The sequence below is a fragment of the Vipera ursinii genome (genome assembly GCF_947247035.1).
Source record: "Vipera ursinii genome assembly, chromosome: 1".
Classification (NCBI taxonomy): Eukaryota; Metazoa; Chordata; class Lepidosauria; order Squamata; family Viperidae; genus Vipera; species Vipera ursinii.
The window spans coordinates 111,458,225-111,530,313 of record NC_139512.1 but is presented as its reverse complement, the minus strand read 5'-3'; the positions used below and the strand labels follow the sequence as shown (position 1 = coordinate 111,530,313).

At 39.7% G+C, this 72,089-nt stretch overlaps 1 protein-coding gene across 1 annotated transcript; it reads left to right on the top strand.

Annotated features, from left to right (window-relative positions):
• The first annotated feature begins 13,041 nt into the window (after positions 1 to 13,041).
• On the top strand, positions 13,042 to 64,321 carry PTDSS2 (phosphatidylserine synthase 2). The gene is made up of 13 exons (XM_083348981.1): positions 13,042 to 13,418; positions 25,889 to 25,990; positions 35,153 to 35,235; positions 37,312 to 37,379; positions 46,011 to 46,145; positions 47,759 to 47,809; positions 49,341 to 49,454; positions 55,490 to 55,608; positions 56,091 to 56,205; positions 57,361 to 57,506; positions 60,822 to 61,007; positions 62,343 to 62,442; positions 63,856 to 64,321. The coding sequence occupies exons 1-13, from the start codon at positions 13,186 to 13,188 to the stop codon at positions 63,925 to 63,927; spliced, it is 1,524 nt and encodes a 507-aa protein (XP_083205107.1). The 5' UTR covers positions 13,042 to 13,185; the 3' UTR covers positions 63,928 to 64,321.
• The last annotated feature ends 7,768 nt before the right edge of the window (positions 64,322 to 72,089 follow it).

The window sequence follows — 72,089 nt, the reverse complement described above, 5'->3', positions numbered from 1 at the left end:
TGTGTCTGTTACTCTTGCCTAAGAAATAAACAATTGCTTCATTGCCTAATGCTTGATTACAATTACCCATCAATCAAACATCAGTCAAATTATGCCAGAAGAGTCATAGGTCCTAAGCTGTAATTTTCTTAACCATAATTGAGTTTTAAAATCACAAGGTTGAGTTACACAATAGCCATAAACCCTGATTTACAAGTTACAAAGGATATATTAACAAAACATGCCAAACTAGAATCAAACACACTGCATTATTCAGAGAAAGCGGTCCAAGTGTATAACATTCAGCTTACATAACCTGTTGGTAAGGCATGATTTTATTAAAGCAATATGACATGGAAGGAATTTTACAAATCGCCTTGTCCAATTCCCTGTTTAGTGAAGGAGTTCATTAAACCTTGCCCGACAGATGGCCAGCTGAACATTTCCAGTGAGGAGGTCATCAGTTTTCTCAACAGATAGTTTACAATTTAACAAGTCTTGCAGTCAGATTCTCATAATCAACCTGAATCTCCTTTTTTAAAAATTTAACTCAATTGTTAAATAGATAACAAATAGATAACAATGGATGGAAACTAGTCAAGGAGAGAAGCAACCTAGAACTAAGGAGAAACTTCCTGACAATTAGAACAATTAACCAGTGGAACAACCTGCCTCCAGAAGCGGTGAATGCTGCAACACTGGAAGTTTTTAAGAAGAGACTGGACAGCCATTTGTCTGAAATGGTATAGGGTTTCCTGCCTGAGCAGGGGGTTGGACTAGATGACCTCCAAGGTCCTTTCCAACTTTATTAGTATTATTATTATTATAAATGTCCATTTCTAACAATCCTTCACATATTTGAAGACTATTATAACTTCCTTTAGTCTTGTGCAAGCTAAACATATGACTTGGTTTCCAGTCCTACTAGTTTTCATCTGAACTTGCTCCAGCATCTCCATATTACTTTAAAAGTGGTTGTTTTGGGTTGCATCACATTGTGTAGCTGATGATGAGTGATATTTCTGTATATTTCTTTTATAGTCACCAAGTCAGATGTCCCAAACCCTTTTCCTGTGCATTTGATTTTTCATACCAAAATGCAGGGCACCATACTTGATACCATATATCACGGGTCCCCAATTCCAGTCCATAGACCGCGACCGGTCCGCAGCCAGTTAGGAACAGTCCGCACAACTGGAGGTGCGCTGAAGGCACATCTTCCACCTCCGGGCATGAGGCAAGACTGCAGGGGCAGGAGAATGGCTGGGCAGAAACTGTCTTGCTCAGTGCAAAGGTCCTCCAGCAGCTGCACTTGCAATTGGCTAGCCCTGTGCTGCTACTACTTCTTCTTCCTCCTCCTCCTTTTTCCCCCCTCACTTTCCTCTTCTCCCCTTCCCGGCACCCCAGCTGAGCTTGCGCGCCCTTTGTGCAACTCTCCAAGTTTGCAAGACAAGGGCGCGCCAGCCCAGCTTGAAACCAAGAGCTTCCCCAAAGACTCATTGGAGAGGGACCCTCCCAAGGTATGTGTGTGTGTGAGGGTGTCTTTTTGTCAAGGTGCAAATAGGGGCAGGGAAACCTTACACCTTAAGCCCTGCATCTCCAAGGGATCCTTTCTCTCATCTGCACCTTTTCTAAGACTGCTGGGCTCCATTGCAGTTTTTTGCTTTTGTTTTGATGCTCCAGGTGCCTCGTGTTTGGGCAGTATTCTGCCTTCTTTTCGTGGTTTATTTTGGGGTGTGTGTATGTGTGTTCCTCCTTTCTTCTACAGAAAGGAGTGTGTGTTCCTCCTTTCTTCTACCTGGCTTGCAAAGTAGGAGGATGGAGGGGAGAAGCTACATTTCCCCTTGAGCACTGTGTCTCCAAGGGAATCCCCCTGTCATTTACACCTGGACTAGTGCAGTGCCTAGTTAGCGCTCTCTCTCTCTCTCTCTCTCTCTCTCTCTCTCTCTCTCTCTCTCTCTCTCTCTCTCTCTCTCTCTCTCTCCCTCCACACGGTGTTCTCAGCATTTCATCAACATACTGGGTTTTGCTGGAAGGCTGCGTTTAGGACTATCTTTTCCTTCCCACTTTCTTACAAGCAGAAAGTCACTGATCTAATCTAATACAATGTAATAATAATAGAAATAAGTGCATTATTTATTTGTTTATTTATTTATTTAGAAAATTTTCAATAAATGTAATGCACTTGAATCATCCTGAAACCACCTCCATCCCACTCTATCCCTGGTCCATAGAAAAATTGCCTTCCATGAAACTGGTCCCTGGTGCCAAATCCTATAGTACCAGATTTGATTACATTTTCTGCACTGTAAAGGTCATTTTAAATTGAGATTCTGTCCTACTAATCACTTCTAAAACTGTTGACTAGCACACAGGCAAGGAGAGACTACAGAACCCCAACTGATATTTCCCTTCCCTTGATATAAAATTCTTTATGAGTATAATTTGCAATTGCAAATTCTCTGAGATGTAATATCTTTTAACTCATTTATATCAATCTTATCGACAAAGATATAATGAAAAACTGTCAGATGCTTTACTGAATTCATAGTATATTACATTCACAGGAGCATACCCTTGGTCTATTAAATTGGTTATTCTACTACATGAAAAGAATTAAGGTTCTGACATGATTTGTTTTTGACAAACCCAGGCTAGCTCCTAGTAATAGCATATTTTTTTTAAAAAAATAATTCTTATTAAAGTTTAAAGATGAAAAACAAATGTAAACTAAGAAAAATATTAAGTAAAAAAAGAAAAAGTACAAAGAAAAAAATAGTAAAGCAAGAAAAAAAGAAGTATATAAAAATGTTTTCACTCTTGGCTTCCAGTCTGCGCTCTTGGCGCTGGCGTGCATGCGTGGAGAGCTCCTCTCCCCACAACCAGGTTTTCCTACATTGGGAGACCCTGAAAAGGGCCAAAAGTCACCCTGGAGGGCCGATGAGTGTGAGGAGCAGCTCCTTGGGACCGATGAAGAAAAGATCGGCTATCAACATGGTCGATCATAAAGCCATACCAGCCAAAAACCAAAAGCACTAACAAGCATGACGAAAGCAATGTGGAGGAATTGAGTGAGACCTTACCTTTCTTTTTTCCCTAATTACTTTCCTGTGGGAGCGTTTTGAAAATCTCTTCCCCCCCCTTTTTGGAAGAGCAGTGTCTGCCTACTTGGGGATTTACAGCTTTGAAAAGAAAAAAGAAAATACAACCAAAATTAAATAATTAAAAATTGGACTTGGTCTTTTTGGACATTTGAGGTCCCAAAAAGTTATTATCTCTATGGGGACCTACTACCCTATCTACTTGCTAATCTGAAAAAGAAAAAAGTCCAAACGGGACAAAAGATTAACTGGAGCATGGAAAAGGATTTTATATGCTACTAAGGACATCTTGTGGCGAAGCCTGGTACAGCAAGGAAATTTACTTTCTACTGTGAGACCTGGCTACAGTCTAGCTGTCCTTGGCATTATCTTAAAAAGATAAGAAATTGAAACTGTATTGTATGTAAATAGTTATTATTATTAAGTTAAACAATGTTGGTTATGAGGTAAAGCTCTTTTTGACAGCCGAACACGTGGGAGTTTTGACAGCTGTCAAAACTCCCCAGCAAGGCGCAGGCGCAGTCGGTTGACAGCTCTCGGCTGTCAACACAACGCGGAGCCGCCCAGCCACGCGGCAAAGGAACTGTCAGAAATACGAACAGCGGATTGGTTCAGGAATCCCGGCAGGAGAAGACCTGCCGCTGATTGGACTAGCCGGCCGGCTGCCGGCTATAAAAGCCCGAAACCCTAATACCCTGTTGTCCGATTCTAAATAAACTTGTTAACGTTAGCCAGCTGTCTCAGAGTGGTCTGTCAGCCACTTCAGAAACAGCTGGTAGAGAAAACAACACCTAGGAATAGTGGAGGTGGATGTTCATTGACTTCTATTAAAAATAGCCTCCATTAAAGAACTATCTGTAAATATAAATATCTCAACTGACTGTGCTATAACTAGAATTGTATTAACTTAATTGTGACATAGTAATTATGGGAAACAGAGAGGAAAATTTTAGATGTTTTAACCTGAGATAGGCACAAATGATTTTGTTATTGGATTATTGTTTACCCAATCACCACGTTGCTTTCTGAATATTTTGATGTAAAGTTGGAAAATTAATAAAACTTGTAATAATAAAAAATGTTTTCACTCTTCATCAAACAATTTTAATAACTTAACATCTTTGATATTACCCACCTCATCTTATCCATAAATTTTTAAAACTTTATCATTCACTCTTAATCAACAAAAGTTCAAGTTACCAGAAATAAGAACATACTTATTTTAACCTCAATCAAGTAAACCCATTCTATTTTCCTTTGCTTCCCTTTTAATAATCTTAATCTTTCAGACCTGTCAAACTTGCGACGACACGTGACGTCACGCAACGTATCGGGAGAGTTTTGCCATTGCTGGCAATGGGGTGGGCATGGTTTCCGCATGATGCATCTGGCACGCGGGCTGGCAGTTTGACACCCTGATTTCTTTTCTTTTATTTTTTGTCTCTTCTCAGAAGCTCCTTTAAAGATTTAATACATTTGTTCTGTAAATCCAAAATAAGAAAATTATCCAAAGTCTCTCTTCTGGTTTGTTTGTTTTTGGAATATCCCTTTTAATTGTTAAGATATCAGCTGGTTGCATTAATCAAATCCACTGTAATATATTTTTCCATATCATACCTGTAACCTGACAGTTTCAAATCCATTTTCATATACACATTTGAATCAGCTTCAGTCTCCATTCAGTAAAAGCTGTAAACCCTTGTAAATAAATTTTATAGTAGCAATCTTAAGAGTAATTTCTGAGTGCACTGTTCCCAAATGTACTTGAATTCTTCTAGAGTCAGGTGATTTTATATTGTGGGTGTCTTCTTTAATTATAATCTTTAGTTCTTTTTGGTTGCCTTTAGTGTCCAACCTTTAAAATTCCATCCTATTTTTTTCCTAATCAACAGCATTTTCCCATGGGAAGGTTTCATACTTAAATTTCAAAATGTTCCTGTATTTTTATAGAATTGTAAACAACCCACAGCAAGGATTCATATAATTAATTTCAAAATCTTGTTTTAAATTTCTTCGGCTATTTAGATGTGGGCAAAGATGACAATCCCTCTGCTTTAACCCCACTGGGATAGCTGTGCTATCGTCCCTTCGCAAGGAGTTATTGTATGGAGTACTTGTGGGCAATCCTGAATCCTTTCTTTATCCAGAGCAGAATTCTGAGAATCCAGTCCATACATCGGCTCTTCGTTGGTAATAGCATATTTTTCTACCTGCTTGCAGAATAATGTTTGACAATGTCTTCTGGTACCTTGTCTGATTCAAATATTTAAATGGTGTGTAGTTTCCCAGCTCCCCTTCCCTAATTTTGAATGCTGGGTACCGGTATATGTTTTCTTTTCTTCAAATTTCCAAATCTCATTAGTTGTCTGGGAGTTTTCAAAGAATTTAGTTAATGCTGCTGAAGTCATTTCTGTAGACCTTCAACACCCCAGAATATATTTTGACTGGCCTCAGAGACTTGAATTTATTTCAGGCAGCAAAGTAGATTTTTACTCTACCTTTATCAATCCTACGTTATGTCTCCTTATGTAGTTGATCATAGTTGGAAGATATCTCCCTCTTTTGGGAGAATAAAAGTGAAGAGTCCTTCAAACTGAGCTTAAGTATTGGTAATTTAATGGGCATATCTATGTAGGTTTCATGAGAACAATATGAACATGGTTTGCTATTGCCTTCCAAGATGTTTTTTTTTTCAATTTCCTAGTCCAACCTATCTATTAGTAATCAAATTTATATAGCAACTCATCTCAGTACTTGATTCTGGACACTCAGAAGCAGCTAAAACAACCAAGCAAAACAATAATTCAAGAAACAGTTAAAAACCACCAGTTTGGTGTAGTGGTTAAGGCATCAGGCTAGAAATCAGGAGGTATGACCTTTAGTCTTGCCATAGACAGAAAGCAGCCAGGTGACCTTGGGCCAAGCACTCTCACTCAGCCTTAGAAAGGAGGCAATGGAAATCACTTCTGGGGGGAAAAACTACTGAGAAAACTGCAGGGACTTGTCCAAGGAGTCTTTGAGAATAGGTCATGATTATAAAACTATATAAAATCTGGAAAAAAATATCCAAGATAAACACATCCATCCACAATAGTAACACAACCAGCGCATAAGCTCTACCCCCTCCTGGGTCTCTATGTCTATTGGTGAAACCATATTTTCAGGACCTTGCCAAAAGCCAGAAGGGTCAGGGCTAATATAGCTTGTATGAAAAAAGAAAAATACATAGTGTTAAGCAGTTTCGCCTTTTTTTTCTAATTCCCCAAAACGAGTGTTTTTGACACTTTCGCATATGAACCCATCACTACTGGTAAGTAAATCTTAATACACACACACACACACACACACACGCACACACACCCATACATACATACATACGTGTATATATATATATATAAAATGAAAGCTAGTCAACCATCTGTCAGGGAAGCTTTCATTAGGTTCTTGCACTGTTCAAGATGTTGCTCTTAACCTGCATGGCTGGTTCCCTCCGAATCCCATTCTATGAATCTACAACTTCTTCTCATTTAAATTGCAAGGAACATCTAACAGATCAACATGAATTTTATGCAATCTTGATTCATTTTATGTCACTGGAAATTTCTAAAAGCTATGCTCATGATTTTCAAAACTCTAAGGCTTTCCTACTTTTGTGGGTTGAATGCCCCTGTAGATATAGCATCAGGACCATTAGTGAAGTAATGTGTTTTTTGTTAGTAGGTTTGTCATGCAATAAAGTTTAACTATCTGTGCAGTGGTTTAATAACACGTACACAATATTCCATACAGGTAATCCCTGAGTTATGAGCGTTCACTTAATGCTCGTTCAAAGTTACATGATGAGCGCCCCCTAGTGCTTACGAGCAAGTCCTGAAATTACGAATATTGCCACACCAAAGCAGTCATTCACCCTTACGAGCGACCACAGTAGCACTGCAACATTCACCCTGATTATTACCTCCTTATATATATACATGTATATACTGTAGATAAATGAACAGAGTGCAGAAAAGTGATGGGGAATGCATTTTCTTCCAGTTTTATTAGGATTCAGCATTCCCCATTTAAACTTATCTATAAAATTATTGAAAAGTAGACATATACATTTTTTAGCAACTTTCAGTCTAAAAATTCAGATATTCAATGAATTTAATTATCTCAAATACAAATAATGATTTCTCATAGAATTATGATATACCTCTTACATGGTCTCTAGTTGGGGTGGGCTAAAGAAGATACAGAAAAACTGGAGTACAAGTTGATTGCATGAACCAATAATTTCTTGCTAATTTTTTTTTAATTCAGATACGTTTAAAAAAACACAATTAGATACTTTCATGGATAAGAGCCTACTTACAAAAATCAAATAAGTTCTTCATCAACAATAAAAATTGTATGACTAACAGGTGATTATCTATTGCTTGTTCCTATTATTATTTGCCTATGCAAATGTTCAAATTCAGAATATGTAGGCAAACAAGCACCAGTCTGTTGTAGAAGCAGCTTTTTATAATTATAAAGGTTGTTGGAAAGTTTGTTAAGAAGCTTCCTTCAGCCTGGATTCATGTGTTATTCTTAAACCAGAATGGCTAGTTGGTTTTGTCTTAATGTAAACATGGAACCAGCTTTGCTGTTTATTCAACAACCTAGGCCTTAAACAAACATACCTTAGGTTATGTAAACTCAGACAATGAATCATAGATATGCTCTGGATGATAGCTAGAAATGCAGGGGGATAGCTAGAATAAAGAAATACCTATAATAATTCTACAGTTGTCCAAAAGCTGAGACTAAGATTTGTAGGTTAATAATGTGGATGTTTTTTGGACTGAATTATCTTATAGCACCACCTACTGTGCTTTTGGCCAAGCTACAAGCCTCTTCCTTCACATTCAGCATCTTTGAAATACACTTCTTTTGCTAATCGGTTTTCTTTTTTCTTTTCTGTGCTATTTTTCTTTGATTTTTTTAATTTGTATTTTTTTATCTTCTTAATTGTATCTTTTAATAAAATTACTATTAAAAGACCACAACACTTTGTCAAATGCTTTGCTGAAGCCAAAGTACACTACGTTTGGCATTCCTTGGATTTACTAGGCAAGTAATTCTGTTTAAAAAAATGTTTAATTGGCATGGCTTATTTGCGACAAACGTATGCTGACTCTTGTAAATTATTGTATTCTTGTCTAAGTGTTCACAAAAAGACTATATTAAAAAGGCCTCCTTTTTCACTTGTTTGAAAATGGGAAAAATTTTGCACCCTTCCAGACTTCTGGAACATTACCAGATTTCCAGGAATTCTCAAATAATAAAAGTTGGCAGTTCTGTAATCACTTCTACTAGTTTCTTCTATGTTATAGGATAGGATACATATCTGTAGGATGTAGCCTTCCTGGGATAATCTTTATTTCTGGCAACAGGCTTATATCATGTTTTGACTATACAAATGAGTACACATGACTATACAAATGAGTACACATGGACTTTTGAACAGAAGATTCTAGATGGGGTAGAATTTGCCAATATTTTGGCCTTTTACTAGAAAAAAAATCAAAGTTTGTTGGTTTTAAGATGGTGAAGTCCATAATGAGAAGAAAAAAAATAATTATATTTTAGTGTTCTAAATATTGTATTTTCTGTGTTAGAGGGATAATGTTATTAATTTTAGTATTAGTATTGATTATATTCTTAAGTTATTATTGTTTTTAATAATTTGAATGTATTTATGTTAAAGGGGAGTTAAAGCACATTATGAATTTGGTTAATTTTATAATGGATAATTTTAGTTAGAATATGATTATTATATCTATAACCCTGTATTCAGCTCTGGGAAGTGGGGGGGGAGGGGGTGGTTTGGGGTGGGTGGGTTTTGGGGATATGTATTGTAAAAAAATTTTGTAAAACCCTTTAATTAAAAAAAATATTGTATTTTCTGTTTCCTAAAATGTCAATATTCATTTTTAGAAATAGACATTTGTTTCCAGGCACCCATCATTCTGCAATTCAAAGCATTTTATAGCTTGAGCCAGCCATGATACCAATATTCACTTTTTTTCCTTTTGATAAAATAATAGTTGTGATATTCTGAATTACAAGGAATCTGAAAACCCTGCAATACAATACAACCTGCAATACAAGTATCAAGAGGAATTTGGTAATGGATCAACTTTTAAATTGACTGTACATAATTGAGAACTCATATCTAGATGCTGAAGCTTTTAAAAACCAATTCCAAAAGCAAAACTTGTGGAGAGATTCTCATTTCAATATGATTTCGATAAGACTGCTATATGAGCGATGGGTGCCAAGAGACTTCCAGGTGAGGACCAATGTTTATACTAACTTTTTTATATAGTACTATATCTTTGGAACTGTGAATTCTATAATTTCAGAATGGATGAACAAGGTAAATATAACAACAACAACGCATTCTTAGTGCATCTGCAATATATTCCCAAGATAGATTTTTGGAACACAAGAATGATAGTAATGATTGCCTTGATACATTAAGCAAGCTTTTCAGTTCTGGCAAACAGGCTTTGCACTTAGGTATGCAAGTTGATAATGAAGTGGTGCATGTAACCTTAAATATTTATAGGCTAATGTAGAGAGCTAACTCTTAGAAAATTTTCCAGTCTGTTTTTTTCTAAGGTGACTATCCTATGAATTAGGAGGTAGATTTTTTTTCCTTCCAGCTTATATAGTTGTCTGCATTGGTCAAGTTGAAGAAGACACCAGAGACAACCTGGTTAGAAAGTATTATATGCAAAAATATAAGATATGAGGGGGTAGCTGGCTTAGCACCGATTATGTGGCTGTTTTGTCAGTGTGGAGTATTAGCAACCACATAGCTAGATCTTCTCTAAGATCATTTGTCCCCAACTTGGCCCTTCTTCCATCTATGTATCTCAGACATGTCAAACACAAGGCCCGGGGGCCGGATCCGGCCCGCGAAGTGGTTTCATGTGGCCCGCGAAGCCATCCTGGAAACAGGGAGGGAACGGCCCCCGCTTCCTTGGCCCTGGCCCAGAGACCCTCCTTCTGCCAGAGACCCCCAGATCTGTCCCACTCCTGCCCAGGCCCCCATAGGCACCCTTGATGCCAATGATGTAGAGCTGGCCACGCCCACCCAGTAGGCCATACGCACTCTAGCCACGCCCACCCAGTAGGCCACGCCCATCCTGGCCACGCCCACCCGGCCCCCTGAGGGCAACCGCCATGCTGATGCGGCCCTCAATGAAATTGAGTTTGACACCCCTGATGTATCTAATACCCTCATTAATCAAATATTTGACTTTGTCCAGAGTTTGAGCCTGATCATTTGTCTCTTAAGCGAGAATTGTGAATTGATTTTCTTTTTCTATATGTTTTCTTGGTTATCCATGTTCTTCTCAAGTTTTCTCCAACACCAAGCTCAAAAACTTCAACCTGCTTTCTATCCTGCTTCTTCAAAGTAGCAATTAAGTTTATTGAAAATATATTTGATTCTCATGATGTATCAATGGATATGTTAGAATCATTTGGCAGCCATTCTCCCTGTGACATAGCACGACTGGGTGGTGGTGATGGAGGTGGTAGTAAATTTAGGGCTTGACAATACAACTTATGAAAAACAAGTCACATAGTAATTTATTTCTGACTGAATATGAACCAATAATACATCTGCAAAAAACTGCAAATTTTGGATATCATCACCAGACATGGCTTCTAAACCACAAAAACGTATTGTTCCACTTTGTTCTTGAATGCTTATATTCAGTTCTGAGCATACATTAAGGATTCAGAGAAACTGGAACAGGTTCAGAACAGAGGGAACAAGGATGAACAAGGGAAATTAAGCCCTGTAAAGAGACTGGAGGAATTGAGGCTGTTTAGAGATGAAAACAGCACAGGAATGCAACAGTATTCATGAAATAATGAAACTAAGTTACATTGCAAGTCACAAGTTTTTGTCACCCCACTAGGCAGTATGAGGAATATTGAATTTAAGTTAAAGTAAGGCATGTTTTGCTGGAACGGCAGGAAAAAAGTTCAGAAGAATAAGAGTAGTTCCATGAATAAGTTAGCCAGGGAGGTAGTGATATCCCCTTTGTTGGAACTGTACAAGTAAACTTCTGTTATTGTTTTAGTGTATATGGAGCAAGAATCCCACATCAATTTTGTCTGAGATTGGAAGCAAAGCAGAAATTGATTAATATTTGGGTGAGAGACAGCAAGGAAATTCCAATATTGTAAACCACCAGACTGAGAAGTCAAAAAGTTTTGGAAGAAGGCAGTAACAACTACCATTGCATGGATCTTGGATTGGACTTGACTAATTTTTATTTATTTGATTTTTAAACTACCACAGTGCTGCAACCCATAGGTGTTAAGTGAAAATAAAGAAAATATAATACATGAACAAACAGGCAACCTAATTGGAGCAATAATGTCTTCCAATGCACATTTACACTGGCCAAAATGCACAAATCATGGACGTGACACAATTAATACCATCCTAACAATATTTTCTTAAAACCCAAACAGTGTTAAAGTAGAATTTATCACATTTGTTTCTCACCAAAACTGGCAACCCACAGCTCAAAATACAAAACCTGTAAAGATAACAAGTTAATAAAATAATAATTATAATGAATTATATATTAGAATAAACAAATTACTATAATAGCCTGCTTTTATACTCAATACTAGGCATCAGCAGCCCTCAAATGAGTTTACATGCAATGTGATCTAATGCAATCATATGGATGTTTGCTCAGAAGTAAATTATACTGGGCTCAAATTGATTTATTTTTGACCAAATATTCCTAGTTACATCCTAAAAATGGTAACAGGTACCTGTGAGAGAGCAATCTAATCTTGCTATAAAATCAGCAGTGAATGTGAACAGTGCCATAATTATACATCAGGACATATTACATATAGCCTACCCAGTAAAAATAGGGCTCTCTGTATTTGGCAAGTCTAAGCCACAACAATTATTTATTTTATTTTTATTTTAATTCCATTTATATCCCGCCCTTCTCCGAAGACTCAGGGCGGCTTACAAGATTCCACAGTATACTCTGTGCTGGATATATTGCAGGTGTTCAGAAACTGAAACATATACCAGTTTTAGTTCAGAAAGAGGCTTAAACGATCATCTCCAGCTGCATTTCTCCCTGTTACAAGGCAGTGAAAGGCACAGAGACCTCAGCTTCATTAGTGCAATTCTTCTACTGCAGCTTCTAATTCTAAAATAGTTTTGCAGGGATATTTTGTTTTTATCGTTGCCCAACTACTAGTTCAATGAAACAGACCTTTCTTTCTTCCCTCAGCTCAAAGGGTGTTGTATAAGGGGGAAAAAAGTAAATTGCTCTTTCCAAAAACCTGGTTATTTGCAGAGAGCTTTTTAAATTAGGCAGGGGACCAATAAGACATATTTTAAAGGTTGGCTCCCACGCTACTGTTCTTACAATGACAGGAAAATATACTCTCCCTTTTCCCTGTCCTTGTTCAACTAAGCTGCAATTTTGAGTATATTGTCTTTGTTTCGACAGACTCCACTGTATATGCATTTCCTGCACTTTTATATCTGGATTTGCTTAACACACGTAACTCAAACGAACCGTACCGAATTCACCAACAAAGCCCTAACATAAACTATCTAAAAATGTTTTGTCCGCCAACCAATGGTGAAGAAATGCTCCCTCCTGACGTCAATCTCTCCAATATAAACCTTCCCGAGTTGGCTTGCTGCAATTGAACTTTAATCTATTGTCCACGCTAGAAGCTGTGCTGCCAAAGCTCTCGCTCCAAAGCTTTGCTGGACGAGCCAAAAGAGAGAGAGAGAGAGAGACAGAGAGAGAGAGAGAAAAGGAGAAATGAGAGAGAGGTTCGGCGCGCGCATGCGCCCTGCAGCCTTAGCCGCTCACGTCTCCTCCGAGGCTAGTCCCCGCCCCTCAACCTCGTCCCACGTAGGGTCACGAGCGAGTGCTGAAAAGGCGCTTTAAGAGAGCTGTTGCGTCGGTTCTTCGGCGCTCGCTCGCATGGGGCGCGCGGAGGGATCGGCCGGGCGCGCGCCGAGCATCGCTTAAAGCTTCGCGAGTCGGGGTCGCCTCTCGCTATGAGGCGCGGGGAGCGGAGGGGTCACGGAGCCGCCTCCGGCAAAGCCGCCTTGGAGGAAGGGCAGCCGCCGCCGCCCCCCAACGGCGCTTCTCTGCCGGTTGAAGAGGGGCCGCGGGGGGACCCGCCGCCAGCGGCAGCTGCAGCAGCGCCAGACGCCGCTGTCGTCACTCATGGCGACCGGCGCAGCACTGAGTCCGAGGTGTACGACGACGGGACCAACACCTTCTTCTGGTGAGAGGGGCGACCGTGCCCGCCGGGTCACTCTGCAAGCCGAGAATGGAGCGCTTACGCAGCTGGACCCTCCGCATAAAAATAAGGGTGGCTGAATCTGGAGGGAGTGGGGAGGGGGCGCTTATTCTGAAGATGACAGCAGCAGAGCCGAGGGTTTCGTAGGGATTTAGAGCTAGCACCTGATTCTCGTTCAATCTGGGCTGATCTTTGATAACTGTGTGTATGTGTGTCCTCTGAAAGAGAGGGTACAGCACGTACTTAGTTTCGGGACGGACTTTTTTTTTCCAAATTGCTCCTTCCCTGCTCTGTGCTGACTGGCTCCATGGCTATTGCTGTCTCGGATGTGATTGTTTTCATCACTTGCTATCAAAGATGTTAACTAATTTACACTGAAATGTCTTTGGAGATTTTTTCAATCATCCAGGAGGTCATAGTTATCCCAAAGATTCTTTTTCAAGAGGCAACTGGACTTCCTTGTTTTTCTTTGAAGGTGCTTTGCTTCTCTTCCAAGAAGCTTCTTCAGCTCTGACTGGATGGTTGGGGAATTGAAGGATGTATACCGATGTATATCGATATACCCCAGATTGTTGGGGGCAATTAAGCTGACTTTGTAATAATGCCACTTGGCGGGTGTGTGAAAGCCCTAACAAGCAGGCATATACATAGAATGAAGGCTACTGCTAAGCTTGTAAGCCGCCCTGAGTCTTCGGAGAAGGGCGGGATATAAATGGGATTAAAATAAAAATAAATAAATATACTTCCCATTCCATGACTAGCTGTCTGCAAGGAGTATAAATCTTTCTATTCCTCCACCATCCAGTCAGAGCTGAAGAAGCTTCTTGGATGAGAAGCGAAAAAGAATCTTTGTGATAAGTTTACAGTTACTAAATAGACAACCGCTGACCCCACTGGGCCATCCTTTCTGAAAAATTTCTCCTTCAACAATGGCAGAACTTCTAAGTATTCAGAGATGTATCTGCTTTGAAAGTAGCCCATATTGAACTGTATAGCACAGTCAAACATCAGAAGTTGACCACAAGAAATATTTTATGACATTTGGTATTATGTCATAAGATGCTTTATGATTATTTTTATGTCATAAAATGTTTTATAAAGTTTGCCAAATTTCAGTTCCCTGGGAATCATGAGTCTCAGATTTTGTATGCATTTTGTAAGTTAGCCCATATGAGATACCCTGGTTGAAAGAAATGTTGCCATATGATGTACAATTTCACCCAGTAAAAGGTTATGGATCCAAAAGATAAATAGTATGTATAGATATCGTTATTGAACTTAACACTGCTGAAGACCAAGTCATCAGTTTAATCAGGAAACCTGATTAAGATTGCTTTGTAGGCTATTTCCACAATTTTGCCTCCTCTTTTTATCTAATGCCCCTGAATCTGTTAAGGCTATCATTACAAATCAGTTGTGTACCGACAGTGGAATAAAGTAGCTTGAAATCAACTTCCAGTTGAGATAGCGGGTCAACATCAGTAACTGAGTTTAAATATGCTTGGGATAAACACATGTCCAGCCTCTGACAAACATAAAAAATAAAATAGAAATTAATTAAAAATAATGAATAAAAAGGGAAACAAACACAAAAGGCAGACTCGGTGGATCACCTAGGTCTTTTTCTGCAGTCAATTTTCTATGTTTCTGTTCAGTGTATAAGTGGATATTGCAACATATAATAAAATCTTGGGGAAATGAGCCAATTTAATCTGCATCAACTTGAACTGCATCCCTTAACTATATTTAAGATTGTGCTTAAATTCATGCCTTTTTCCAGAATACCATGTTTCCCCAAAAATAAGACCTAGCTTGATTTTTGTGGTTGGGCCTAATATAAGCTCTACCCCCCCCCAAAATAAGCCCTACTTACCCCACCCACTCTGTCCCTCCCTAAGTTTTTTGACAGGCCGGATCGTGTGCTTCCTCCCCCCCCCAGCCTTGCCTGCTTCTGGTGCCACCGCTGTGAGGTGGCCTGAATGTTAAGAGAGCAGGGACTGAGGCAAGCAGAGGCTGCCTCTTTTCTATCCCAGCCCTGGATTGGGGAATCCAGCAGGCAGACAATGGTGGGGACTGGCCGGGGCCTCAACCATCAGCTTCTCTCTTTCACACTCACCCCGAAGCAGCCTTCACAGGCAGCCTGCACTGCCCTGCGAGTTTTGCTGCTTTCCCTCTGCGGAAGGGTGGGAAAGAAAGCTGGGTGTCCTGAGATGTCCCACTCAGGGAAGCGACTCAGAAAGTTTCCCTCAGTAGGGGAAGAAAGCTTTGGAAACTGCCTTTTCATTTATATTCATCAGCAATACTGTAATCCAGACATGTCAAACACAAGGCCTGGGGGCCAGATCCTGCCCGCGAAGTGGTTTCATGTGGCCCGCGAAGCCATCCTGGAAACAGTGAGGGAACGGCCCCCACTGCCTTGGCCCTGGCCCAGAGACCGTCCTTCTGCCAGAGACCCTCAGATCTGTCCCACTCCTGCCCAGGCCCCCATAGGCACCCTTGATGCGAACGATGTAGAGCTGGCCATGCCCACCCAGTAGGCCATATGCACTCTACCCATGCCCATCCAGTAGGCCACGCCCACCCTGGCCATACCCACCCGGCCCCTTGAGGGCAACCGCAATGCTGATGCGGCCCTCAATGAAATTGAGTTTGACACCCCTGCTGTAATCCATCTGTTTATTTTTCAAAAAAATGATTTGTATTTACCATGATTAGCCTCCTTGAATGCTAATGGAAATGCGCGGTATGAATTCTGCACATGAGCTGCGGAAATACAGACACTCACACCCTCAAAGCTCACAACACTTCCTCACTCAGGGTGCACCACTTTACAGGGGTGTTCAATTTTGTGGCTCAGCCAAACTTTTTAGCTGTGGTGGGCCGCAGTTCCTATCACCTTCAGGAAGCCTGGGCGATGGAAACCTTAGGCCAGGCTCCTCGCAGCTTGAAGCAATCTGGCTCGCCCAGAGTCAAGTTGGCTGTAGCGGGAGGTGTGGCCCATCCCTGCCCTCCAGCTCTGCCACACATGTGGGATGAGCCTCCCGTGACGGCCAACCTGACCCTGGGCGAGCCGGATTGCTTACAGGGAGAGGCAGGGGGAGGACTGCAAAGGGCATGTGCAGCTCCTAGAGGCTCTGGGCACTGTTTTTGGCACAGCTGTTTTTGGCAGCATGTGTGCGTCTGTTTGCTGTTTACAGAGGCGCACCGTGGAGAGGTTGGCTGAGGTTTGAGGGATGGTCTATTCCCATTCGTAGCATGGCCGCCATCCAATCACCATGCCACCTCTTGGAAGGGCAACCTCAGCTGCCAATGCAGCGATGGGGAAGGTGGAAGGCAATCCCGCTCACCAGATCAGCCCGGTGGGAGTGGGTTGGGGTGAGAAACCAAGTGGCACCAAAAACAGCGCTTGGAACCTCCAGGAGCTGCAGGGATCTGTGTGTGCCCTTTGCAGTTATCCTCCTGCAACATGCAGCCTCTCCCTGTAAGCAGTCCGGCTCACCCAGGGTCAGGTTGGCCATCACGGGAGGCTCATCCCGCATGTGCGGCAGAGCTGGAGGGCAGGGATGAGCCACGCCTCCCGCGACAGCCAACCTGACCCTGGGCGAGCCGGATTGCTTCAGCTGCGAGGAGCCTGGCCTAAGGTTTCCATCACCCAGGCTTCCTGAAGGTGATAGGAACTGCGGCCTGCTGCAGCTGAAGAGTTTAGCTGAGCCACAAAATTGAACGCGCCTGTAAAACAGTGGTGCACCCCAAGCAAGGAAGCGTTGTGAGCTTTAAGGTGCAAGTGTCTGTATTTCCATGGCTCATGCGCAGAATTCACACCGTGCCTTCCCATTGGCATTCAAGGAGGCTAATCATGGTAAATACAAATCATTTGTTTGAAAAATAAACGGACGGATTACAATATTGCTGATGAATGTAAATGAAAAGGCAGTTTCCAAAGCCTTCTTCCCCTACCGAGGAAAATCTGAGTCGCCTAGGGGTGGGAGCACTGGCCAGACTGGGCCTTGTGGTGAAAAAATAAGACATCCCCCAAAATAAGCCCTAATGGGTCTTTTGGACTAAAAATAAATAAAAATCCCTGGCTTATTTTGGGGAAAACATGGTATTTCTTGACTTACGAATGGTCACTTTGTGATTTTTTAAAGTTACAAAGCTTCCCCCCCCCCGCCAATGCTGCTGGTTGCAAAGTTCTGATATCTGCTCTGTGGTCACATGACTGCATTTTGGGCATTTGGCCACCAGCCCACGTTTATGGCTGTTTGCAGGATCCCTCAGTTTACCACATTTTACTTCCAGTTTTCACCAAAAACACCCCATAGTGAACAATGTGAACACTTAACTGTGGTGATTCGCTTCCTGACCACCACAAAAAAGGTCATAAAATTGGGTTGGTCATGTGAGTGCCGCACTTTATGACCATCCAATGGGCAACTCCATTAAAGTCAGAAATTCCTGGACTGTTAGGGGAAAGGAAATATCTTTTTTGTTCTTTTTAAATAGTTTCTATTAGTTCTCTAAATTCTTTCATATTAATCTGGCTCTTACCCATTGTATAGATTTTCTACATTAATTGTCTATTTTTAGTTTAGCAATGGGAGAAGATTGTAAAATCATTTTGTACTTTCGTAGCATTAGGAAGTGAATTGTGTAGAATGCTTATTGCTGATGGAGCATGCAAAGAAATGGAACTGTAACAAAAGAAAAGATTGACAAAGGAACTTTATTATTTTAAAATAACCCCTGAAGAAAGTGGATAAGAACACAACATGAGATAATAACAGCTGAGTGGGCCGTGGTAAATATCTGCTATTTTTTCCTTACAACTTTTATTTTAGCTGATCTTTTAAAATTCATGTTGCTCATAAGAAAAATAACATTGAATCTCCATTTCCAAAAAAATAGTGTTTACAATTGCACTTGTAGGTCCTTAAATAAAAAGCAAGCTTGAATTTTACAATAAACAATAATCTGTGGCAATCACAAAACTTGGCATTAGCTATATGGATTGCATTCACAATATTCCTCCTCCAATTAGAAGGGCAGAAACGTGTGGTTTATGCTGTCGTCCCACCTATCTTTACCTGCCTATACAGAGAAGAAAACAAAATAGTTGTAGGCTAAAAAAACCCTGTTTAATATTGCTCTGCAAAAAAAAAAGTTGGCAAAGAGAAAAATGTGAACTGGTTTTATATGATTTGAACTCTGTGATCTTGGCAGCAAGAGGGATACATTGATACTAGGCGACAGATTTAGAGCGCAGCTAGCAGCTTCCTAGAAGTTGTTGCATTCCAACACAGTACCTGAGAGTTCACAGTGCTCTACAATTTAGGGAACACCATCTTTCATCATAGATCCAGGAAGCATTCTTGAGAGTATAATAGGAACAAACTGTGCAGTACAAAAATAGTGACCTAGTAACTGGAGCTTGTCAATCAGAAGGTCGGCAGTTTGGCGGGTCGAATCCCAAGTGCCACGTAACAGAGTGAGCGCCTGTTACTCGTCCCAGCTTCTGCCAACCTAGCAGTTCGAAAGCACGTAAAAATGCAAGTAGAAAAATAGGGACCACTACGGTGGGAAGGTAACAGTGTTCCATGTGCCTTTGGCGTCTAGTCATGCCGGCCACATGACCACGGAGACGTCCTCGGACAAGCGCTGGCTCTTCGGCTTTGAAACAGAGATGAGCACCGGCCCCTAGAGTTGGAAACGACTAGCATGCATGTGCGGGGGAACCTTTACCTAGTAAACTGGAGTTCTTTAGTGGAATAATTGGATGTGAGGGCGATCTGGCTGCGACATCTGTCACCCCATTGATCGCCAGGGTTGATTTGGCTGATCTGGCTGGCTAGGCAGGTGTCCCCTTCCTCCCTCACCGCTCCATGTGCATCCCTCCCGAAGCTGCACGCTCGGTGGAAGAGGATGATCATCCCAGATAGAAGGAGTGTACCGATCTTTGGTCAAGGGTATACAATAGTGGAATAATTTATTGATTGTAATTAAAATACTTATATGTAAGGGTTGCCACAAACTAGCAACAGCTCCCTTATATTTTTTGTTAATTTTTATAGCTGATGCAATTAGTTCTATTTATTTACCAGCAAATCACTACAGATCCTTAGCAGTTTACAAGACACCTGATAGAAGCCATCATTTCAGTTAAAGCATCTATAATAGATATAAATAAATTAAAGCAACCAATAACTAAGTCGCAACAGTATAAGGGTGTGGTGGAATCTGGAGCTGAAGTGAGGGGAGAAGTGAAAAGACTGGTAAGCCTTGAATCACTAATGGAAAGCAGATCCTCCCTAAACTTGCAGTGCTTATCTAGTAATTCCTGTGGTAAGTTTATTAGTCTGGCGAGATTCCTACAAATAGGCAAATAGCAACAAAGGTATCACTCTGATCAACTCCTTGTGTTATTTCTGGTCCCTTGCACCTGACTAAGGGTAACTTAATAATATAATTAAAAAAAATAAAACAAATCATAGGAAAACCAAATTAAATAATATTAAAAAAATAAATTAATATTGTTAAATTAAATGTAGTGATAACAAACTATTCAACCAAATGCTTTTCAGAAAAAAAATATTCAATAGCTTCCAGAACATTAGAACAGATGGAATAAGCTTTAATTCTCAGGAAATTGTATCCCACAAGACCTGAGTGGCAGCTGAGAAGCAGTGTCTCCTGGTCTCCATTCCCTTTACAGCAAGGGTCTCCAACCCCCAGGCCACAGATTGGTACCGTTCTGTGTCCTGTTAGGAACCGGGCCACACACCTGGAGGTGAGTGGTGGGCGAGTGAAACCAAAACTGTCCTCCCCTCCAGTCTGTGGAAAAACCGATCCCTGGTGCCAAAAGGGTTGTGGTTGCTGCCTTACAGTACTTCACAAAAGTGATGTTTGACCGAAAGCTTTTCCTAGGAAGAACATAATAGATGGGCTTATTTAGGTTGAAGAAAGCAGTCCTGTAAGAAACAGGCACCAAGCCTAGTAATGGTAATGCTGGTAATGACCTATAAAGCTCTGAATGGCTTGGGTCCGGATTATCTAAGGGAACACCTGCTGCCGGCATCAACTTCCCATCGTCCTGTGCGCTCCCACAGGGAGGGCCTTCTCAGGGTGCCCACAGTTAAGGAGTGCCGGCAGGTGATCCCCAGGGGGAGGGCATTCTCTGTGGGCGCGCCTGCCCTGTGGAATGATTTACCGGTGGAGCTTCGGACCGCCCCCCATCTGCGTACATTTCACCGGGATCTGAAAACTTGGTTTTTTGATCTATCAGGCCTGGACTGAAGGGGTTTTAGCTTTTAATATTGTTTTAATTGTTGGGCTTATGTAATTTAATGTATTTTAATTTATACTATTTTATATCATATTTTATGTTGCCCTGTAAACCGCCATGAGTCCTTCGGGAATAGGGCGGTATAAAAATTTAATTAAATAAATAAATAAATAAATAAATAAATAAATAAATAAATAAATAAATAAATATACTGATAATATAATTTACACATGTAAATTTCAGAAAATATGTAGGTATTAATGTTTTTTGAAATAAAAAGGAGAAATTCTTTAAAGGCTAAGAATAGGCGCATTTGAAATAAACTCCGGTCCATGAAATACAATCTAATAAATATTATGTTATCTTCCATTTCAAGAAAAGAAAGTAAATGTTTTATCTTAATGTCCTTAAAAATGGAATAGAAGGTCTGTCTTCTAACTAATGATTTGTTCATATTGTATTTATATAGGAAGAAGGAGCAGAACTGTTCCTCTTGTCCCCTCTCTGAAGGGGGACATGAAATATCAGGAATGAAAGTCTATGCCAGGGCTTTTCAACCAGTGGTACGGGTACCACCTGTGGTACATTGGCACCTGGCAGGTGGTATGCGACCATCCTAGAAAAGTGGTAGCGGGGGAGGGGAATGAGCTGAACTGGTGGCAGCACCGCACAAGCCTGAGCGAGAGATGGCTGGAGCTGCAGGGCTGTCAGGGCTCAGTGGAAGCACCAGGATCAGCGCCAGGCTCCAACTGGAACTCGGTGCTGATCCCAACACGCCTGCTGAGCATAGAAGTGCCAATCAGGTGGAATGTTGCAGCATCCCCAGGATCTTGTGATTTACATTCAGATGCTTGGCAACTGATTCATATTTATGACAATCACAGTGTCCCAGGGTCATGTGAAGTGACCAAAACCTGCTGCAACCACCCAGCAGATGGGGGGAATAAAAACCAAACACCCCCCACCCCACCCAACCCCCACTGCCAATCCTCAACAGAAATGCTCACAACGATGAAAACCTCAGACAGGAGGAAGAGTGCCATCAGGCGGGCAGGCAGGTGTCTTGCTTGGCTGTGGCTTGGGGGCACTTTTTTTTATTGAAAGGTTTTACAATACATTTTTTAAAAAAGACAAAACCCCTCCCAACCCTCTCCCCTCTCCCCAACCCTCCCCAACACCTCCCTCCCTTCCCCCTCCCCCCTCCCCGACTTCCCAGAGCTCAATACAGGGTATAAAAATACAAGCAATCATAGTCTACCATATGCAAACAACAATAAAATATTAAATCTATCGCACTTTAACTCTTATAAAATAACTACAAGCAATATAAATATCACATCAGTACTTATTCAAATGCTAGATGAAACTTTTTAGTCCCATATTTATTCTGGATATAATCAATCCATGTTCTCCACTCCACAATATATCTCAGTTGCAATTGATCTTTCAAGTACGCTGAAATCTTTGCCATTTCCGCCAGATTGGAGACATTTAAAGTCCATTCTTCTATAGTCGGCAGTTCTTCCTTCTTCCAATATTGCGCTACTAAAAGTCTCGCTGCCGTAATTAAGTTCAACATCAGCTTAATGTCCACAGCAGTAGTATCAGTAATAATGCCCAGTAAAAACAGTTGCGGACAAAACTTTATCCTTTTCTTGAATATCTTTTGCATGTCCCACCAAATTTTAATCCAAAAAGCTGCTTGGGGGCACTTTTTTCAGTGCCATTGTAACTTTGAACAGTCACTAAACAAACTGTTGTAAGTTGAGGACTACCTGTACTTCATCACTTTTTTCTTTTCTTTTTTTTTAGTCAAGTTTTTGACACCTTACTAGGCGACTGGTGGCACTCAGATGTTGCCATATCCTAAAAGTGGTACAATGGGTGAAAAGGTTGAAAAGCCCTGGTCTGTGCTTTCACTTGAATGCATAGCATTTTTCCTTTTTTGCTTATTGTAGATATAGGCAATAATATTAATGCAGGTCCCATAATCTATTTTCCATCATCACTCGTAGAATATGTACATTAAGACTTTTCATCTATAATATTCAAATAAATACAAAGTTAAACTCAATAACTGTTCGCAGTCGTAGTGAACAGTAGAAATACAATTTTCCAGAGGTAAAGTAATGCCTCCAGTAGAAGAAGAAAACATGATTTTATTTGAACATTAAATACATAAAATTATTGATTAGTCAACAATTTCATATCAGAGTCTTTAACATTTTTGTCGAGGAATTGCAACTCACAAGCCATCAATGTTTGTTCTAGGACAGTGTTTCTTAAAGTGTGGTCTGCATTGAAATGGCTGTGGCTATGGCCTTGGGAGTAAGAATCCTGGCTGATTGCAGGACTTGGATGCCCAGTTGATGATGGCAATAGGAGCCAGAGTCTGCAATTGTCCTGAGGAAGAACCAATGTCTCCTGTAACTGCCAACTGGCCAGGGACATGGTCTGCAACAATCTTGGCAGTTTCTTCCCTCCGCGTAGGATACAGGAGTTGAATGTACTATTTTGATTTGATCATGGTGGCTGATGGCTTGAAGGGATGAGTTAGACTAGCAAAGATATTGAGGGTTTTGGACCGTTTTGTTGGAGGGAGCTGGTCATGCCTTCTACCCCATGGTTGAGAGGCAGTGGCAGGAATGAGCCCTGGCTTATCAGGCCTATTGGATGTGAAGTTGTGTAGAGACCAGGTAAGAATGGGGTGGCTAGTGGGAGCATTGAGTAGATATGATGGTGTGAGTGAGGAGTGGGAGGCAGTGCTCAGGCTACACAATGGTTTCAGAAGCACTGGTAGTCTGAGTGGAGTCTAGTTCAGGGGTGTCAAACTCAATTTCACTGAGGGCGGCATCAGCATTGCGGTTGCCCTCAAGGGGCCGGGTGGGTATGGCCTGGGTGGGCGTGGCCTACTGGGTGGGCGTGGCTAGAGTGCGTATGGCCTACTGGGTGGGTGTGGCCAGCTCTACATCATTGGCATCAAGGGTGCCTATGGGGGCCTGGGCAGGAGTGGGACAGATCTGAGGGTCTCTGGCAGAAGAAGGGTCTCTGGGCCAGGGCCAAGGCAGTGGGGGCCGTTCCCTCACTGTTTCCAGGATGGCTTCGCAGGCCACATGAAACCACTTCGTGGGCTGGATCCGGCCCCCGGGCCTTGTGTTTGACATGTCTGGTCTAGTTCATCTCAAGTTATTTGTTGCTGAGTAGAGTAGGCAACTTTAGCTTAGGGATGGGTAGAGGTGGGGAGAATATGAGGGGGAGTGCAGTTATGAATGTAACACATTTGCCCAAATTGCACCAGTGTAATATAAATCTTTTAAATAAGTATTCTACAAATGCATAAATTTCCGTTTTTAATATGGTAAATATTGATACATATAGCCCATTCATATAATCCTCCAGTACAGATTGTGCATTAAAGCTGTCACCTTATTTCTAAGGCAGACATGTCAAACACAAGGCCCGGGGGCCGGATCCGGCCCGCGAAGTGGTTTCATGCGGCCCACGAAGCCATCCTGGAAACAGTGAGGGAACGGCCCCCACTGCCTTGGCCCTGGCCCAGAGACCCTCCTCCTGCCAGAGACCCTCAGATCTGTCCCACTCCTGCCCAGGCCCCCATAGGCACCCTTGATGCGAACGATGTAGAGCTGGCCATGCCCACCCAGTAGGCCATACCCACTCTAGCCACGCCCACCCAGTAGGCCACGCCCACCCAGGCAACACCCACCTGGCCCCCTGAGGTCAACCGCAATGCTGATGCGGCCCTCAATGAAATTGAGTTTGACACCCCTGTTCTAAGGCTTCATGAGAGGCTCTTGGCTGTCGCATGGGTCTTCTGTTATTCTTTCAAGTTTGGCTTTTAGGGAATGAATGAATAACCATTTCCCATCAGCCGAGATTGTCAGATAACATTTTCTCAGTTATCATTATGAAATTTAACATTCGTGGTTGGACAGTGAATGTATTGGGATCAGCTAAAATGAAAAAAGCAAGGTGTAAGCATTTATGTTTTCTAAAACTCTTCATTGTAAAAGGCAGGGGATGTACAAAAAGCAAGCAAATTCAAAAATTAGATTGGATGTTACAGCTTCCAGGGGCTTTTTAAAAATAATATGGGCTCAGTTTTAAAGTGTTATTTATAAGCACTGAGTATTGATAGTAAAACTGAGTGTTTTACTAGGTGGAAAGTTGTCCAAATTGCTGAATACTAATTAATGAAGAGAGAAGACAGAATCTTTTGTAATTCCTCTTAAGTTAGATAAGTCATCTCTGAATGTAGATGATTTCACCATGTTTGGTTAGATGTTTTCTTTAAAAAAAGCAATACAAAGATAAAGTGAAAACTAAAAATGTCAAAGTCCTATTCTTGGGGGAAAATTGCACCTCTGAAGGCTTTGAGAACATCCTGGTTCTGCTTGATTCCTAGAAAACAGTTAATGATTGTCCCTATCTTTTTTACCAGCTTGTCAGATTCCAAATATGTTTTGGTTCAGAAGGATTTCACTATAGGTTTTTTTTCCAGTTTTTACCTCAATGATCAGCTGCTATTTTATTGACCGCTTTTGAAGACCTCTTTAAATTTCAGCTTATATAAAATGTGCAACTCCAAATGCACATAGTGAGCGAAAAAATATATTTTTGAGGCATTTGCTGGTATTTCTCATGTGAGCCTAATTTAAGGTGATGTTATTCTTTTCCTTGCTTGAGATTATCATATCATCGGGTTTCCTACTACAGCTGTTGTGCAGGCTTGATTAGTTTCATTAAGTGAGTTTAAATAGCCAACAATGCTAACTGTTATAACAACCTTTTCAGTACTTGCAAGCTCTGGACAGTTCTCCCCATGGAAACTACCATTTTCTTCAGGATCTTTCAAAACAGGTGCAAAAAATCCCTTTTTGTAGACACTGATGGGTGACTCCTCTGAACCTGCATATGTAAGCAGTGAATTTGTGTTACTTTGCCTTTTAAATGCTATGTTAATATATTTTACATTACAGGTGTGCATGTACTTTGTCTTTTAAGTGCTGTATTGGTATATTTTATATTAGGACTGTGTGTATATGCATATACAAACACATATACATACTTAAAACTTTAATTTCTGCTAGTGAAAATATAAGACAAGTATAAACAGTGTGTCAGAAAAAAAAAATGATTTTTCCCCCCTTGTCAACAGGCAAGCTCACACTTTAACAGTCCTGTTTATCCTTACCTGCACCCTGGGCTATGTGACCTTGCTTGAAGAAACACCACAGGACACAACCTATAACACAAAAAGGTAAATAACAATGCAGTGTTGCCCACTTATTAACTGTTGTAGTTCATTGGGATACCACTTTTTTCAATTGCGGTTCTTTGATTGAGAAAGTCTTCAACTTACAACCATTCAGTTAACGATTATTCAGAGTTATGGTGGCACTGAAAAAAGCATCAAGTCTGACAATTATGATCATCACAGCATCTCCACGGTCACATGATCAGAAATTGGGCTCTGGCCAAGCAGCATCTATTTATGATGGTGGCAATGTCCCAGGGTTGTGTGATCACAATTTGCGACCATCCCAGCTTGCTTCCAACAAATAAAAAGAATGGGAGAAGCCAGGTTCGCTTAACAGCCTTGTGATTTAGTTAACAAATGCAATGATTCACTGAACAACCATGGCAAAAAGGTGTAAAATTAGGTGCGCTGCCTTGCTTACTAATGGAAATTCTGACCCCAGTTGTGGTTATAAGTTGAGGACTACCTGCATTTGGATCTGTTGCCCATTAAGTAATTGTTTCCTAGTCTTGTTTGAAAACTAATGTATAGTACATGATAAAAATATATATTAAATGTTGCATATTGATTAATCCTGCTTTTTAAAGAGGTTTCTGTTTATTAAATCACAAGATAATTTGATAACTCTAAAAAATCCTTCCAAGTTGAATATGTTTTCTTAATATTTCTCTATCTGATAAAGTTTCATTGAACTTACAAAGATTAGATTTGAAAATTAATGTATTCATACAAAATCAGGATTCATTCTACATGTAGTCTTAAACTTATGAGCAGTTGCTTAACAACTATTCAAAGTTGCAGTAGAATTGAAAAAAGTTACTTACGGACTGTCCTCAAAATTACATCACCCCGCAGTCATATGATCACATTTCAGATGCTTGGCAACTAGATATGCATTTACCAGATTTGTACTTGCAGCCACGTAATTAGCTTAACAACCACATGATTTGCTGAATGACTATGGTGACTTGCTTAACAGCTATCATAAAAATGGTTGTAAAATCAAGTCTGGTCACATATAGGTGTGTGTCACGTATGTGTTTCACGTTGAGAGAGGGCAACTAAATTTCATTTTTGATATGTGCCATTGTATCCACAGTACAAAAAAATGACAAGGTTATCTTCTATCTTATCTTATGATCACAATGCCTTACAACCAAAATTCTGGGCTCAAATGAGGTCATACGTTGAGGACTACCTGTATACTGCTTTCAGTGAAATAAAATATTGGACTACGGCTGGCTGCTTTCTGTAAGCTCAAAACTACTGAATGCTAGAGTATAACATACTGGAAAAAATCCTGCTTCTTGTGAATCTGATAGTGTGAGTAGTAGGGTATTGCAGAGTTGAAATGGAATGTAAACAAAGATTAATTATTTCATCAGTTGAACACCAGTCTAGTATAATCATTTCTCTGCTCTTTTCTCCCAGTGATTCTTAGAATAGAACTAAACTATTAAGGCCATAATTATTTGTGAAAAGGTGGAAGGGTATTTTGTGAACTCATTGTTGAAAGGTAATGCATATATATTAAGTAGGTAATAAATTAGTTATATAAAGCAGACATACACTTTGAGAGTGAACTTTCATCTGCTAATTTATGTGGCAATTCATTGGAATAGCCTGCCAGCTGAATTATTGCTAAATTTTGATTAGTGTAATTCTGGAGGCAAAATTGTACTAAAATATTTATAGGTATCTTATATCTGGCTGACACATTAGCACTTAGAACAATTAGACTTCATAACTTAGTTTGAATTACCTTATCTGAGTTTAATGTACCTGAACATGACTTTTGCCCTATTGTGCTTGTCCTACTGTGACATGAATTATCTGTAAAACAGTCACTAGTTTTGCAATAAGATAGAATATTATACTCAGTGAGCGATGTTGGATTAATCATTTTCTTAGCCTAATTTATCTCAGGGTTGTTATTTAAGGAGGTAAATTTAAAGGATACAATGCCATGTATGTAGCTTTGAGTTCCTTGAAAAAAGGCAGGATATGAATGCAGTAAATAATAATAGTTTATCAAGTAATCATTTGGCTCCTGAAATATGCATTGTTTTGCTGAGGAATCATAGGGTGGGAAAAGTTTTACATATGTCTGAGAACTAATGATTGGATGAAATTAATTCCTAATGCTAAAGTTTGGAATGTAACCAAATATATCTACCTACTAATTAACTTAAGGATATATAGTTATAATTTTTTGGTCTTTCAATTCATTTGTTACTCTTTTTTAAAAAATAATAATAATACATTTCTCTTAATAGTTTGATATCTTTAAAAATCAGTGCTGTTTATGGGAAAGAATAAATAATAAGAGCCAGTTTGGTGTAGTGATTAAGGCACCAGGTTAGAAACCAGGAGATGGTCAATTCTAATCCTGCTTTAGCATGAAAGCCATCTGGGTGACTTTGGGATAGTCACTCTCTCTCAATCCAACTCACTTCATCGGATTGTTGTGGAGAAAATAGGAGAAGGAAGGAATAATAGGCATGTTCACCATTCTGAATTATTTATGAAAATAATAATGGCAAAATATAAGATCTGAATCAGGCAAGTATTGTTTATATGTTTTTTAATGGCTGATGGATTTTTATCCTCATTATTGCAGTCAGCACAAACACACTGCTTTGTGTCTATGCGGCTTTCTAAAACATAAACTTTGATTTTGATCAGTGTGCACAAAACAAATTCACAAATTAATCAAAAGGCAAGCAAATTGTCCATTGGAAAGCTAAAGATAAGTCAGGATTTATGGCAAGTTACATGAGCTATAGATCATTCTCAATAATATTATATCAAACAGATATTAAACAGGGTGACTGCACACCTAGTAACATGCCACTTTTTGCCTTCTGATAAATTAATTCTGCTACAAATAAAATTGTTGAGTGTCCCATCTCCCAAAAGGTGGAAGGGGCGGAGGACTGAGATCATTTCTTTCTCTGTGTTGTGCTTCAGAAGTACTTAAAGCTCTCTGTGAGATTGGGGATGAGAATTTGCCCTTTTCTCAAATTTGGAAAGGCAGAAAATGTTAAATATTATTTTTTGCTGACAGCATCTAAACTCAGTAAAAATTCAGTAATCCACTGTCAGGATATCAAGGGACAGCTTTATATATCATGCTTGAATGTAGAAAAAGTACATTTTTATTGATCCAATAAAGCAAAAATTGAAATATGTGAACAGTTTTATTGTTTTTTAGAAAGAGAAACCAATTGTTTTGAATGCTTCAAGAGTTATTATCTTAAGCCAGACATGTCAAACACAAGGCCCAGGGGGCCGGATCCGGCCTGCGAAGTGGTTTCATGTGGCCCGCGAAGCCATCCTGGAAACAGTGAGGGAATGGCCCCCACTGCCTTGGCCATGGTCCAAAGACCCTCCTTCTGCTAGAGACCCTCAGATCTGTCACACTCCTGCCCAGGCCCCCATAAGCACCCTTGATGCGAACGATGTAGAGCTGGCCACGCCCACCCAGTAGGCCACGCCCACCCTGGCCATACCCACCCGGCCCCCTGACGGCAACCGCAATGCTGATGCGGCCCTCAATGAAATTGAGTTTGACACCCTTGTCTTAAGCAGTCTAACTTACCATAGTACTGGTGTCTATAGGTCTTTATTTCAACTTTTCTTAAAGGGCTGAACTAAATTGTGAGCTCATGAGACGGGTTTTTTTTTGTTTTGTTTTTTGAGAAGCTTCTCCTTACTCGGTGAACCTTTAAATGGATATGAGAAAAATAGTTTTAGCTATTGCTTAGATGAGACATTAGCTTGATCCATTTCAAACTGGCTTCAGAACACACCATGGGGTTGTGACGGCTTAGTTGGTTTGTGTATATTTGGGAATTGGCATGGGGAATGAGACTCTTTGGGTATTTCTCAGCAGCTCAGTGGCCATGGTATCTTTCTAGATTATCTGAATGTTTTGGGAATAGGAGGCACACTTTATCAGTTCTGTGTCTTAGGTAATTTCAAATGGTGTCACTTGGATATAGTTGCTTCTTGAAATGAGAGCTGTTACTATATTGTCCCCCAGGGCTCTGTTTCGCCTCCAGTGCTTTTCAGTATCTGCATGATAGAAGAAAGCATCAGGAAATTAGAGCTGGATTTTATCAGTTGTACTGAATCCACCTAATCTGTTTTTGGATGTGGGTCACACTTTCCTTGAATTGATTAGGTTTATGATCTGGGGCCACATCTGAATTGGAATCTCTGATATCCAGTTTGAGGTAATAGCCAAGACCACCTTTCATCATGTGTCAATTGCATCCCTTCCTGGAAGAAACTATTACACTATTTAAATTATTGTGCATGTAACAGTAACCTCCAGTTCTCAGTATTACAACATGGTCTATGTAGGTATATCTATATTTGTGGTATAGGACATTCCATTGGTATAGAACCTAGATATTAGATTGTTCTTTGGAAGAAGTTAAAGACACTATGTAACACTGACATTAAGTCATTTTCTGACCACCATGTTCTTAGATTAATACAAAATATTATCTTCAAACTCTTGTATTTTTTGACTACTTGAGAGAATGCCTTTTTCTATATGATCTTACCTGCTCATTGAGATAATCTGAGAAGTTTCACCATAGTTGCTTTGGTCTTATCTCAGGGTAAATTAGGATCAGGCCTTTTGTATAGTTGCTCCACTTCTTTGGAACCGCCCTGAGTCCTTCGGGAAAGGGCGGTATATAAATTCAATAAATAAATAAATTCAATAAATAAATATAAACCCCACTGAGTTAAGAGGTATAAAGTAGAATGGAATGGAATGGAATCTAACCTTGGAGGGCTTCTAGTCCAGCCCCCCACTCAAGCAGGAAAACCTATACCATCTCAGCCAAGTAACTGTCAAGTCTCTTCTTAAAAATCTCCAGTGATGGAACATCCACGATGTCTGAAGGCAAGCTGTTCCACGTTGTCCTCACTGTTGGGCAGTTTCTCCTTAACTCCAGGTTACTTCTCTCTTTGATCAGTTTCCAACCATTGTTTCTTGTCCTGCCCTCTGGTGCTTTGGAGAATAATTTGATCCCCTCTTCTTTGTGGCAGCCCCTCATATACTGGAATACTGCTATCGTGTCACCCCCATTTCTCCTTTTCTTTAGACTAGCCAAACCCAAATCCTGCAGCCATTCTTCCTATGTTTTAGTCTCCAGGCCTTTGATCATCTTAGTTGCTCTTCTCTGAACTTTTTCCAAGGTCTCAACATCTTTTTTGTAGTACGGTGACCAAAACTGATTGCAGTATTCCAGGTCTATGCCTTGGGAGGGGAACTTGGATATAGAATATTGATTTTATAGAAAACTGAATGCAGATCTTCCAGGAGGTTGATATTCTTACGTCTAAACAAAAATAAACCTTAAAAAGCATTTGCCCTTAAAAGGGTCATGCAGGTCGTATGAGGCAGTTCCCATTCATACAGCACTTGTGATTGCAATATTGATCTCTTGGAAATCAAAATGCTAATATTTCCATGGGTTGAAATGAAAAAACTGCCACTTGCTTTTCAGTCTATAGAAAAGGAGACATGGCTATGCTAGGAGCAGAGCTTTCTAGTTCAGGTTGGCAGTGGGAGGAAAGTCTCAATACGGAGAACTAGGAGTGACATGATAGCAGCGTTCCAATATCTCAGGGGCTGCCACAAAGAAGAGGGAGTCAAGCTATTCTCCAAAGCACCTGAAGGCAGGACAAGAAGCAATGGATGGAAACTAATCCAGGAGAGAAGCAACCTAGAACTAAAGAGAAACTTCCTGACAGTTAGAAGAAATAATCAATAGAACAACCTGCCTCCAGAAGTTGTGAATGCTCCAATAGTGGAAGTTTTTAAGAAGAGATTGGACAGCCATTTGTTTGAAATGGTATAAGGTTTCCTGCCTGAGCAGGGGGTTGGACTAGAAGACCTCCAAGGTTCCTTCCAACAACAACAACTTTCTTTCTTTCTTTCTTTCTTTCTTTCTTTCTTTCTTTCTTTCTTTCTTTCTTTCTTTCTTTCTTTCTTTCTTTCTTTCTTTCTTTCTTTCTTCTTCTTCTCCTCCTCCTCCTCCTCCTCCTCCTCCTCCTCCTCCTCCTCCTCCCCTTTCTTGTTCCCATTCTAGCCTTAGCAGACGAGATGCATTAGGAAGCAGATCCTCTGCATATTTTTGCAGCTGAATTTTGGATAAGGAAAATACATGTAGAGAAGCAGATTGCTTGGATTCCAGGTTTCTACCCTTAGGCCTTTGCATTCTCTCTGTTATTAAACTGAAGTCATCCAGCTGGTGGCCTTTCAGTCAGAATGACTTTATTTACTTTTTTACTTCCTTAATCCCTGAGCCTAATGTGGGAGACATCAGCTTCAAAGAGAAGTATGGACTATTGCTATTTGGCAGTATCTTATTACAAATCTTCTTGAATCTAGGTAGGGCAAAATTCCTTTTTCTAAGATAAAGGGCTCTTCCCCACCACCATGTTTTTTGTTTGCTTGTTAGATTTGTTAAGGCTGCCCAACTGTAGAAAGATGTTAGTGTGTTTTCCTCCTATCCTTAAAAAAAAATAGGTCAGTACTAATAGCATTGCCCCCCAGCTTCTAGATTGCTTAATCTAGGGGTTGAATAATGTTTCTGTTGTAACTAGTCAGCTTACATGTTTTTTTTCAGGAAACTGTAATTTTAAAACAGGAAAGGTGACTTATATCCGTTCTTGGTGATTTAATTTGCCTTGATTGAAATTAGCCCATTTTCCTGCTCAGTAACTAAACTTGTATTTTGGAGTTCTGTCTGGTAGATTTAATTCAATGGTTATCTCCTCCCCACCCATATCTAGACTACCTTCTTTGGAGAATAATGTTTGAGGGACACAAGTAAACTTCTTAAATAAAATCCTAATAAACTTTCTCTGTCTTTAGATCCCTGTTTCCGTATAATAATCTGCACAAGAGCTAATTCAAGTTAGCAGAATTTCTTTGATATAGTATTAAAGTAATTCTCACATACACTCATCATATAACTTACTGATAAGCTGTTATAATGATGGATTCATATATCATGCTAGGTTATTTATTTGTATGCTGTCCATTCCTAAAGGCTGAGACAGGTGCAAGATTTAAATTGGAGTAAGGGAAAGAAGTCATGGAGAATATTTTTGTGGTTGGTAAGAATTGAAAACAACTCGATGGCATATAATTAATCAGTAAATCAGTCACAGGAAGCAAGATAGACAGCATTGCCACTCCAGGTATTTCAGAAGTGAGTGCAGATTGTGCAGGCTAATGCCTTTTGATAAAATGTGTTAGTTGGAAAAGATGTTATCAGACTCCTGAATTTCTGCAAATATCTCTTAAGAAAATTTCCTTCTTACTGATATGGCTAGCCTAGAAATAAAAAAAACATCAGAATAATTACTTAAAGCAGGGGTCTTCAAACTTGGCCCTTTTATGACTTGTGGACTTCAACTCCCAGAATTCCTCAGCCAGTGTGTCTGGCTGAGGAATTCTGGGAGTTGAAGTCCACAAGTCATAAAAGGGCCAAGTTTGAAGACCCCTGACTTAAAGTATCCCCTCTTAAGCTGAATGTATAAGGTTGGCCCTCTTTCTCCCCTTTTTAAAAAGATATGTCTACTTTGTATAACAGGATTAGATTGGAATTAACAGAATAAGAGCTATATTTTAATTTGGTTAAATTGAACAATTTATTGGTTAGATTTATTGGTTATTTCCAGGCTTCAAGATTTCATTCTAAAAGATATTTTAAATTGGCAGTTTGTCAGATTATGATGGCTAGAAGCTAGATAGATCAGAGTCTATTGGTAGATTTTTTGGTCATCTGCATTAGTTTGTCAAGGATTTCCAAACTATAATAGCACTAATGGAAAGATTTTTCTCCCTTGTCTAAACTGGGTTGTTAAGATGAAAGTTTGGTTGTTTGGCCAGGTCTATAAACTCATTTTTGAGGCTGAAAATAATTCCTATGTTGCCACCATTTAATATTTGGTTCTAGTTGGTCAGTTCTGTAAAAATCGAATTATAGAAAAATAGTTATGTAGCTATCAAACCCAGTCCCTGCTAGATACAAAACATTGCAAACTAAGGTTTGTCACTGTCGTAACTAAAGTTCATGATACTTCATCAAGACTGGACTGCCTTAAAGGTTTCATTCATTCAGTAATAAATATTATCATGGTTCAAAAATATCCACAATGTAAAATCTAAGGCAAACAGAAAACAAAAAATAATACTGACATATTGACTATATCAAGATTGCATGTAACCAAATTCACTAATTCTATAGAAATTGGAAAGAGCCCACTGATCATTCATTCATTCATTTATTTGCATCAGCCTTTACTATTTTTACAAATAACTCAAGGCAGTGAACATATCCAACTCAACTTCTTCTCTTGTTTTCCCCACAACAACAACCCTGGCAGATGGGTTGGACTGAGAGAGAGTGACTGGCCCAAACTCACCCAGCTGGCTTTCATGTCAGGCTTTAAATGCTGCTGTACAGAATTTGACTGCGTTATGTGTAAAGTATGATGCCTATTTATAGTAAGATGACACAATAATTGTCTGGACAACCTGAAATATTTAGTTTAAAAAAATTGAACTGACTTACTCTGCATGTTTTTGTAATATTCTTAATAAATAAGATGTAGCTAGCTGTTTTGTTTGCAATTGACTCACATGTATGCTACTTCCTCCTAGGAAATCTTAATAAACTAGTCATCGACATCTACCAAGGCAGATGGTAATACCATATATTAAAGGGAAACCAGGAGAGGCCTCTGCAGTATCTAGGGTAATTCCAAGATAGCAAGATATCTATTTCTGAGACTTAATGTCACTGGAAAAGAGGTTTAGATGGTTTTATAATCTATGTCCATAACTCATTGTTTAAGAATATCTATAGATCATTTATAATTCATTGACACCAGAAATACCTATGTGATAGTAATTAGTCCAGTGAGGCTAGTCCAACCGATCTTAATCAAGGTTCATTTAAGGAGTCAAGCCTGCTAGGCAAAACATCCATTTTAGTTCAGTCACTAGCCAAGATAAAAGTAATAATCGTATCTCCTAATTTTATATTGCATGAACAGTCAACATGTTAATAAATGCAAGTATTGTTACAATATACTGAGGACTGCTTTGTTCTTAATGTTTTACAGAGGTATTGTAGCCAGCATTTTAGTTTTTTTGTGTTTTGGAGTCACTCAAGCAAAAGATGGTCCATTTTCAAGACCCCATCCAGGTAATCCAAGTAGCCCATAGCATTAAAATAGATGGATAAAGTAATCTTATGTAAACTTTGAAAACTGTCATTTTTAATACTATCTATCAAAATTTCCTTAACAAAATCTGTCGTAGCATTTTGAAAATCCTAATCTGATCCCTGTCCAGACTAACCATGTATTTATTGGAATAGATTCTGTGTGCTTAACATACGGCTGTATATTGATGTAAATTTCCCAATTTCTTGTTTAATTTTATAACATATTTAGAAGAATATATAAGTATTGTTTAAATTAAAAATCATATCATCAAAAAATTTAGATATGTATCTAATATTATACGTTACCCATATGTTTATGAAAGCTTCTCCTTACTGTACTTAATAAAAATAACATGATAAATGAGAAAATGATTATTGCAAATAAATGAGTGCTGAGCATTGTGAAAGTTGCAAAAGTGACATGAGTTGGTGAACATGTCATGAAACTGCTAATAGAAGATACATTGTATATTTCATGAATGGTTCATGTGAACACTTGTACGGTACTTCTGGGGATTTGAAGTCTGTAGTCCAGACATGTCAAACTTGTGATGTCAAATGATGTCGTGCAACGTATCGGAACTTTTTCCCCGTTGCTGGCAATGGGATGGGCGCGGTTTCCTCATGACACATCCGGCCCGCGGGCCGACAGTTTGACACCCCTGTTCTAGTTCATTATTTGTCAGCTTTTCCATGTTGAAGAGACACTGGGCAGTCCAGATTTTGGAGAAGTTTTTTTCCCCACTTCAGTACAAATATTGTTATTCTTGTCAGGGAAGGATGTTTCAGTAAGCATGTGTCCTGGTGAAACAATCAAAGCCATGTTCATTTTAAAAATATACATAGCCATTCTAACAAAGTGTTCATATTTCGAAAAAAACTATCATATATTTATTTCTCTGTAGCTAAAAAGCATTAAGAACATCTTCATAATGGAAGGTATAAAATCAGAACAATAATTTAAAAAATGCAATATGTCTAATTCAAATTAATTTTAATGACACTGGAAGAGTTTTTTTTATAATGCTTAGATACTATGAAGTACATTTTACTTTTGCAGTCATATGTGCCAGTAACCTATTCATGAAATAACATATGTAATAATTAAAATAATAAATACACCATTTAAAGTAGTATTATTCTGAATGGAACTTCTGAAACTCACATCTGTAAACTGTTATTCCTTAAAGTACTTGCAAATTCTAATTTACCAATGTGAATAGTTTTGAGAAGGTATTCCAAGTAATTGTGGGTCCACATTCTTTTAGCTTGGTTCAGCCCTTTATTTTGATCAGTATGACCAACAAATCAATCTTACCTGTCTAAATAAGGTGTTGTGTTTTCTTAATAGTAAAATAAGAAAGTTCAGCACAAGATATTGATTGTTTAATTTCTGGTATTTCCAGAATACCCTTTTATTCGTTCTTGGGATGTTTATTTGGTGACATTACCCTTATCTGTAATTTCCTTGACTTTAAACCTTTCCACTTTGAAATGATGATGTGATATGAAACTGAATAAGTCAGATTTGCAACATAGATGAAGTCAGATTTACTTTCACTACAATTCACAGCTTTTTATAATTTGTAATGTAAGAATGCAGCATTCTGTGTATATTAGCCAAGTTGTAAGGGTGTTTTGCCCTACTTTGAACCTTGTTTCATTCTTATTAATAATTTAAAAAATATGGAATAATACTGCAGTTGTAGAACAAAAATCTAAGGCAAGAAGCCCACTAAAATTTAATTCTTAAGAATTGATCAAAGTACTCCACAATTTGCTGCCCCAAATCTCTTTTTGGGAATGAGTGGATTGTAAATCCTCAAAATATGGAAGAATTTTCTCTGTAATTGATTTCACTAACCTTTTCGAGCTAGTCATTTGGGCCTTTTGTATTTTTATTTTTAACAAGGCTTTCTATACTTCCTTCAAAGCATGTAGAATTCCATACAAATGAGGTTTCTTATTATTCCTAGATTCTATAGGTACTAGTTTAGCCTTATGCCCAACTGTAATATATCTACGTTTTTCTTTTTTGTTAATTTATTCTGCTAGCTTACTGGAGGTTTTGGCTATGCGTCAGTGTTGTCTATGAACTTTTCCTCATTTTCATACTTTTTCAGGTAAGGAATTTAAAGTTTGTATTTTAAAGAAAACCTTAAAGTTAAAAAAGTATAGAGTATAATCATCAGCTTCACTTCTTACCATGAAAGCTTATGCATAAGTAACATCATTCAATAGTCTATCTGACTATTGTTATTATAATAACCCCTCCCCTTTTAATATATTTTGGTTAACTCAAGACAGTAAACATACCTAATACTCTCTCCTCCTATTTCACCACAATAAAACCCTGTGACTGGCCCAAAAATCACCCAGCCAGCTTTCATGCCTAAGGCAGGCTTAGAACTCACAATCTCCTGATTTCAAGGCCAGCTCCTTCACCATTACACCAAACTGTATTTCTAGTATTACAGTACAATATATAATGCAGCTTTCCCCAACCTAAGCATCTTGTGGATTTCAACTCCCAGAATTCTCAGCAGTAAGTTTGATTTAATCTGTTTGGCAGTAACTGCAGGATCTTGGGTTGAGATCTTTCTTATATCTACTGAACTTTCTGTAACTGAAGATTCCACAGAATTAATCTGGACCTTCTACAAATAAAATGGTTCTTTCCCGTTTGCAGTGCAGGAATCAAAATTTTATTTTAACTCAGTTGTTTTAGACATGCTTGTAAACATTCAAACAACACTTTTAACTTATATCTTCCTTTGGAAAGTTTAGGATGGTTTGCTTTCTGTACTGGGACAAACCATTTAGCTAGTAGGATAATTGCTCTGCCGAAAATTTTTAGCCCTTTTTCCAGGTTTCAGGTCATCCTCAGAAGGAAAAAATTACATCAATCTCAAATGGATAACGGCTAGTTTCCCTCTCTTTTTCAAGCAGAAGCAATGGCAATGTTCATATAACTTTTTCACTGGGTCAAGGGTCAAGTTGATTTGTCATATGATTGCCAAACCCCAGACAAGATCGGGGAGGGTCATTTCAATTATGATACAGCTAATGTGAATTTTTAGTGAAACAATTATTCTTAGAAAGTTTGGAAAAGCAAAAGGCATATTTTCTTAGGGATGGCCATAATCTGTAGAAAACTGATAAATCTTTGATTTTAAAAAAATTATAAGAACTAAATGGACATTAACAGTATGCATGAAGCAGAAAAATGTTTGAAATGAAATATTTAGAATGGCTTTTTAGAACATGGAATATAGTATGTTCTGAATGAAGTTTGTTCCAAAAGAATAAAATTTGAAACATTCTAAATTTTCCTTCATAAATAATCTTATTCTCTTACTTTTTCATCCCACAATTGCAAAATTAGATTGTGTGGTAGTTCACGATGAATGCGACTTGGTATCCAAAACAAAGACAATTTTACATTGATCTTAAATATAATAAACAATGGTTTTTTTATTTTTTACAAGCATCATTTCAGCTAATGAAAAAAACAGTTAAGCATACTTTCTGCGGCAAGTGCCCCAGCCAAACAACATTTCCCAACAAAGAAAGAACAGTCATCCACAGAACAGTTCCAAAAATACACTTCTCCAGCTATTCAGCTGTACTTTGTTCCCAATACTTATGTGAAGAACACTCATATATCTGGCAAACCTGGCTTTTCGATTTATCAGGCCTGGACTGAAGGGGTTTTAGCTTTTTAAATATTGTTTTAATTGTTGGGCTTAATTTAATTTATTTTAATTTTATATTATCTTTTATATTGTATTTTATGCTACCCTGTAAACCGCCCTGAGTACTTCGGGAATAGGGCGGTATAGAAATCTAATTAAATAAATAAATAAATAAATAAATAAATAAATAAAATCTAATAAAGTAGAATATTTGTAGCTCAGGTTGACATGAGGGGTCGTTGTTGCTCTCTGAGCTTGCTTGTTTTCTTGCATAAGTTTCATTACCCAAACTAGGTAACATCATCAGTGCTACTGTGTTTCCCCAAAATAAGACCTACCCTGAAAATAAGACCTAGCTTGATTTTTTTTGAGAGTGGGCCTAATATAAGCCCTACCCCCAAAATAAGCCCTGGTTTTGGGGTGAGGCACATGCCTAAAAATCAAGCTAGGGCAGGGGTGGGGAGTGGAGCTGCCTCACGTCCCCTACACCTGCATACCTTAGGACCGCTGCAGCCAGGCCTCCCATCCCCCAACACCAGCCACGCTACTGCCCAAGTTCTTTTGTGGCCAATTGCCACATACAGTTTTTGCATTTGCTACCTATACATAGTATACTTGGAGAAATACCTGAAAATGAAATAATAAAATATAAGGAAGTGTGTAAAAAAATTGCTGTATGTCAAATACTTACAGTGCATTCAGAAAATATTCAGACCCCCTTCACGTTTGTCAGTTTTGTTATGCTCACATTCTATAGTTGTTGAAATTCATTTTTCCCTCATTAATCTACACTCAGTAACCCATAATGACAAAGTGAAAACAGAATTTTAGAAATGTCTGTAAATTTTTAAAAAGAAAAAACTGAAATATCACATTGGCATAAGTATTCAGACCTTTTCCAACATTTGAAATTTAGCTCAGGTGCCTCCCAGTTCTCTTGATCATTGGTGACATGTTTCTATACCTTGATTGGAATCCACCTATGGTAAATTAAATTGGACATGATTTGGAAAGACACACACCTCTCTATAGAAGGCCTCAGAGCTGACAATGCATACTGTAGCACAGCAAAGGCCATGACGGCAAAGGAACCGCCTGCAGAACTCAGGCAGAATTATTGCAAGGTGCAGATCTGGGGAAGGCTACAATAAAATTTCTGCTGCACTGAAGATTCCCATGAACACAGTAGCCTCCATAATTTTCAACCAGGAGAATTAACTAGGACTCTTTCAAGAGCTGGTCGCCCAGTCAAACTGAGCAATCGAGGGAGAAGGGCCTTAGTAAGAAAGGTGACTAAGAATCCATTGGTCATTCTGATTGAGCTCCAGAGATCTTGTGTGGAAATGGGACAGAGTTCCAGAAGGGCAACTATCACTGCAGCCCTCCACCAATCTGGGCTTTATGACAGAGTGGTTATATAGAAGTCTCTCCTCAGTGCAAATCACATGAAAGCCCACTAGGAGTTTGCAAAAAAGCACCTGAAAGACACTCAGACTGGTGAGGAGCAAGATTCTCTGATCTGATGGAACCAAGATTGAACTGTTTAGCCTCAATTCTAAACATTATGTCAGGCAATGCTGATCACCTGTACAGTATCATCCCAACAGTGAAGCATGCTGTTGGCAGCATCATGCTGGAGGGAGGGTGGGGTGTTTTTCAGCAGCAGGGACTGGGAGACTGGTCAGGATTGAGGGAAAGCTGAATGGAACAAAGTTGGAGATATAATCTCAATGAAAACATGTTCCACAGTGCTCAGGGCTTCAGACTGCGCTGAATGTTCACTTTCCAACATGACAATATCCTAAGCACACAGCCAAAACAACACAGGGACAACTCTGTGAATGTCCTACAGTGGCCCAGCCAGAGCCCTGACTTGACCCCTATTGAGCATCTCTGGACGGACTTGAAAATGACTGTGCACCGATGGTGGCCATCCAACCTGACTGAGTTGAGAGGATTTGCAAGGAAGAATGGCAGAAAATCTCCCAATCCAGATGTGCAAACCTTGTTGTGTCATACCCCAAAAGACTTGAGGCTGTAAATTGCTGCCAAAGGTGCTTCAACAAAGTACCAAGTGAAGGGTCTGAATGTCAATGTGATATTTCAATCTTGTCTTTTTAATAAATTTACAGACATTTCTAAAATTTTGTTTTCACTTTGTCATTATGGGTTACTGAGTGTCGATTAATGAGGGGAAAAAAGAATTTTAATAACTGTTGAATCAGGTAGCAGCATAACAAAATTGAAAAAAGTAAAGAGGGTCTGAATACTTTCTGAATGCACTGTAATTATGTGACACACAGCAGTTTTTTTGCATATCTAGGTATTTGATTGTCCCTCAGCTATATTCTCTTTCTGTTCTCAGATAGCCCCAGCCAGTATCAGCAGAGATTGAACCAACATGTGCTGTTTTATTGGCTAATGCAGTCTTGAATTCTTTGTATCTGGATTTTTTTTAAAACAAGCCATTTGCAGGAATATGGGGTAGTTTGAAAGAATTGAATGAAATAAGCCTAAAACAAGTATCCAGAGTAGTGGATATCTTGTTCCTAGTTCCACACAAAATATGGCTGTTTCAAACTTGGTATGTTTTATACAGTCATGGCCGAAATTGTTGGCACCCTAGAAATTTTTCCAGAAAATCAAGTATTTCTCATAGAAAAGTATTGCAGGAACACATGTTTTGCTATACACAGGTTTATTATTATTATTATTATTATTATTATTATTATTATTATTATTATTATTAATTTAATTTAATTTAATTTGTATACCGCCCTTCTCCCGAAGGACTCAGGGCGGTGAACAGGGCAATACACAATAAAAACAAGATACAAAAATTAAAAATTATTAAAAAGTAATTAAACAGCAATGCCCGTAATAAATTAGTACAGATTAAAAGTTAAGACCAATTTATAAAACCCAACTCCATCCCATCAGGCCAGGCCGGCTTGTTCAAAAAGGTGGGTTTTAAGATCGCGCCAGAAGAAGCGGAGATAAGGCGCCATCCGGAGCTCGACCGGAAGATGGTTCCATAAATCTGGCACACCCACAGAGAACGCCCTCCCCCTGGGGGCCACCAGTCGGCATTCTTTGACCGGTGGCACCCTGAGGAGGCCCTCTCTGTGGGAACGTACTGGGTGGAGGGAAGTTGACACCGGCCGCAGGTGCTCCCCAAGGTATTCCGGACCCATGCCATGTAGGGCTTTGTAGGTCATTACTAACACCTTGAACCTCACCCGGAAGACAACTGGAAGCCAATGCAGCTCGCGGAGCAAAGGTGTGACATGGGAGTGTCGGGAAACTCCCAACACAACTCTCGCGGCTGCATTCTGTACCAGTGGAGCCTCCGAGTGGTCTTCAAGGGTAGCCTCATGTAGAGAGTGTTGCAGTAGTCAAGACGAGAGGTCACGAGCGCATGAGTGACCGTACGTAAGGCATCCCGGTCTAGATAGGGCCGCAACTGGCGCACCAGGCGGACCTGGGCGAAGGCCCCCCTAGTCACAGCTACTATATGGTCTTCTAGGGAAAGCTGTGAGTCTAGGAGGACTCCCAAGTTGCGAGCCCTATCTACAGGAGGTAATAACTCACCCCCCATAGAGAGGGGTGGGATATCCTGAGTATCCCGAGATGCCGGTACGCACAGCCACTCAGTCTTGTCAGGGTTGAGTCGAAGCCTGTTCCTCCCCATCCAGACCCGGACCGCCTCCAGGCAACGGGACATCACGTCGAGGGTATCACTGGGGTGGTTTGGGGTCGAAATGAAAAGCTGGGTATCATCAGTATGCAGCGTACTGATGATACCCAACTCCAAAGCCACGAATGATCTCACCCAGCGGTTTCATGTAGATGTTGAACAGGAGAGGCAAGAGGACCGACCCCTGAGGAACTCTACAAACGAGAGGCCTCACGGTCGACCTCTGCCCCCCTGCCAACACCGACTGCGAGCGTCCCAGGAGATAGGAGGAGAACCACTGAAGGACCGTGCCTCCCACTCCCAATCCCCTGAGACGCCGCAGCAGGATACCATGGTCGATGGTATCGAAAGCCGCTGAGAGGTCTAATAGGACTAGGACAGAGGAATATCCCCTGTCCCGAGCCCTCCAGAGATCATTCACCAGCGCGACCAATGCCGTCTCCGTGCTGTACCCGGGCCTGAAGCCCGATTGGTACGGGTCTAGATAATCCGCTTCATCCAGGACCAGGGGGAGCTGATGCGCCACCACACTCTCAACAACCTTCGCAAGAAAGCGAAGGTTGGAGACCAGACGAAAGTTATTTAACACAGCCGGGTCCAAGGCAGGCTTCTTGAGGAGAGGTCTCACCACCGCCTCTTTCAAGGCGGCGGGGAAACTACCCTCACTCAAAGAGGCAGATATAACCGCCTGGAACCAGCCTCGTGTCCCCTCCCGGGTTGCATAAACCAGCCAGGAAGGGCACGGGTCCAATAAACATGTGGTGGAGCTCAGCCTCCCCATAATCCTGTCCACTTCCTCCGGAGTTACAGGATCGAACTCCTCCCAGGTAACATTGACAAGACCACCCGTGTCCTGATCGTCCGACTCTGCCCAGTCGGAGTCCAGACCGGTCCGAATCCGAGCGATTTTGTCCGGCAGATGTTGACTAAACTCCTCGGCACGCCCCTGCAAGGGTTCCTCACTCACCTCCTGATTAAGGAGGGAGCGGGTCACCCTAAACAGGGCGGCCGGGCGATTATCTGCGGACGCGATGAGGGCAGCGAAGTAGTTAGACCTTGCCACCCTCATCGCTGCGAGATAAGACCTAATATGGGTTCTTAGTCGCAATCGGTCGGATTCAGATCGGCTGGACCTCCAACCGCTCTCTAGGCCCCGTCTCCGACGCTTCATTTCCCGGAGCTCCGCGGAAAACCATGGAGCCCACTGGGATCTGCACCGGGTCAGGGGCCGCAAGGGTACAACTCGGTCAAGTGCCTCCGTGGCCGTCCTTTCCCAGGCTTCCACTAAGGCATCTGCCGAGCTGTGAGCAGAGGAGGCAGGTGGGGACCCCAGTGCTGCCTGGAACCTCTCAGGGTCCATTAAGTGTCTGGGGCGGAACCATCTAGTTGGCTCAGCACCTCCACGGTGGGGAGTGGCAAAACGGAAGACCAGCCGCAGGAGATGATGATCGGTCCATGACAGGGGCATAACAATTGGAGAGCCCCCACCAAGATCATCTAACCACCGTCTAGATAGGAAAACCAAATCCAGGGTGTGACCTCCCACATGAGTCGGTCCATGAATTACTTGCGTCAGGTCCATGGCCGTCATGGAAGCCATGAACTCCCGAGCTAACTCAGATACTCCTCCCAGGAGTATTCCCTTTGTGTGTATTGGAACACAACAAAAAAAGGGAGGAAAAAAAGCAAATTGGACATAATGTCAAACAAAACTCCAAAAATGGGCCAGACAAAATTATTGGCACCCTTAACTTAATATTTGGTTGCACACCCTTTGGAAAAAATAACTGAAATCAGTCGCTTCCTATAACCATCAATAAGCTTCTTACACCTCTCACCTGGAATTTTGGACCACTCTTCCTTTGCAAACTGCTCCAGGTCTCTCTTATTGGAAGGGCGCCTTTTCCCAACAGCAATTTTAAGATCTCTCCACAGGTGTTCAATGGGATTCAGATCTGGACTCATTGCTGGCCACTTCAGAACTCTCCAGCGCTTTCTTGCCATCCATTTCTGGGTGCTTTTTGACGTATGTTTGGGGTCATTGTCCTCCTGGAAGACCCAAGATCTCGGACACAAACCCAGCTTTCTGACACTGGGCTTTACAGTGCAACCCAAAATCCTTTGGTAATCCTCAGATTTCATGATGCCTTGCACACATTCAAGGCACCCAGTGCCAGAGGCAGCAAAACAACCCGAAAACATCATTGAACCTCCACCATATTTCACTGTAGGTACTGTGTTCATTTCTTTGTAGGCCTCATTTCATTTTCGGTAAACAGCAGAATGATGTGCTTTACCAAAAAGCTCTATCTTGGACTCATCTGTCCACAAGATGTTTTCCCAGAAGGATTTTGGCTTACTCAAGTACACTTTGGCAAACTGTAATCTTGCTTTTTTATTTCTCTGTGTCAGCAGTGAGGTCCTCCTGGGTCTCCTGCCATAGCGTTTCATTTCATTTAAATGTCGACGGATAGTTTGCGCTGACACTGATGCTCCCTGAGCCTGCAGGACAGCTTGCATTCCTTTGGAACTTGTTTGGGGCTGCTTATCCACCATCCAGACTATCCTGCATTGCAACCTTTCATCAATTTTTCTCTTCTGTCCACGACCAGGGAGATTCGCTACAGTGCCATGGGTTGCAAACTTCTCGATAATGTTGCGCACTGTGGACAAAGGCAAATCTAGATCTCTGGAGATGGACTTGTAACCTTGAGATTGTTGATATTTGTCCACAATTTTGGTTCTCAAAATCCTCAGACAGTTCTCTTCCCCTCTTTCTGTTGTCCATGCTTCGTGTGGCACACACAGACACACAATGCAAAGACTAAGTGAACTTCTCTCCTTTTTATCTGCTTTCAGGTGTGATTTTTATATTGCCCACACCTTTTACTTGCCCCAGGTGAGTTTAAAGGAGCATCACATGCTTGAAACAATCTTATTTATCCACAATTTTGAAAGGGTGCCAATAATTTTGTCCAGCCCATTTTTGGAGTTTTGTTTGACATTATGTCCAATTTGCTTTTTTCCCTCCCTTTTTTTGTTGTGTTCCAATACACACAAAGGGAATAAACCTGTGTATAGCAAAACATGTGTTCCTGCAATACTTTTCTATGAGAAATACTTGATTTTCTGGAAAAAAATCTGGGGTGCCAACAATTTCGCCATGACTGTATGGTTTTTTCCCCAAATACCTAAATTTCTTTCTTCAGTTCTTTTTAGGGTCTGGATAGCCATTATATATGGTCTATGTTTGGGGTAGCCATTATATATGTATATGTACATTCTTTCTGTATTGCCAATTTAACAAATATAACTTTTTAAAAGAAATGTTGATGTTCTTGAACATGTATTTAATTTTGCAGACTGTACATGATGGAAGACAGTTTATGAAATTTATTGATCCTAATTTAGGAGTCCCTTTGCCTGAAAGAGACTATGGTGGAAATTGCCTTATATATGACCCAAATAATGCAACAGATGCCTTTCACAATATTTGGGTAAGATGCTAAAATGGAGAGATTGTATTCATTTAATGATATTTTATGTCCTAGGATTTTGTACTTCTATGATTACCATGGATGTCTGATAATTGTTTCCTAATCCAGTATCAGTTGTTTCATAACTAAGAGTCTGTCTTCAGTGATTCCATCGATGAGGTCCAATGCATCTTTCTGAGAATTTCAGTCTTCATTTCTTTAAAAGCAAATTTTAACTTGGAGGACAGACTGCAGGTAGTCCTTGTTTAGTGACTGCAGTTGGTTCAACAACCTGCTCATTAAGTGAACTGATTGCTATGGTAAGTGAACACCTTTCTGAGAGAGAGATGCTGTGATGATCACTGATTGCTGCTGTCTCATTTAGATAAAGTTCTCTCAAATAATGGCCTCTGCCTGATTCACCACCACCACCCCTTTTTTTTCCCCTCCTGCAGGGTGGAGAGATTGCCTAAACAAGGTATTTCTTCTGGAGCTGCTTCTCAGTGCAGGATTTCCCTAAAAAGTGTTAACTACAAGTTAACAAGGTCACTGTGACCTTTATTAGTTGATTAAAAGTCTCCAGGCCTCATAGCTGCTGCATGAAACTGACCAGAGCTTAATCAGTTTCACTTTAAAGGCTTCTTTGATCATAAATTCTCAGAGTGGAAAGCATTCATTACCATTGTATTTGTGAATGGTTGCTATTCAAGGTGGTTGTTAAATTTTACTTGTAGTAAAATTTTGAAACCTATGTCATTTCCTACACATGGAAGCTAAGATATTGATTGCTGCCTTGCATATGGCTTTGTTTTTTGTTGTTGTTTTTGTTTTTTCATAACTAACCAAATGCAGAACAAAAGTAAAAATTTATGTATAAATATTGTTACATTGTATATGGATTTTTGTAATGCAAAATGTATGCATGTTTCTGTAACCATCTACTAATCTGTGTAGTAACTTAATCATGCTCTCCATTCCTCCATAATAGTATATTAAGAGTTTACTTTATTTAATTACTCCCACACTTTTAAGATAAAGGAAATCTATATCTTTTATCTGCAGTTGTTAAAGTCCATCTTTGTAGACTACAGTGTGTTGGCTGTTGAGTCTATAAAAATGTGAATTACATAATATTTTAGTAAAGCTTTTCCTTTTTATAAAATAAAAAGCTGGTCCAAAACATTGAGGCCTCAGATTTAAAGAAAGATTAGGACTCATACTGTATTTCTAGACTTGTGGCTCAAAGGTACAAAGGTTGAAAGTTAAGATAAACATATTTGTCTGAGGTTTTTCTGCGATGAGGTATACACAACAGCAGAATTTAACATATCAGGAACATTATATGGTCAGATGTTGTTTTATCTAAGATAAGAACCCATTTTTCATCTTCCAGATGAAAATTGAAAAAAGAACAGTAATCTTTTTGTTATTTGGTTGATAGAAAAAATATATTATACATTACATGTGGGATGTAAAATTTATTTTTTAATCATTTAACATATTTTAAAACATTGTGAAGGTGTTTCATGTTGCATATGGAAATATATGTTTCAGTAGTCATTGTCATCATTTATATTGATTCATTTTATTACATAGAAAGTAACTCTAATCAGTATAATCTACTTGAATTACAGGATAAGCTAGATGGATTTGTTCCTGCTCATTTCCTTGGTTGGTACTTAAAGGTGAGAATTGGCCCTTTCTTTGCTTAATTACTTCCTATAGTTCTGATCTCTCATTGGTTGTCAGTACTTCAAGTGTTGCTTATTCTCTATGATTATCACTGGTCATCGAAATTCTTTCTAAAATAAGTTTCTGACAGTAAATTTCTGTTTTACTGTTGAATAGCTTTAAATCTTAATCAGTTAAGGTATTAAGCTATTTATTAGCTATGTTAAGATTAAACTAATGGTCAGATAAATGCATCATTATTTTCCTCTTAATATACAAAGTATATTATATTGAACAGAGAAATGAAGCAGTCCTGCTTTGTAATTATTGCTAAGAAGTTGTCGATTGTGTTTTCATATCTTTTGTCTTGATAATTACTCAAATTTATTTTAGTCTTAGAACTTCTAGTCATTACTGACTATAACTTTGTAATACATCTATGAAGGCTACTCTAGTTGCTTTTGCTGACAGACAAACCAGTTCAGTTATACAGGTAGTCCTTGACTTACTGCCATTCATTTAATGACTCTTTGAAGTTACAGTGGCACTGAAAAAGTGACTTATGACTGGTTTTCACACTTGCCACCGTTGCAGCATCCTCATGGTCACGTGATCAGAATTTGGGCTCTTGGCAGCTGTCATATATTTATGTTGGTCTTGGGGTCATATGATCACCAATTGTGACCTTCGCAGCCAGCTTCCCACAAGCAACGTTAATGGGAGAAGCCAACTCTGCTTAATGACCAAATGATTCACTTAACCACTGCCATGATTCACTTAACAACTATGGCAATAACGGTTGTAAAATGGGCCAAAACTCACTTAACGACTATCTTGCTTAGCAACATAAATTTTGGGCTCCATTGTGCTAATAATTCAAGGACTACCTCTATGTAATTTTAAGTTTCTGCTTGAAAGTAAACTCAATATTTTGTGCTACAGATATTTTTGAGAGCCTTTGTTCTCATCTTCAAAGGACTACTGAAACCTGGTGTTCTATCTATACTGCTCAAAAAAATAAAGGGAACACTTAAACAACACAATGTACTTAATAGTAGGATGTCTTATTTTCTGTTCCCTTTATTTTTTTTTTTTTTGAGCAGTATACAATATATTATAAGCAAAGCTGGAGAAAAAAATAATTTGATTCACATTTTAACACCAGCTTTTTAAATTTATACTTCTTCACTTAATACATGAATCAGAATACTATTATCCTTTGCCACCAGAACCATGCATATAAAAATGCAAATAATTGGGGAAAGCAGGATTTGAAAAACATTGGCAAAAAATTGCTTAATAAGTTTATTAAATGATATGTTGCATTGCACATGAGAATGAATATTGATTTTTATTTTAAATATCATAAATTAGTGCAGGTATATAATGCTTGAAAACAATTTACTACTCCTATTCACAAGTTAAATGTCAGTGATATTTTTTTCTTATTTTTTTTCTTATTTTTCTTATTTTTTCTTCAATATTGGGTAATGCAAATTTGGACTTAACCTGCAGAATAACTTTCTTCTTTCATAATTTGCTTAGACACTAATGATTCGGGATTGGTGGATGTGCATGATTATCAGTGTAATGTTTGAGTTTCTGGAGTACAGTCTAGAACATCAGCTTCCAAATTTCAGTGAATGCTGGTGGGATCATGTAAGTATTAATTACTCTCTTTAATTATTTGGCATATAGTGATGCAAATTCATTTTTCAAAAAGTCATTTCATAGGGTTGAGTTACCAATTAAATATGAATAGCTTTGGCAAGAGTAATTTGTTAGTCTTCTTTCTAGGGACCATCTAGCATTGAACTCTGATAGCCTCAGATTCATGAAAATGATCTGCAATTTCTTTTATTTCTAATTTTATGTAAGATACACGTGAGCCTGAGAGCCAGTTTGGGTAGTCCTCAACTTATGATCACAATTGGAACCAGAATTTCAGTCACACTTCTGTCATCACATGACCAGACCTGATTTGACAACCATTACTTTTTTTTTTGGTGGTGATTAAGTTAGCCATCATGCTTGTTGTCCTGTAAGATGGCGGACGTGCGGGCGGCCGTGTGAGGTTGAGCTCTGCAGGTCCGAGAAGATAGGCGTCTTAGGAGCCCCTCAGGGCTTTTTTCTTTATGCCCTGGGCTGGGGGAAGGGTGGCAGCAATGAATTTTGCAACTGTCTAGGTCTTTTTACCAGCTTGACCGGCGTTTCGCTGGGCTGCCGGTTTGCTTTCTGCTCAGCTGCTCAGCTGGTCGTCGGGAGTTTCCGGCTATGTCGGGCGGTCTTGGCTTCTTCGGCGGCATTTGGAGTTCCCGGCGGCTGGCGGCGGCGGTGCTACGGCGGCGGCGACGGAGCTGTTTGCGATCTGCGTGGCCTGCCTTTTCTACCGCTTTCTTTTCGACCGACCTGCCTCTGCTTTCTGCCACTTTACCATCGATTATTGTGGTTTGGCCTGCTTTTACCGAACCGTTTGTCCCTCTGCCTCCTGGACCTTTTTGGTCCGTTTCTTATCGGCGGTGGCGGTGGCTCTCCCCGGATTGTTTGCGGCCTTGGCGGCGTTCTGATGGCTACGGTGGCTACGGTGATGGCGGCGGCTGTGTCCATAGCGGCTCAGCGGCAGCGGCTTCGATGACTCAGCGATGGTGTTATGCCCGGTTTGCCGGCCCCCCGGTTGGTTTTGCATATCCCAGATGGGTTGGCACCCCCACTGCTTCTGATGGCCCTGAAGGTTCCTGGGCTAGCCGGTTGATCCCGGTGGAGCCCAGTGGGGCCTTGTGGACTTGGGCCATTTTGAAGGACTTTGGAAGATCGGCGGGGAATTTAATGGACCTGGGGGAGCCAATCTTTGTTGACCACAGTCTGGAAGGCCCCAATAATTATCAAACTGAGGGCCTATGGACTGGTGGTCAGTTACAACCTCTGGGAATGACGAGACAACGGGGGTCTTGGCTGTCATCAGAATTGACTATGATGGTTTGTTTTTGTTTTTTACAATCGACTGCGCATTGCCCCTTATACCCCAAAGGACAGAGAATTCTGGGTATGGGCCATTGTGAGAGGATGGCCGAATTTACATCTCCTGCCCCTAGAGGTGAGAGCTCTATGGGGCAGGCCATACCCAGTGGGGTTGCTCCAGACTTCCATCCCCCCCCCCGAGAATTGGCTCTGTAACCGTAGTGAGAGGACGGTGGTAGGCCTGCCCGGGGGGCTTATCCAGCTGAGTGGCAGCGGCTGGACGGAGGCCTGGGACTCCCTCTCCGAATAGATCCTCCTCATGGACTATCATCTATGGACTGCCTACGATTCGGACTGCTATTTATGCCTTCCTTTAAATATTCGTCCACGGATTTATGCGCCCTCAGGGGTGCTCCCCCCTCCTGGGTGCGACCCGCCTTGCCAGCCGATTATAACCTCGAGGAAGGGCCCATTTATTGGGACCCTGAGAGTTGGCTGGGCACGGGTAGGGGCCTTCGTCGTAGACCTAATAAGAGGCCCCTGATTATTTTTCTTTCAAAATTTTTTAGGGGGTTAGGGAAGCGGGAGGGTTCTTTTGGTTGTTTGGATAAGGGGGGCTATCCAACTACCGCTGTTCTGGCTAGGGCCGATGGAGATCGCTGGGGGGAGGAGCGGGGGTCGGTCACCTCCGGGGCTCCAGGGCTGGTCGTGGGGCTACCTATTCCCACGACATCAGGGAATGGCAGCAGATGGAGGAGCAGAGGGCCGTATCGATCTCAGGGAAGGCCTCTCCGCTACTTACAAGCGGTGAGGCACTCCGACCCTCTGGCTCTACCCCAAGGTCCCGGGAGTGAGGGTGTGCAGCCCCCTGAGCTCCGGCTGGTGTATTTGAACGCCAGGTCCGTCGCTAATAAGGCTCCTCTCGTTCGTGATCTGGTCGAGGGTGAGCAGGCGGACCTGGCTTGCATCACGGAGACTTGGTTGGGCCCAGAGGGCGGGATTCCTCTGGTTGATCTTTGCCCACCAGGTTTCCGGGTGCTGCACCGGCCTCGGGCTCAGGGTAGGGGTGGGGGTGTGGCTGTTGTTATGAGGGAGACCTTGTGTCCGCGGGAGGCCACTGTTCCTCAGATAGTCGGGTGTGAGTCTCTCTTTTTGAGATGCGGCCCTGGTGCGCAGTTGGGCTTGCTGCTGGTGTACCTTTCGCCTAGTCATGCAGCAGCAGCCCTGCCTGAGCTGCTCGATGTCCTCTCTGCGCTGGTGGTTGAGTTCCCGAAACTTATAGTTTTGGGGGATTTCAACCTACCATCGCTGGGAGGATCATCTGAGTTGGCCCGGGAGTTCATGGCTTCCATGACGGCCATGGACCTGACGCAGGTAATTTCGGGACCGACTCATGAGGGAGGCCACACCCTTGACCTAGTTTTTTTATCTGGACAGTGGTTAGATGATCTTGGTGGGGGCTCTCCAATTATTATGCCCCTGTCATGGACCGATCATCATCTCCTGCGACTGGTCTTCCGTTTTGCCACCCCCCGCCGTGGGTGTTTGGAACCAATTAAATGGTACCGCCCCAGACGCTTAATGGATCCCCAGAGGTTCCAGACAGCTCTGGGGTCCCCACCTGCCTCCCTTGCTCACAGCTCGGCAGATGCCTTAGTGGAAGCCTGGGAAAGGACGGCCACTGAGGCTCTTGATCGAGTTGTACCCCTGCGGCCCCTGACCCGGTGCAGATCCCGTCGAGCTCCATGGTTCTCTGCGGAGCTTCGGGAGATGAAGCGTCGGAGACGGGGCCTAGAGAGCGGTTGGAGGTCCAGCCGATCCGAATCCGACCGATTGCGACTAAGAGCCTACATTAGGTCTTATCTCGCTGCGATAAGGGAGGCGAGGTCTAACCACTTCGCCACCCTTATCGCGTCCGCAGATAATCGCCCGGCCGCCCTGTTTAGGGTGACTCGCTCCCTCCTAAATCAGGAGGTGAGGGAGGATCCCTTGCAGGGCCGTGCCGAGGAGTTTAACCAACATCTGTCGGACAAAATCGCTCGGATTCGGACCGGTCTGGACTCTGACTGGGCAGAGTCTGACGATCAGGACACGGGTGGTCTTGTCGATATCATCTGGGAGGAGTTTGATTCTGTGACTCCGGAGGAAGTGGACAGGATCATGGGGAGGCTGAGCACCACCACATGTTTATTGGACCCGTGCCCTTCCTGGCTGGTTTATGCAGCCCGGGAGAGGACACGCAGCTGGTTCCAGGCAGTTATATCGGCTTCTTTGAGTGAGGGTATCTTCCCCGCCGTCTTGAAGGAGGCGGTGGTGAGGCCTCTCCTCAAGAAGCCTGCCCTGGACCCTGCTGTATTGAATAACTTTCGTCCTGTCTCCAACCTTCGCTTTCTTGCGAAGGTTGTTGAGAGTGTGGTGGCGCATCAGCTCCCTCTGGTCCTGGATGAAGCGGATTATCTAGACCCGTACCAATCGGGTTTCAGGCCCGGGCACAGCACGGAGACGGCATTGGTCGCGCTGGTGAATGATCTCTGGAGGGCTCGGGACAGGGGGCATTCCTCTGTCCTAGTCCTATTAGACCTCTCGGCGGCTTTCGATACCATCGACCATGGTATCTTGCTGCGGCGTCTCAGGGGATTGGGAGTGGGAGGCACAGTTTTACGGTGGTTCTCCTCCTATCTCTTGGGACGTTCGCAGTCGGTGTTGGCAGGGGGGCAGAGGTCGACCGCGAGGTCTCTCATTTGTGGAGTTCCTCAGGGGTCGGTCCTCTCGCCTCTCCTGTTCAACATCTATATGAAGCCGCTGGGTGAGATCATTCGTGGCTTTGGAGTTGGGTATCATCAGTACGCTGATGATACCCAACTTTTCTTTTCGACCCCAAACCACCCCAGTGATGCCCTCGACGTGATGTCCCGTTGCCTGGAGGCGGTTCGGGTCTGGATGGGGAGGAACAGACTCCAGCTCAACCCCGACAAGACTGAGTGGCTTTGCATATCTTCATCCCGGGTTTATTCGGACATTCCACCTCTAACTATGGGGGGTGAATTATTACCCCCCGTAGATAGGGCTCGCAACTTGGGGGTCCTCCTAGATTCACGGCTCACCTTGGAAGATCATATAGGAGCCGTGACTAGGGGGGCCTTTGCACAGGTTCGCCTGGTGCGTCAGTTGCGGCCCTATCTTAGCCGGGATGATCTGTGCACGGTCACTCATGCGCTCGTGTCCTCTCGTCTGGACTACTGCAACGCTCTCTACATGGGGCTGCCCTTGAGGACCACTCGGAAGCTCCAACTGGTACAGAATGCAGCCGCGAGAGTGGTGTTGGGAGTCTCCCGATACTCCCACGTTACACCTCTGCTCCGTGAGCTGCATTGGTTGCCAGTTGTCTTCCGGGTGAGATTCAAGGTACTGGTAACGGTATTCAAAGCACTCCATGGCATGGGGCCGGAGTACCTCAGGGAACATCTGCTGCCGGCATCAAGCTCCCTGCGCCCTGTGCGTTCCCACAGAGAGGGCCTCCTCAGGGTGCCACCGATCAGAGAATGTCGATTGGTGGCCCCCAGGGGGAGATCCTTCTCTGTGGGCGCTCCGGAGCTGTGGAATCAGCTACCGGTAGAGCTCCGGATGGCGCCCGATCTTCGCTCCTTTCGCCGCGATCTCAAGACATTTTTGTTTGTACAAGCCGGCCTAGCCTGAGGGGGAGTGTTGGGGTTGTTTTATTTTTTGTTTTTTAATTTTTTTGGGGGTTTTTAGCGTTGTATCATATTGTTTTTAACTAGGGCAATTGTTTAATCTGTTTTTAATGTTTGTATTGGTTATTTTATTCTGCCCTGTGAACCGCCCTGAGTCCTCAGGGAGAAGGGCGGTATATAAATGTTATTAAATTAAATTAAATTAAAATTATCTGGTATTAAATAAATAATGCAATTGTTAAGTGAATCCAGCTTCCCCCATTGATTTTGCTTGTTGCAAATCACAACAATATAACCACAGAGGTGATGCAATGGTCGTAACTTCAAGGACCAGTGATAAGCCCCCTTTTTTCAGCACTATCGTAACTTCAAACTATCATTAAACAAATGATCATAAGTCAAGGACTACTATAATAGTTAAGGCATCTGTGAGTTCTAATCTTACCTTAGACACAAAACCAGCTGGAGACCTTGTGCTAGTCATTATACATATGTTAATAAAACAATAATAATGAAATTTATAAATAAAAGTTTAATTTTTGTTAAATGATGCATTCTGAACTGAAGAAAAAAACCAGCAAAGAAAGAATCAAAGATGAAGTGAAAAGGGCAAGTCTAGGAGAGAACAAATTATATGTCTTGACAAAAAGTGTTAGACCAACCCAAATTTCATAACTAAAAATTGAGGATATATATATATATATCTTAGCTGGTTAATATAGAAAATAAACTGACTAATGGATGGAAAACTGAAAAATGAGTAGGATGAAGTTCTTTTTATCATTTTCTGTTGAGAAGATAACATGCTAATTCTATAGATTAAATCATTTTATAGGCTAAGAAGCCATCTGTTTTGCCAAAATATTCATTATATATAATCAATATTTTGAAGTGCTATTTAGTATTTTATAAGGGATGTGTGTGTGTGTGTGTGTGTGTGTGTGTGTGTGTAATGTATGCATAATATGTATAGAAACTGCAGCACCATTATTGCTATTAGTCACAGATTGTGATGGATGATTAAATTATTATTATTATTTGTAGTGGATTATGGATGTAATCTTCTGCAATGGACTTGGCATTTACTGTGGAATGAAGACTTTGGGGTGGCTTTCTTTGAAAACATATAAATGGCAAGGACTTTGGAATATTCCCACATATAAGTATGTTCAATTATAAAATTTTATTTCTAAGGCAGAAAAATGCAAATATTATAACTTTTATCACTTTTTATGCTAATGAATCCTAAATTGCTCAATTTGAAGTGAGGTATCCAGTTTATTTGGACACAGATAGGTTTTAATCTAGGATAAATTAAATTATTATAACAGTTTTATAAATATTATGAAATGAAATATATAAATAAATAGACTAATTATGGATTATTACCACTTATACAAATGTCTTTTGGGTAGAAATTTGAACATACTGTAGTTCTGTAAAGTATTGTTTTATTTCTTAAATTACAAAAAATACTTCTACATTCTCCCAAATCCTTTTTGTTTGTTTTTATATTTTAGTTTCTGCATGACTTCTGGGTTGTTATTTATGCTGTTTTAACATTTCCAGTGTTTTTGTTCATCACACTTTATTTAATAGAAGGTTTTTTAAAAATAACATGAGATATTTTTAATTTCCCCTCCAGAGGTAAAATGAAGAGAATTGCCTTTCAATTCACACCGTACAGTTGGGTTAAATTTGAGTGGAAGCCAGCATCCAGCCTTCGCAGATGGCTAGCAGTGTGTGGCATTATTTTTATTGTAAGGGTAATTTCTTTCAATGAACTAATATAAGAATTTCAAATGGTTTTTATTTTCAGAGTACTGTAAACAGATTTCTTGCTTTTTTCCCACAGACTCCCTAAGTTTGACATAATAAAAATACTATTTATCTTGCAAAATTCCTGCTTTCATGCTAAGAGCTAAATAAAGAATAGGAAGGAAGGAAGAGGTCATGATGGTCCCATTTAATTTAGAAGACTATACAAATACTAAACAATATATAAATTGTATAGGTTAAGGCAGCATAGCTGGCTCAGGAATTCTGGGAGTTGAAGTCCACGAGTCATAAAACAGCCAAGGTTGCCTACTCCTGGGTTAAGGGATGAGTGTTCACATGCAAGAAACACATTTTATTTCAGTATTTATTATACTGTAAGTAAATGATTCCCTGATAATACAGACCACGGGAAGTAGAAACCCTCTCCATCAAAAGCAGTTCATTCACATGTGCACATAATTGGTAGAACTTAGATTGGAAAACTGGTAGGGAAGAAACGGTAATTCTGACTCTGTAGTTAGAGACAAGATTGTGCTTGGTATTATTCTCTGTGTAATCAAATGCAAACTTTTATCTGGGGGAAAAAAGGAAGTAAAGAACTTTTTTTCTGCATTTGTCAAAATTAGTCTTGAATGATGATCTGATTTTATTTCTTGAATACATTTGTTTTAAAGTTTGATCTTTTGAATCTGTATGAAAGAAGCGACTATCTTAAAATAATACGATTAGCAGGTTAGAATCACTGTGAGGCATTGAGTTTGTAACTTTGTATTGAATAATTATGTTCCTTCTAACAATTCACTTCCATAATTTTGAATACAGAACATCAACAATTGCTGCATGGACAACCACATTCTCATTTGGGCATTGTAGTACCTGGTCATTTTATCAAATTTCCATTCTATAATAGATGAGAATAGGGAAACAGCAGCATCCAAGAAGATATAGGGGATAATGATTAAAAATAGAGTTTTATTTCTTAAAATTGTTTTATGAAAACCCTACTTTGTTAACCTTGATAGTATTTCTTTGGCAAGACATTTCATACATTCCAATTTGTACACTTTGAAGAATTGTGACATATTTTAGGTTTGAATAACAGGAAATCTCCTAAGTGATTGTATGGTACGTGTCAGTTTTTATTGGCAGAGCTGAACACATTTTACTTGAAATTTGTCCTGTGGATGCCTCCAGAACACTACTTGGTCCTGCTACGACTTGTCTTTTATGTGAATGTGGGAGGAGTAGCTATGAGAGAGATCTACGATTTCATGGATGATCCGTAAGTTATGTTTCTTATTTAAACTCAGTTGCTTTATTTTTTAGAACTGGGGATGTTTCCTGCAAATTGCTGAGAAACATTATTCACCAAAATAATGAATGAATGCATCTGTTATTTAAAGGAAAAGAACACTACCTTTTTTCCAGGCATCAGATATATAATGCTTGACAAATTAACATTTCTGCTTTATTATAACATTACTTTGCAGCATGCCATTTTCAAATGTATATAGTGCACAACAGCTGAAATGAAGTTTATGATTTGGACTAATTGGAATGCAAATAGTTTTTGCAGAGGAAAATTTCGGATAGTATTTTAAAAGCAATGTCATAGCCTGAGGATGTTGTTAAATCTGGATTTCGCCTAAAGATTTTTGTAATCTTGGTTTTCTGACACTATGCAATGCCTTGGTAAGACCACACTTGGAATACTGCATCCAGTTTTGGTCACCGCAATGTAAAAAAGATGTTGAGACTCTAGAAAGAGTACAGAGAAGAGCAACAAAGATGATTAGGGGACTGGAGGCTAAGACATATAGGGAATGGTTGCTGGAATTGGGTATGTCTAGTTTAATGAAGAGAAGGACGAGGGGGGACATGATAGCAGTGTTCCAATATCTCAGGGGCTGCCACAAAGAAGAGGGAGTCAAGCTATTCTCCAAAGTACCTGAAGGCAGGAAAGAAGCAACGGATGGAAACTAATCAAGGAGAGAAGCAACCTAGAACTAAGGAGAAACTTCCTGACAGAACAATTAACTAGTGGAACAACCTGCCTCCAGAAGCTGTGTATGCTCCAACACTGGAAGTTTTTAAGAAGAGACTGGACAGCCATTTGTCCAAAATGGTATAGGGTTTCCTGCCTGAGCAGAGGATTAGACTAGATGACCTCCAAGGTCCCTTCCAACTCTACTATGATGATGATGATGATATGATGATGATGATGATGATGATGAGACATTATAGTATTCATATTTTGTAGCAGTATGGCCTTGCTGAGCAATGCATGAAGTAAACACATGCCTGCTTATTATTTGTTATTTCTGTTTGTTTATTTCTGTTTATCAAATACTAGAACACAGATCCATCCAATTGATTTTTGTTTTATTGTATTTTTGTTTTAAGTTTAGTGATAATGGAACAAACTGATTGACCCCATAACTTTCCAGCATACTGTTTTATCTCTGACCATTAGAGAAATGTCTGTATTTAGTTATCTAGGATTCCAATACTTTATGAAGATCACTTGTTGGTCTTTGATTCCTAGAGCAGGGAAGAATGGCTAAAGATGATTACTTTATTTGGATTTCAGGATATTGAACAATGGCATTCAGACCATTCCCTGACCCCTCATTTTGGACCTGCTGATATGGAATATACTTCCTGCTTCAAAGTAGGAAAAGATCTCACTTCTTACTAGAGAGCTTCTCCTCAGTATTCTGGTTCATGTTTCGTTCTTTGTGTTTGAGTTGAAAAAAGAATCTGTCTTTTATTCTTTTGCCCTCTGTTCAACCACATGGCATAACATTGGAAAAAGGAAACTTCATCAGTCACAAACGTCTCATTACCAATTCACTGTATTGCCATCCTTTGCCAATAGAAGATATGGAAATCAAAGAAAAACATCCAAACAATGATCCTATATATAACAATTTCCTAACTTTCTTAACTTTTATTATAGAGAAAGTGACTTGGTATTTCCCAGTTCCACTACAGTTTTAATTTCTGCACAAATATAAAAATCTCCTCAGTCCTACACTTCTTAATAGGAGGAAGTTAAAAACAAAAGAAAGGTCATATTTGGAGAAATGTGACAATCCAGTTCAGCAGGATTCTTTACACTACAAAATAGATTAAAGAGCTGTAGGATTAACATTCCTTGCTGTAGCAGTTGCTATTGTTTCCAGCATTCCTTCATGTAGATTTTTCCAGGGTGATGGTTTAAAATGGCAGAAATAGATGCAGTACGGAAAAACTACTACGTACTAGATGTAAAACCAGGGACCAAAAATACTTGATTTTAATAGTTTTGTTAGAGGTGTCCTTCACCCATATTATCAAAAGTCTGCTTTGTAGGTATAGCAAAATGATCTGCCAAAATTATTTATAATTAACCATGCAAAATTGCTATACTTTCTCTTCTTTATTAAAAAGCTAAATTATTAATATAATATTGTAGCATGGTAAATACAGCGGTACCTGTGTACTAAACAGCTGTGGAATACTCAATGCATTTTGACATGAAAATTTTGTCCCAATATTCATCGTTTGTTTGGTACTCAACGCACCTCCTAGAATCAATTAATGATAAATACTAAGTAACAGTTTGTTCAAGAGGAAGTGTCTGTGGAACCTGTTTGTTGTTAAATCCCCACTCACTTCTATGTTCTTTCTCACTCTCTTTTCTTTCTTTCTTTCTTTCTTTCTTTCTTTCTTTCTTTCTTTCTTTCTTTCTTTCTTTCTTTCTTTCTTTCTTCCTTCCTTCCTTCCTTCCTTCCTTCCTTTCCTCCTTCCTTCCTTCCTTCCTTCCTTTTCCAAGACACTGGCCACAGGCATTTAGAAACAGCGCTCCATGGAGCATCACTCCCTCTTCTAACTTTAGGGAAGGAATTTTTTTTTCTAACTGTTATCAGCATGGAAGTACAGAATGGGCCAGAAACCATTTCTCCCATTAATCATACCTTTCTCATTCAAACTTCTGAGCATCTTCCCAGCCTCCCAATCTTTATGCTGCTGCAACAGCACACTGTCTACCCATCTGACAGATATTTGAAGTGTCTCCCGTCTCTGCCTCCTTCCGTCACGAACAACCCTGTTATGAAATATGCACATACCCTGCTCAATCTTCCTAGCATTGTCCCTCATGCCCCAGAACTCAACCATGTCCACTGTAACTAAACCACTAGAACAAGGTTGGTTAATATACCGCAAGTATATGAACTGTAGCTTTATCAACATAGAAATTTGGGTTACCATTCTGATCAATATTTGTATGATGGACGTTTACTGTTATTTATGGGATAACATTTTGTGGTCTGGTGTCCACTTCATCAAACCTTTTATTTCAGCCTTTGATTATGGAGCACACTAGAGTCTGTCTGAAAAGCAGTTGCTTCTGAAGCTATGCTTCCTGGGTACGGTATAGAGAAGCATCTCAAGATAACATTTTGATAATGTTACTGAATGAAATTGAGATTAACTGGAGTAATTCAATTTAATCAGCAAATTTTCAAGATAATGCATATTCTGGATTTTCCTTGTGAATAATATTTTGGATACAAATATGTACATATATGCTACTACTTTTGTTTTATTGCAGGAAATTCCATAAGAAGTTGGGTCAGCAAGCTTGGTTGGTTGCTGCTATCACAGCTACAGAGTTCCTTATAGTGGTAAAATATGATCCATACACTTTGACACTGTCACTCCCTTTCTACATTACTCAGTGTTGGATCCTTGGAATCATGCTTGTGCTTTCCTGGACAGTGTGGCGCTTTTTCATTCAGTAAGCAAAATTTGATTCTTGACCACCTAGCTAGGCCTGTAATCGTTTGTATGGGAATTTTAAAATACTATGGTATTTTCAAGATGCCAAACTTGGAAGTCTTGCTGATAGAAACTCACTTTCTTGTTGATTGTCAGGTAACCCTTCAATTAAGGGCCTTTAATAAAGCCTTAATTATAACACTAGTTGCCCTATAATTCTAAAAGAAGCACTCTTGTCAATTCCCATAAAATGTTATTTATTTATTTATTAAATTTATATTCTGCACATCAGTAAGAGAGAAAGAGTTAGTATACAGAACTAACCACTACAATGAAATTTCTTATCTGGAAGATTTTTTGCTCTTTCTTATCGAAATAGAGAAATGGGACAGAAATAGAGAAATGGACAGAAAGAAATCCCATGTTTGGCAGAATGAATCCCATCTGGCTATGCTCCCCATCTCTGAGAAAGAAGGGCTGCAGGATAACTTGCTTTGGTTTCAGCTTCAAGGTGCCACGTAAACATATTTTGGGGATCATAACCCTTTTATTGGGATCATGTAGCAGCACTAGTTTCCAGGAAAAGATACAGCTGCTTAAAGGTATTGCTGAGGGATGCTACATTCATCCTCCCACATGCCCTGATTAGATTAGATTAGATTAGATCTGAAGTGCTGCCCAGACTTTGTTTTAAGAAATCTCCGAAGAATTTGCAGGGGTGTGTGTGTTGAGAGTGGCTCATCTTCCAGTTTATTTATTTGGAAGGCTGTTTAAAACTTATAGTGCTTTTTAAATAGAATTAAGAGGTGCTTGATATTCTCAAAACTTAGCTTACAATTGTTTGAGAGAAATGAAAGGAGCTACAGAGGTTTATTGCTTTTCCTTTTTTTTAAGAAAAAGAAACAATTCTTAACTTGCAATAGTGGTGGGTACTCCACAAGCGATTCCATCAACAGACACATTGATCTACAACCAACCTACGAACCCCTCAGAATCCAAATCAATTGCATAGCCAACCAGAGACAGCACCGACCCCCAACCAGCCCACGCAAGCCTCCCTCCCCCCCAGCGGTTCACCTCCCATCGACCCTGACCTGATGTAATCTCCCCATCACAAGACCCATCACAAACCTCTCACTGATGACACACCTGACCCATCACAAGACTCTCACTTGACACACCCACCCCTGAAGCCCTTATAAACAGAAGAACACAGACACTGACACGCCTTAAGCTCTGCTGACGATGTTACCTAGCCTAGTAATGAAACTTTTGGAAACCAACCCACAAGCTCGGAGAATGAACCTTCACATACACACATCCTAATTCTTAACTTGTTTTTTGTTTGTTTCAGTGACATCACCTTACGGTATAAAGAGATAAGAAGGCAAAAGCAAGAACATAAATTTGGAAAGGAAAAGTATTTAACCAATGGTGATGGACAATCTATACTGGTAAACGAGTACCTGAAGAATAAACTAAGAGAGAAAAAACTTTGATCCTGAGTAATCAGTGAAGGGCTAAGGGGGTTATTTTCTTGATTTGCAAGTTTAACCCTCCCTCATTTTGTAATTTTCAATGTTTTCTCATGTGTGAGAATCATTTTGGAAAAGATGCCACTTAATCTCTTTTGAGGAAAGTGTTTACAACTAACTGTAGAAGTAGGGCTCCTTCCACAAGGGAACCTCAAACAAAGTGTGGTAAATGTGGGTGCCACCTCAGAAAGAGGAGGATTGGGGAGGCTTTAACCAATAAAAAGGCTGCCTCCCCATTCTGGAAAACTGTTACCATTTGGGTCATCATGAACATGTTTTATGAAATAAATCGGTGCACTGTGAAAAGCAGTTTGATGTTTTCTGCTGAAACTAGTTTAAGCTATAGTGATAATGTTCATGTTCTTATGATTCATCTAACAATACAAACAAGAGGGATACAACTGAAGTATAGAACAAACTGCAAAATTTGCACAGTACACTACTGCAGCCAGCCTTTGAAAGTCCTGAATTTAGCTGCCTGGATCTCAAAGCAAAGGTGCTTTACTTTGAACAACTGGCTATTACATTACACTCTCAAATACCTCTTTGTTGACTGTCTCTTAGGAAAGGCATCTCTGTAGAAAGGATGCTGATTAGCCAAATAATGAAAATGAAGACAAAAACAGGTAGAAATGTGTCCTATTCCTAGTCATATGAATCAAAGAGAACCTTAGTTTTATTCTTCTGCAAATAAGATACTTACTGTTCTTGCTAGGACTGTGTTTGGGTGTTGCTCCTCTGTTGAATTAAACCAAAATATATGACATGGATGTTCAGAATCATTTTTTTTAAACTTCTAGAATAGCGATGGGCCCAAGTGTCCTTGCAGATATTATCAAACAGTTCTCATCAGCCCAGCTAGCATGGCTACCTATGCTGGATGATGGGATTTGCCTATCTCTGTTGTAGAAATTAAGGCAGGAAGATTTATGGGCAAGTCGTATGGCCTAAATCAGCCACTAAATACTGATAGAAATATATTATCATCTCTCAAGCCTCTAGATCAAGGGCAGCAGCTGTCTTGCTTGTCACTTCCTCTCAAAATAATGTTAAATTAAACATCTTAAATTGTTTTTGTATTTTTAAAACAGCTAGATCAATTTAACTTACAGGTAACACTGATTTTTATCTTAACACTAATTGGATCTCAAATAATTAGACTTGGGGGAATTTATTTTGAAATGTTTTACTGTTTGGACATGCATATAAGCTAAAACACTGTATTTCTACTTGCCTCTTCTGCCGCTACTTAAAGCACAGTGCACAGAACTTGGCTCCCTTTTATGATAATACTTGAACTGCAAAATAAGTCTGCCCTTGCCTTGTTTCCAGGATACCACTAATATTCTCCTCTTAAACAATGGACGCTTTCAGGAAAAGAAAAGAAAAGAAAAATCCATATAAATGAATGTTGGAAAGCTGACCAGAAGCCACAGGTTGAAATTCTTCATTGAGTACCTAGTACATTTCACTTAAAGATTTACATAGTCGTCTGTTTTGTACTAGTAGATTCTGCCCCTCTTTGTAATTTTGTATTGTAAAGTCTTTCATGTAATTCTGGTGGTAACAAGTGCAATGGGGAAAAACTTGAAAATAATTTTGTTTGATTTGTTTTTTTGTTGAGGAAGTAATTGTGTAAAAACTGAAGTATGTGAAAAATACTACTTTTATTTTCAAAATTGAAGTTGACTTACTCTCAAACCATTACTTTCATACTGATCTTTATGTTCATGCAAACAGTCTTAAAATTATAGTATGGCAAATTGAACAAATGTAATAAAAAGAGTATTTGCTGGTATGTTTCTGAGTTATTTATTTATTTAACTTGATTTGGGAAGGGAAGTGGTTCTCGTGCTCCCACCCATGTGGATAGTTTTACATACGTACATAATTATCAGCTCAAACTTGCATTGTTTTTTTCTTCTACATCACCATCACCAATTCACACATTGTATTTATTTTTAAAATTTCCCAGTTTTTTTTTTCAGAATCCCAGCCTGTCTTATTTCCTATTTAACACTGAATCATTTTAAGTACTTTATTTATTGGTCTCATACATGCTTTATTATATACTGTATAACAATAGTATAAGCTCGCACTATATTCAACAACCAGCCATCATACCATATTTGTGCAAAGTATTCTATAATTCAAACCTATTTATTTTATTGCATGTGTTCTCTAAATCCTCAAATCTATAGTAAATCTTTCTCACATTCATACATTTCTTAATGACCTGCTAAACAAAAGGGAATCTTCTATGCATATTCTTGCTGGACATAAGCTATACAGTGCTTATATAAAGCAATATTGCACTTCCTAGGTTTTTTTTAAATTTTTGCTAATCTCTATTCAATTTGTGAGATTAATCTCTTTGTTAATACTTTTCCATACTGGATGTGTACTTTCTCTTCTTTGATTCAACTCTGACTTTTTTTTTCAATGCCCATTATTTCCCAGGATCCATTCTTGACATTATGTAATATAATCAGAATCAGAATAACAAGAGTTGAAAGAAAACTTGTAGGTCATCTAGTCCAACCCCCCGCCCCCGCCCCCCCGCTGCCCAAGCAGGAGACTGACAGATGGCAGTCCAGTCTCTTCTTGAAAGCTTCCAGTGATGAAACTCCCATAACATCTGAAAGCAAACTCTTCCATTAGTTGATTGTTCTCACTGTCAGGAAAGTTCTCCTTATTTCTAGGTTGAATCTATCCTTGATCAGTTTCCATCTGTTATTCCTTATCTGGCCTTCAGGTACTTTGGAAAATAGGTTGATCCTCCTCCTCTCTGTGGCAGCCCCTCAAATATTGGAACACTGCTATCGTGTCTCCCCGGTCCTTCTGTTCACTAGACTAGCCATGCCCAGTTCCTGTAACCATTCTTCATATGTTTTAACCTTCAGCCCCTAATCATCTTTGTTGCTCTTGTCTGCACTTTTTCTAGAGCAGGGATAGGCAACCTCAGCTGTTTTATGACTTATGGACTTCAACTCCCAGAATTCCTGAGTCAGCAGGAGTTGCCTACCCCTGTTCTAGAGTGTCCACACTTTTTTATAGTGTGGAGACTAAAATTGGTTGCAGTATTCTAGTGTGGTCTTACTAAGGCTTTATAGAGTGGTATTAGTACCTCATTTGATCTTGATTGAATCTCTGTTAATGCAATTTAGGATTGCATTGGCTTTTTTGGCTGTTGGTTCATATTTGATTGTCCACTAAGACTCCAGGATCCCTCTCACAGTTACTGCTATTAAGCCTAGTTTCACCCAGTCTGTATGTGTAATTTTGGTTTCTCTTGCCTAAGTGTAAGACTTTACTTTTCTCTACACTGAATTTCATTTTGTTACTTAGGGCCCAGTGTTCAAGTCTGTCAAGATCCATCCGGATCTTGAGCCTATTATCTAGGGCAGGGGTGTCAAACTGCCGGCCCACAGGGTGGTTGCATCATATGGAGATCGTGCCTCCCCAGCTCTGGCAATGCAAAAAAAGCCACGATATGTCGTGACATGCCATGTGATGAGACAGGTTACTGGATACTTCAATCAGTTGGATTTCTTAGCCAGGGTTTCTTTGCCAAAACTCAGGTTTACCGGGACTCTTTGTTTGGGTGTAAAATGCTAATTAAATTTCCCTTCTTCAGCCATTAAAGGATGTAATGAATGTTATATTATGGGGGGGAGAGAAATACCCCCAACATGTTCAGAAGCTAATATTGTTTTACTTCTGAAGGAGGGTCAGGATGCCACGATGATAAAGAATTACAGACCAATCTCATTATTAAATAAGGATTATAAACTATTTGCTGCAATTTTGGCAGAAAGACTTAAAAACGTTTTGCAGGTTATTCATGATGACCAAGCTGGCTTTCTGCCAAAAAGGCAGCTAAGGAATAACATGAGAATGGATTTGAATATTGTTGAATACCTACAATACCATAATGAATGACAGGCAGCTCTAATATTCCTAGATGCTGAGAAGGCCTTTGACAACTTAAATTGGGTCTTTATGTTTAAAGTTCTACAAGAAATGGACTTTGGGGGGAATTTTATTCAAGGGGTTAAAAGCTATTTATAAATTACAGCAAGCAAAAATTGTTATTAATGGCGATCTAACTAACTCATGTGAAATCCGAAGGGGTACAAGACAAGTATGTCCACTGTCTCCACTGTTGTTTATCTTGGTGCTAGAAGTCCTGAATAGAGATATCAGACAAGAAAAAGAAAATAAAATGTGTGGGGGGGGGGTTTGAAAAAATTTTTATTAGTTTTTATAGGGTTAAAAAGGAAGGTAGGGAAATGGGGATTTGGGATAGGGTAGAAGAAAGGGTAAGGGTTAGGGTTTCTCCCAATAACATTCAATATTTGGCAAACAGCATGTTGTCTGGGTAGATATATATAAATAAAGATAAAGAGGCTAACAATAACACTGATAGATATAATAAATTATCAAAAACAATACTAAATTTTCAATGTATGATAACATTCTTAGTCAAATTCAAAGTTGCATATCACATTCCTTTCTAACTCGCTTATCTAGCCATTGATAAAATTTATTCCAAGTTCTGTAATAAACTGAATGCTCTTTCTCTTTAATCTCTAAGGTTAATCTATCCATTTCTGCACAATCCAATATTTTCTTAATACTTCTTCAGTCGGTGACTTTTCATTTTTCCAATATTGGGCATACATAATTCTCGCTGCTGTCAATACATGTAAGATTAAGTATCCGCTCTCCTTATCATAGTTAGGGCCTATCATTCCTAAGAGAAACAATTCTGGTTTAAATTCTATTTGTTTTTTAATCATCTTCTCTAACCATAAATGTATCTTAAGCCAAAACCTTTTTGCTTTAGGACATGTCCACCAGATATGATAATAAGTACCTGGTCTTTGCTTACATTTCCAACAAACATTTGAAGTATTTTTAAACATTTTAGCTAGTCTCACTGTTGTCATGTGCCATCTATAAAACATTTTATACAAATTTTCTTTATATGATACAGCTTTGGTTAATCTAATATTTCTATCCCATAGCTTTTCCCATTCTTCAAGCTCTATAGCAGACATGTCAAACACAAGGCCCGGGGGCCGTATCCGGCCCGCGAAGTGGTTTCATGCGGCCCGCAAAGCCATCCTGGAGACAGTGAGGGAACGGCCCCCGCTGCCTTGGCACTTGCCCCGGTCCCATCTCCTTCTGCCAGAGACCCTCAGATCTGTCCCACTCCTGCCCAGGCCCCCATAGGCCCCCTTGATGCGAACGATGTAGAGCTGGCCACACCCACCCAGTAGGCCGTACACACTCTAGCCACGCCCACCCAGTAGGCTGTGCCCACCCTGGCCACACCCACCCGGCCCCCTGAGGACAACTGCAGTGCTGATGCGGCCCTCAATGAAATTGAGTTTGACACCCCTGCTCTATAGTGTGACCAACATTTTTTGCCCAGATTATTATTGTTTCTTTAACTTGTTCCTCCTCCATCTTTAAGTTAAGCAGTAATCTATAGAGTTTTTTAATCAGCTTTTCATCTCTTTTTAACAATGTAAGATCAAGTTCTGTCTGTTCCTTTACTTGTGCTTTTTCTTTTTCTCTTTTTCAGTTTTCATTTTTTCTTTTACTTTTCTTTCACTTTTTTTCTTTTTCATTTGTTTTTTCATTTACTTTTTTCCCTTTTTTCTTTTTAGTTTTCAGTTTTTTCTTTTTCTTTTTTCTTTTACTTTTTCCTTTTCTTTCATTTATTTTTCTTTTTCTTTTTCATTTGTTTTTTCTTTTACTTTTTTCACTCTTTTTTCTTTTTCAGTTTTCATTTTTTTCTTTTCTTTCTTTTCTTCTTTTTCTTTCATTTACTTGTACTTTTTCTTTTTTTCTTTTTCATGTTATTTTTTCTTGAGCTTTTTCCATCTTTTTCTTTTTTCTTATTCAGTTTTCTTTTTTTACTTTTCTTCATATTTTATTTTCTTTTTCTTTTCCTTTCTTTTCCTTTCATTTACTTTTCTTTTTTCTTCTTTTTCTTTTTTCTTTCATTTACTTTTGCTTTTTTCTTTTTTCCCTCTTTTTTCTTCTTTTTTTCTTTTTTCTCATTTTTTAACTTTTTTTCTTTTCCTTTATTCTTTTTCTTTCATTTACTTGTACCTTTTCTTTTTCCATTTTTTTCTTTTTCTTTTTTCTTCTTTTTCTTTTTCCATTTTTTTTCTTTTTCCATTTTTTCTTTTCTTAATAGCCTCATTGTATCCCAAAAGAGACTTGAATTATTGACATGTTTGCATCTGAATAAACAGCACATTTGAAGAAATACATTAAAATGAACATTGTTGTTACTTCTCACACTGTCCTATATTTTATGCCAGCACTATTAAAATGCATTAAGAATCCATATTAAGTAGATCCAATTATAAATTAGAAAACTGAAGTAGTGTTGATAAAATTAATGTATCTTAGGAAACTCTAGTTAAAGTCCATGTCTGCATCTAAGAAAACCAATATTTTTCATTATGTTGCTCCAAATGTTCCAAAATGTCCCAACATATTTGTAACATTGTCTTTTAACTGTCTTTTAGATAAAAACCCAGAATAATAATTTCTTGTAACATTATATTCAGTTCATCTATTAGAATTTTTGTGAACAAATGTTGTGTTCCACCTAGAGTCACTTTTGGTGAGATGGGCAACTATACAAATTTTATAAACAAACAACTCATTATTCAACAATGATACTGGCCTATAGTTGCTTATTAAAGTCAAATCTTATCCCTCTTCAGGCATTAATACTATTTTGGCCTCTAACTCTCTGGCCTCTTTCCTCTCTTTAGGATAGAGTTCACTGTTTTTTGTATGTTTGTAAAAGTTCATTCTCAAAACATTTATAAGAAAAAACTGATAATCCATCTGATCCAGGCACCTTTCTTAATCTTTTTTGTAGCTTCAGCAACTTCCCTTATTGTTATACGTTCATTCATAATCTGTTTCTGTTCCTCTGTAATCCTCAGTAATTTATGTTTCTTTAAATATTATTTTATTTTCTCTAGAGAGATGTCATTTCCTTCATAAAAATTTGAATAATCTAAAAATACAAATCTAAAACAGTCTTTGATAATATATCTACTTTAGAAGCCTTGTAGCCAAATTCTTTGTCTATTCTTGAAAAATATTTGTCTTTCAGAAAAGTAAGTATACAATCTTGAACTGGCATTTTCTGTCTTCATATAAATTGTCCATCAAATTGAGAGAAAGTTTTGGTAATTTGGCTTGAGTGATTTTAATATTTTTCTCAGAAGTTCTGTCCAGTTGTGGGAAGATCACTCCATTCCAATTACCCGTCAGGCATCAATTTCTGTAAGAGAAACCTATTAATCTCTCCATAAGTCATTTATAAAACAACACTTTGTCCTCATTTGGGGCACAGATTCCCAGTATCAAAGTCTTTGTTGTTGTTGTTAGTTGCGAAGTCGTGTCCGAACCATTGCGACCCCATAGACAACATTCCTCCAGGCCTTCCTCTCCTCTACCATCTTCTGGAGTCCATTTAAGCTCACGCCTACTGCTTTAGTGACTCCATCCAGCCACCTCATTCAAGTTAACTTCCACCCCAATAAATCTACCATGCTCATCACTTACCATAATGCAAGTTCTGGTTTTAGTTGTAGATTTATATAGAATACAAAATTACTCCATTTCTTTCTTTTCTTTTGTTCCTGCTGAAGTGAATTCTCCCAAATTTTTATAAATCAAATATTTTATGTCCTTTTTTTTTCAAATATATGTCTCTTGTAGGCAAATTGCATCTTGTTTTTCAAACCATGGTTTTGTACAGCCCAAGAGCAACATGGGAATTGCAACCTAGAAAACCCCCAACTTTCCATCCTATATGACCTGATGACCACAACATTCAATTTCATTAATAATGGGCTTCCTCGGCAATGCTGCTGCTGCTCCTGAAAGACCCATGTTGCCTAAGAGTAGAAATAACTCCGGATAAAGGGACAAAGATCTGCCTACCTCCCCTGGACTGTAAAGGGAAATGGGGCGAGAAAATATAATTTCTGACTTGCAAGGTTCTATAGAATTAGCTTATCTGTCCTATCTGGTCTACCTTGCAAGGCTGACAATAGTAGATTAATTGATATGCAAGCAATATTACTCAAAGCCCTACCCTCCTATTATTGGAAAATAGTTGGAAAATGGGAAAAGGATGATATCCTCAATATGGAATCTTATTACTTTTCAGCATAATGTCTATGGAGATTCTCAGTCATCCAGATCATGGTTGTCCGAAAGGTGCTTTTTCAAGAGGCAACTGGACTTTCTTGGTTTTTCTCTGAAGTCGTTTTGCTTCTCATTCAAGAAGCTTCTTCAGCTTCAGTTTTTCAGCATACCCCGTCAACTTTAATAAATACGCCTGTTGTCCACCAGGGGGTAGTAGTGTACAACTATTCAAGAAACCAAATAATTGGTAAAAGAAAACTTCTGGGTACCAGCAAAGAAGAAAATGCTACAAAATACATGTTTAGGGGAAAGCTAGGCTATAGCTGTAAAGAATCTTTCCATTTCAGAAACTGAATTTAAAATAGATTAAAATCTTATATTCTAGCCAAATAATCCACATTGTTTCCACTAAAGGTAGAAGGAAAGAATCCCATCACTGGAAAAAAAATCAGAAAGAATCTGATAGCACCTTTGCAGACTAACACATTTTATTATCATTGGTTTATTGTTCAGTCTGAGAATTTTTGATGGGAATTCTACAGTATCTCTCGAGTTTTGTTCCAAAATGTTGCAGAGTATCACAGGTTATCTAACAACACAATGGGTTTCAACACATTGCAATTTCTAGTTGATAAGGTAGTCCCTCTTTGGCATTCTCCTTATTTGCCTCTCCTCGGTACCCATTACAAATTATGAGTATCTACTATTATTCTTGATTTCACCCAGCTCAGGATGTGGTTTTTCTGCCCTCGAACCAGAGTTCTGTAGATATGGCTCAATTCGTCTCTTGGTGGAGATTTTACCCCTTTGTGCAGCTTATAGCTTGCATGTCTTATGAGCATCTTACGATCAAGAGAATGAAAAATGCAGTTGGAGTGATAATAACCAAGTAGCACTCCTGCTGGAAATAGACAGAAAATATCCTTTCCTCCAACCACAACATTAATGTTTATGTTGGAAAAAATAAACAGACATACTTCTGCTTAATGAGTTTCAATTTGCACTAAAATTTCCATTAGTCTTATTTTTCATTAAAATGTTTTGGCTGAATTTGTTTCCTCCAACTTTTCTAAGCCTCTTTTAGTGCGTTTCTGAAATCTCTCAACCATGGGTAGACAATTTCAAGAGCGAATAAAAAGACTGGATACCAAGCTCACAAGACATAATTTTATATTAACATTTCAATACTCACATTTAAATGCAAACCTTAATGTTAACAAAAACAAATTCTGACTTTCATCAGTAATGGGATATTAATTGGGCCCAAGTCTTCTAAGCAGTGCTGTTTTAAAGATGATTAAAATATTGTATATGAAATAGTTTAATTCTTGAATTATACTTTATTAAACATATTAGGTAATATTGCTGCA

Excerpts from the sequence above, each read along its gene's own strand:
- PTDSS2 (XM_083348981.1), top strand. The coding sequence starts at position 13,186 with ATGAGGCGCGGGGAGCGGAGGGGTCACGGAGCCGCCTCCGGCAAAGCC. Across the intron at positions 13,419-25,888 it reads GGGACCAACACCTTCTTCTG|GCAAGCTCACACTTTAACAG; the intron begins GTGAGAGGGGCG and ends CCTTGTCAACAG. Across the intron at positions 55,609-56,090 it reads TGGAATATTCCCACATATAA|AGGTAAAATGAAGAGAATTG; the intron begins GTATGTTCAATT and ends TTTCCCCTCCAG.